The sequence below is a fragment of the Danio rerio genome, chromosome 15, assembly GCF_049306965.1.
Source record: "Danio rerio strain Tuebingen ecotype United States chromosome 15, GRCz12tu, whole genome shotgun sequence".
In the NCBI taxonomy this organism is placed as follows: domain Eukaryota; kingdom Metazoa; phylum Chordata; class Actinopteri; order Cypriniformes; family Danionidae; genus Danio; species Danio rerio.
In genome coordinates this window covers 8,145,714-8,215,521 of record NC_133190.1, presented here as the reverse complement: position 1 = coordinate 8,215,521, position 69,808 = coordinate 8,145,714, and positions in this window count along the sequence as shown.

Genomic DNA, 69,808 nt, shown 5'->3' with positions numbered 1-69,808 from the left:
AGGGGCCTGTGACCCCAGCAAGCTACCCAGGGGCCACCTCTCTCCCTGGACTTGCAGTATGGGCCCTAGGGTGCCCCCTTGCCATCCACCTAGGGGCCTGTGACCCCAGCAAGCCACCCAGGGGTCTACTTCTCTTCCTGGACTTGCACTATAGGACCCAGGGTGCCCCCTGGCCCTCAACCTAGGGGTCTCTGACCCCAGCAAGCTACCCAGGGGTCCACCTCTCTCCCAGGACTTGCAGTATAGGCCCCAGGGTGCCCCCTTGTCCTCCACCTTGGGGCCTCGGACCCCAGCAAGCAACCCAGGGGTCCACCTCTCCCCCTGGACTTGCAGTATAGGCCCCAGGGTTCCCCTTTGCCCTCCACCTAGGATCTCTGACCCCAGCAAGCTACCCAGGGGTCCACCTCTCTCTGTGGACTTGCAATTTAGGCCCCAGGGTGCCCCCTTGCCATCCACCTAGGGGCCTGTGACCCCAGCAAGCTACCTAGGGGTCCACCTCTCTCCCTGGACTTGCAGTATGGGCCCTAGGGTGCCCCCTTGCCCTCCACTTAGGGGCCTCTGACCCCAGCAAGCAACCCAGGGGTCCACCTCTCTCCCTGGACTTGCAGTATGGGCCCTAGGGTGCCCCCTTGGCATCCACCTAGGGGCCTGTGTTCCCAGCAAGCTACCCAGGGGTCCACCTCTCTCCCTGGACTTGCAGTATAGGCCCCAGGGTGCTCCCTGGCCTTCCACCTAGGGGCATGTGACCCCAGCAAGCTACCCAGGGGTCCACCTCTCTCCCTGGACTTGCAGTAGTGGCCCCAGGGTGCCCCTTTGCCTTCCACCTCGGATCTCTGACCCCAGCAATCTACCCAGGGGTCCACCTCCCACTCTGGACTTGCAGTATAGACCCCAGGGTGCCATCTTGCAGTCCACCTAGGGGCCTTTGAACCAAGCAAGCTATCTAGGGGTTCACCTCTCCACCGGGACTTTCAGTATAGGCCCCAGGATGCCCCCATGCCCTCCACCTAGGGGCCTCTGACCCCAGCAAGCCACCCAAGGGTCCACCTCTCTCCCCTGACTTGCAGTATGGGCCCCAGGGTGCCCCTTTTTCCTTCACCTAGGGGCCTTGGAGCCCAGCAAGCAACCCAGGGGTCCACCTCTCTCCCTGGACTTGCAGTATAGGCCCCAGGGTGCCCCCTGGCCCCTTCACCTAGGGGCCTCTGACCCTAGCAAGCTAACCAGCGGTCCATGTCTCTACCTGGACTTGCAGTATTCAACTCAGGGTGGCCATTGGCTCTCCACCTATGGGCCTCTGACCCCTGCAAGCTACCCAGGGGTCCACCTCTCTCCCTGGACTTGCAGTAGTGGCCCCAGGGTGCCCCTTTGCCTTCCACCTCTGATCTCTTACCCCAGCAAGCTACCCAGGGGCCCACCTCTCCCCCTGTCTTGCAGTATAGGCCCCAGGGTGCCCCCCTGGCCATCCACCTAGGGGCCTCTGACCCCAGCAAGCAACCCAGGGGTCCAGCTCCCACTCTGGACTTGCAGTATAGGCCCCATGGTGCTCCTATGCCCTCCACCTAGGGGCCTCTGACCCCAGCAAGCTACCCAGTGGTCCACCTCTCTCCCTGGACTTGAACTATAGGCCCCAGGGTAACCCCCTGGCCATCCACCTAGGGGCCTCTGACCCCAGCAAGCTACCCAGGGGTCCACCTTTCTCCCTTGACTTGCACTATAGGCTCCAGAGTGCCCCCTTGCCCTCTATCTAGGGGCCTCTGACCCCAGCAAGCTACCCAGGGGTCCACCTCTCTCCCTGGACTTGCAGTATGGGCCCCAGGGTGCCCCCTTGTCCTCTCCCTAGGGGCCTCGGACCCCAGCAAGCAACCCAGGGGTCCACCTCTCTCCGTGGACTTGCAGTATAGGCCCCAGGGTGCCCCCTGGCCCTCCACTTAAAGGCCTCTGACCCCAGCAAGCTACCCAGGGGTCCACCTCTCTCCCTGGACTTGCACTATAGGCCCTGGGTGCCCCCTGGCCATCCAACTAGGGGCCTCTGACCCCAGCAAGCTAACCAGGGGTCCACCTCCCACTCTGGACTTGCAGTATAGGCCCCAGGGTGCCCCCTTGCAGTCCACCTAGGGGCCTCTGACCCAAGCAAGCTACCCAGGGGTTCACCTCTCCCCCTGGACTTTCAGTATAGGCCCCAGGAAGCCCCCTGGCCCTCCACTTAGAGGCCTCTGACCCCAGCAAGCTTCCCAGGGGTCCACCTCTCTCCCTGGACTTGCACTATAGGCCCCAGGGTGCCCCCTGGCCATCCACCTAGGTGCCTCTGACCCCAGCAAGCTACCCAGGAGTCCACCTCCCACTCTGGACTTGCAGTATAGGCCCCAGGGTGACCCCTTGCAGTCCACCTAGGGGCCTTTGAACCAAGCAAGCTACCCAGGGGTCCACCTCTCTCCCTCTACTTGCAGTATGGGCCCTAGGGTGCCCCCTTGCCCTCCACCTTGGGGCCTCGGACCCCAGCAAGCAACCCAGGGGTCCACCTCTCTCCCTGGACTTGCAGTATAGGCCCCAGGGTGCCCCCTGGCCCTCCACTTAGGGGCCTCTGACCCCAGCAAGCCACCCAGGGGTCCACCTCTCCCCCTGGACTTGCAGTATAGGCCCCAGGGTGCCCCTTTGCCTTCCACCTCGGATCTCTGACCCCAGCAATCTACCCAGGGGTCCACCTCTCTCCCTTGACTTGCAGTATAGGCCCCAGGGTGCCCCTTTGCCCTCCACCTAGGGGTCTCGGACCCCAGCAAGCTACCCAGGGGTCCACCTCTCTCCCTGGACCTGCAGTATGGGCCCTAGGGTGCCCCCTTGCCCTCCACCTAGGGGCCTCTGACCCCAGCAAGCAACCCAGGGGTCCACCTCTACCCCTGGACTTGCAGTATAGGCCGCAGACTGCTCCCTGGCCCTCCACCTTGGGGTCTCTGACCCCAGCAAGCTACCCAGGGGTCCACCTCTCTCCCTGGACTTGCAGTATAGGCCCCAGGGTGCCCCCTTGCCCTCCAGCTAGGGGCCTCGGACCTCAGCAAGCTACCCAGGGGTCCACCTCTCTCCCTGGACTTGCACTATGGGCCCTAGGGTGCCGCCTTGCCCTCCACCTAGGGGCCTCTGACCCCAGCAAGCAACCCAGGGTTCCACCTCTCTCCCTGGACTTGCAGTATGGGCCCTAGGGTGCCCCCTTGCCATCCACCTAGGGGCCTGTGACCCCAGCAAGCTACCCAGGGGTCCACCTCTCTCCCTGGACTGGCAGTATAGGCCCCAGGGGGCCCCCTGGCCCTCCACCTAGGGGCCTCTGACCTCAGCAAGCTACGCAGGGGTCCGCTTCTCTCTCTGGATTTGCAGTATATGCCCTAGGGTGTCCCCTGGCCCTCCACTTAGTGGCTTCTGACCCCAGCAAGCTACCCAGGGGTCCACCTCTCTCCCAGGACTTGCAGTATAGGCCCTATGGTGCTCCCATGCCTCTACCTAGAGGCCTCTGACCCCAGCAAGCTACCCAGGGGTCCACCTCTCTCCCAGGACTTGCACTATAGTCTCCAGGGTGCCCCCTTGCCCTCTACCTAGGGGACTCTGACCCAAGCAAGCTACCCAGGGGTCCACCTCTCTCCCTGGACTTGCACTATAGGCTCCAGGGTGCCCCCTTGCCCTCCACCTAGGGGCCTCTGACCCCAGCAAGCTACCCAGGGGTCCGCTTCTCTCTCTGGATTTGCAGTATGTGCCCTAGGGTGTCCCCTGGCTCTGCACTTAGTGGCTTCTGACCCCAGCAAGCTACCCAGGGATCCACCTCTCCCCCTGGACTAGCAGTATAGGCCCCAGGGTGACCCATGGCCCTCCACCTAGGGGCCTCTGACCTCAGCAAGCTACGCAGGGGTCCGCTTCTCTCTCTGGATTTGCAGTATATGCCCTAGGGTGTCCCCTGGCCCTCCACTTAGTGGCTTCTGACCCCAGCAAGCTACCCAGGGGTCCACCTCTCTCCCAGGACTTGCAGTATAGGCCCTATGGTGCTCCCATGCCTCTACCTAGAGGCCTCTGACCCCAGCAAGCTACCCAGGGGTCCACCTCTCTCCCAGGACTTGCACTATAGTCTCCAGGGTGCCCCCTTGCCCTCTACCTAGGGGACTCTGACCCAAGCAAGCTACCCAGGGGTCCACCTCTCTCCCTGGACTTGCACTATAGGCTCCAGGGTGCCCCCTTGCCCTCCACCTAGGGGCCTCTGACCCCAGCAAGCTACCCAGGGGTCCACCTCTCTCCCTGGACTTGCAGTATGAGCCCCAGGGTGCCCCCTTGCTATCCACCTAGGGGCCTCGGACCCCAGCAAGCAACCCAGGGGTCCACCTCTCTCCCTGGACTTGCAGTATGGGCCCCAGGGTGCTCCCTGGCCCCTTCACCTAGGGGCCTCTGACCCTAGCAAGCTAACCAGGGGTCCATGTCTCTACCTGGACTTGCAGTATAGGCCCCAGGGTGGCCCTTGGCTCTCCACCTATGGGCCTCTGACCCCAGCAAGCTACCCAGGGGTCCACCTCCCACTCTGCACTTGCAGTATAGGCCCCAGGGTGCCCCCTTGCAGTCCACCTAGGGGCCTCTGACTCAAGCAAGCTACCCAGGGGTCCACCTCTCTCCCCTCACTTGCAGTATAGGCCCCAGGGTGCCCTCTGGCCCTCCACTTAGAGGCCTCTGACCCCAGCAAGCTACCCAGGGGTCCACCTCTCTCCCTGGACTTGCACTATAGGCCCCAGGGTGCCCCCTGGCCATCCACCTAGGTGCCTCTGACCCCAGCAAGCTACCCAGGAGTCCACCTCCCACTCTGGACTTGCAGTATAGGCCCCAGGGTGCCCCCTTGCAGTCCACCTAGGGGCCTTTGAACCAAGCAAGCTAACTAGAGGTCCACCTCTCCCCCTGGACTTTCAGTATAGGCCCCAGGATGCCCCCATGCCCTCCTCCTGGGGCTTCTGACCCCAGCAAGCTACCCTGGGGTCCACCTCTCTCCCAGGACTTGCAGTGTAGGCCCAATGGTGCCCCTTGACCCTCCACTTAGGGGCCTGTGACCCCAGCAAGCTACCCAGGGGTCCACCTCTCTCCCTGGACTTGCAGTATAGGCCCCAGGGTGCCCCTTTGCCCTCCACCTAGGGGCCTCTGACCCCAGCAAGCAACCCAGGGGTCCACCTCTCTCCCTGGACTTGAAGTATGGGCCCTAGGGTGCCCCCTTGCCATCCACCTAGGGGCCTGTGACCCCAGCAAGCTACCCAGGGGTCCACCTCTCTCCCTGGACTTGCAGTATGGGCCCTAGGGTGCCCCCTTGCCCTCCACCTAGGGGACTCTGACCCCACCAAGCAACCCAGGGGTCCACTTCTCTCCCTGGACTTGCAGTATAGGCCCCAGAGTGCCCCGTTGCCCTCCACCTATGGGCCTCTGACCCCAGCAAGCTACCCAGGGGTCCACCTCTCTCCCTGGACTTGCAGTATAGGCCCCAGGGTGCCCCTTTGCCCTCCACCTAGGGGCCTCTGACCCCAGCAAGCTACCCAGGGGTCCACTTCTCTTCGTGGACTTGCAGTATGGGCCCTAGGGTGCCCCTTTGCCATCCACCTAGGGGCCTGTGACCCCAGCAAGCTACCCAGGGGTCCACCTCTCTTCCTGGACTTGCAGTATAGGCCCCAGGGTGCCCCCTGGCCGTCCACTTTGGGGCCTGTGACCCCAGCAAGCTACCCAGGGGTCTACTTCTCTTCCTGGACTTGCACTATAGGCCCCAGGGTGCCTCCTGCCCTCCACCTAGGGGCCTCGGACCCCAGTAAGCAACCCAGGGGTCCACCTCTCTCCCTGTACTTGCAGTATAGGCCCCAGAGTGCCCCCTTGCCCTCCACCTAGAGGCCTCTGACCCCAGCAAGCTACCCAGGGGTCCACCTCTCTCCCTTGACTTGCAGTATAGGCCCCAGGGTGCCCCTTTGCCCTCCACCTAGGGGCCTCGGACCCCAGCAAGCTACCCAGGGGTCCACCTCTCTCCCTGGACCTGCAGTATGGGTCCTAGGGTGTCCCCTTGCCCTCCACCTAGGGACCTCTGACCCATGCAAGCAACCTAGGGGTGCACCTCTCTCCCTGGACTTGCAGTATGGGCCCTAGGGTGCCCCCTTGCCATCCACCTAGGGGCCTGTGACCCCAGCAAGCAACCCAGGGGTCCACCTCTCTCCCTGGACTTGCAGTATGGGCCCTAGGGTGCCCCCTTGCCATCCACCTAGGGGCCTGTGACCCCAGCAAGCTACCCAGGGGCCACCTCTCTCCCTGGACTTGCAGTATGGGCCCTAGGGTGCCCCCTTGCCATCCACCTAGGGGCCTGTGACCCCAGCAAGCTACCCAGGGGTCTACTTCTCTTCCTGGACTTGCACTATAGGACCCAGGGTGCCCCCTGGCCCTCAACCTAGGGGTCTCTGACCCCAGCAAGCTACCCAGGGGTCCACCTCTCTCCCAGGACTTGCAGTATAGGCCCCAGGGTGCCCCCTTGTCCTCCACCTTGGGGCCTCGGACCCCAGCAAGCAACCCAGGGGTCCACCTCTCCCCCTGGACTTGCAGTATAGGCCCCAGGGTTCCCCTTTGCCCTCCACCTAGGATCTCTGACCCCAGCAAGCTACCCAGGGGTCCACCTCTCTCTGTGGACTTGCAATTTAGGCCCCAGGGTGCCCCCTTGCTCTCCACCTAGGGGCCTGTGACACCAGCAAGCTACCCAGGGTTCCACCTCTCTCCCTGGACTTGCAGTATGAGCCCCAAGGTGCCCCCTTGCCCTCCACCTTGGGGCCTCTGACCCCAGCAAGCAACCCAGGGGTCCACCTCTCTCCCTGGACTTGCAGTTTGGGCCCTAGGGTGCCCCCTTGCCATCCACCTAGGGGCCTGTGACCCCAGCAAGCTACCTAGGGGTCCACCTCTCTCCCTGGACTTGCAGTATGGGCCCTAGGGTGCCCCCTTGCCCTCCACTTAGGGGCCTCTGACCCCAGCAAGCAACCCAGGGGTCCACCTCTCTCCCTGGACTTGCAGTATGGGCCCTAGGGTGCCCCCTTGGCATCCACCTAGGGGCCTGTGTTCCCAGCAAGCTACCCAGGGGTCCACCTCTCTCCCTGGACTTGCAGTATAGGCCCCAGGGTGCTCCCTGGCCTTCCACCTAGGGGCATGTGACCCCAGCAAGCTACCCAGGGGTCCACCTCTCTCCCTGGACTTGCAGTAGTGGCCCCAGGGTGCCCCTTTGCCTTCCACCTCGGATCTCTGACCCCAGCAATCTACCCAGGGGTCCACCTCCCACTCTGGACTTGCAGTATAGACCCCAGGGTGCCATCTTGCAGTCCACCTGGGGGCCTTTGAACCAAGCAAGCTATCTAGGGGTTCACCTCTCCACCGGGACTTTCAGTATAGGCCCCAGGATGCCCCCATGCCCTCCACCTAGGGGCCTCTGACCCCAGCAAGCCACCCAAGGGTCCACCCCTCTCCCCTGACTTGCAGTATGGGCCCCAGGGTGCCCCTTTTTCCTTCACCTAGGGGCCTTGGAGCCCAGCAAGCAACCCAGGGGTCCACCTCTCTCCCTGGACTTGCAGTATAGGCCCCAGGGTGCCCCCTGGCCCCTTCACCTAGGGGCCTCTGACCCTAGCAAGCTAACCAGCGGTCCATGTCTCTACCTGGACTTGCAGTATTCAACTCAGGGTGGCCATTGGCTCTCCACCTATGGGCCTCTGACCCCTGCAAGCTACCCAGGGGTCCACCTCTCTCCCTGGACTTGCAGTAGTGGCCCCAGGGTGCCCCTTTGCCTTCCACCTCTGATCTCTTACCCCAGCAAGCTACCCAGGGGCCCACCTCTCCCCCTGTCTTGCAGTATAGGCCCCAGGGTGCCCCCCTGGCCATCCACCTAGGGGCCTCTGACCCCAGCAAGCAACCCAGGGGTCCACCTCCCACTCTGGACTTGCAGTATAGGCCCCATGGTGCTCCTATGCCCTCCACCTAGGGGCCTCTGACCCCAGCAAGCTACCCAGTGGTCCACCTCTCTCCCTGGACTTGAACTATAGGCCCCAGGGTAACCCCCTGGCCATCCACCTAGGGGCCTCTGACCCCAGCAAGCTACCCAGGGGTCCACCTTTCTCCCTTGACTTGCACTATAGGCTCCAGAGTGCCCCCTTGCCCTCTATCTAGGGGCCTCTGACCCCAGCAAGCTACCCAGGGGTCCACCTCTCTCCCTGGACTTGCAGTATGGGCCCCAGGGTGCCCCCTTGTCCTCTCCCTAGGGGCCTCGGACCCCAGCAAGCAACCCAGGGGTCCACCTCTCTCCGTGGACTTGCAGTATAGGCCCCAGGGTGCCCCCTGGCCCTCCACTTAAAGGCCTCTGACCCCAGCAAGCTACCCAGGGGTCCACCTCTCTCCCTGGACTTGCACTATAGGCCCTGGGTGCCCCCTGGCCATCCAACTAGGGGCCTCTGACCCCAGCAAGCTAACCAGGGGTCCACCTCCCACTCTGGACTTGCAGTATAGGCCCCAGGGTGCCCCCTTGCAGTCCACCTAGGGGCCTCTGACCCAAGCAAGCTACCCAGGGGTTCACCTCTCCCCCTGGACTTTCAGTATAGGCCCCAGGAAGCCCCCTGGCCCTCCACTTAGAGGCCTCTGACCCCAGCAAGCTTCCCAGGGGTCCAACTCTCTCCCTGGACTTGCACTATAGGCCCCAGGGTGCCCCCTGGCCATCCACCTAGGTGCCTCTGACCCCAGCAAGCTACCCAGGAGTCCACCTCCCACTCTGGACTTGCAGTATAGGCCCCAGGGTGACCCCTTGCAGTCCACCTAGGGGCCTTTGAACCAAGCAAGCTACCCAGGGGTCCACCTCTCTCCCTGGACTTGCAGTATGGGCCCTAGGGTGCCCCCTTGCCCTCCACCTTGGGGCCTCAGACCCCAGCAAGCAACCCAGGGGTCCACCTCTCTCCCTGGACTTGCAGTATAGGCCCCAGGGTGCCCCCTGGCCCTCCACTTAGGGGCCTCTGACCCCAGCAAGCCACCCAGGGGTCCACCTCTCCCCCTGGACTTGCAGTATAGGCCCCAGGGTGCCCCTTTGCCTTCCACCTCGGATCTCTGACCCCAGCAATCTACCCAGGGGTCCACCTCTCTCCCTTGACTTGCAGTATAGGCCCCAGGGTGCCCCTTTGCCCTCCACCTAGGGGTCTCGGACCCCAGCAAGCTACCCAGGGGTCCACCTCTCTCCCTGGACCTGCAGTATGGGCCCTAGGGTGCCCCCTTGCCCTCCACCTAGGGGCCTCTGACCCCAGCAAGCAACCCAGGGGTCCACCTCTCTCCCTGGACTTGCAGTATGGGCCCTAGGGTGCCCCCTTGCCATCCACCTAGGGGCCTGTGACCCCAGCAAGCTACCCAGGGGTCCACCTCTCTCCCTGGACTTGCAGTATGGGCCCTAGGGTGCCCCCTTGCCCTCCACCTAGGGGACTCTGACCCCAGCAAGCAACCCAGGGGTCCACTTCTCTCCCTGGACTTGCAGTATGGGCCCTAGGGTGCCCCTTTGCCATCCACCTAGGGGCCTGTGACCCCAGCAAGCTACCCAGGGGTCCACCTCTCTTCCTGGACTTGCAGTATAGGCCCCAGGGTGCCCCCTGGCCCTCCACCTAGGGGCCTCTGACCCCAGCAAGCTACCCAGGGGTCCACCTCTCTCCCTGGACTTGCAGTATGGGCCCCAGGGTGCCCCCTTGTCCTCCACCTTGGGGCCTCGGACCCCAGCAAGCAACCCAGGGGTCCACCTCTCCCCCTGGACCTGCAGTATAGGCCCCAGGATTCCCCTTTGCCTTCCACCTAGGATCTCTGACCCCAGCAAGCTACCCAGGGGTCCACCTCTCTCTGTGGACTTGCAATATAGGCCCCAGGGTGCCCCCTTGCTCTCCACCTAGGGGCCTGTGACCCAGCAAGCTACCCAGGGGTCCACCTCTCTCCCTGGACTTGCAGTATGAGCCCCAGGGTGCCCCCTTGCCCTCCACCTCGGGGCCTCTGACCCCAGCAAGCAACCCAGGGGTCCACTTCTCTCCCTGGACTTGCGGTTTGGGCCCTAGGGTGCCCCCTTGCCATCCACCTAGGGGCCTGTGACCCCAGCAAGCTACCTAGGGGTCCACCTCTCTCCCTGGACTTGCAGTATGGGCCCTAGGGTGCCCCCTTGCCCTCCACTTAGGGGCCTCTGACCCCAGCAAGCAACCCTTGGGTCCACCTCTCTCCCTGGACTTGCAGTATGGGCGCTAGGGTGCCCCCTTGCCATCCACCTAGGGGCCTGTGTCCCCAGCAAGCTACCCAGGGGTCCACCTCTCTCCCTGGACTTGCAGTATAGGCCCCAGGGTGCTCCCTGGCCCTCCACCTAGGGGAATGTGACCCCAGCAAGCTACCCAGGGGTCCACCTCTCTCCCTGGACTTGCAGTATGGGCCCCAGGGTGCCCCCTTGTCCTCCACCTTGGGGCCTCGGACCCCAGCAAGCAACAGAAGGGTCCACCTCTCTCCCTGGACTTGCAGTATAGGCCCCAGGGTGCCCCCTGGCCCTCCACTTAGGGGCCTCTGACCCCAGCAAGCCACCCAGGGGTCCACCTCTCCCCCTGGACTTGCAGTATAGGCCCCAGGGTGCCCCTTTGCCTTCCACCTCGGATCTCTGACCCCAGCAATCTACCCAGGGGTCCACCTCTCTCTGTGGACTTGCAAGATAGGCCCCAGGGTGCCCCCTTGTTCTCCACCTAGGGGCCTGTGACCCCAGCAAGCTACCCAGGGGTCCACCTCTCTCCCTGGACTTGCAGTATGAGCCCTAGGGTGCCCCCATGCCCTCCACCTAGGGGCCTCGGACCCCAGCAAGCTACCCAGGGGTCCACCTCTCTCCCTGGACTTGCACTATAGGCCCTAAGGTGCCACCTGGCCATCCACCTAGGGGCCTCTGACCCCAGCAAGCTACCCAGGGGTCCACCTCCCACTCTAGACTTTCAGTATAGGCCCCAGGATGCCCCCATGCCCTCCACCTAGGGGCCTCTGACCCCAGCAAGCCACCCAAGGGTCCACCTCTCTCCCCTGACTTGCAGTATGGGCCCCAGGGTGCCCCTTTTTCCTCCACCTAAAGGCCTTGGAGCCCAGCAAGCAACTCAGGGGTCCACCTCTCTCCCTGGACTTGCAGTATAGGCCCCAGGGTGCCCCCTGGCCCTAGACTTAGGGGCCTCTGACCCCAGCAAGCCACCCAGGGGTCCACCTCTCCCCCTGGACTTGCAGTATAGGCCCCAGGGTGCACCCTTGCCCTCCACATAGGGGCCTCTGACCCCAGCAAAGCAACCCAGGGGTCCACCTCCCACTCTGGACTTGCAGTATAGGCCCCATGGTGCTCCCATGCCCTCCACCTAGGGGCCTCTGACCCCAGCAAGCTACCCAGGGGTCCACTTCTCTCCCTGGACTTGAACTATAGGCCCCAGGGTGCCCCCTGGCCCTCAATCTAGGGGCCTCTGACCCCAGCAAGCTACCCAGGGGTCCACCTCTCTCCCCTGACTTGCAGTATATGCCCCAGGGTGCCCCCTGGCCCTCCACTTAGAGGCCTCTGACCCCAGCAAGCTACCCAGGGGTCCACCTCTCTCCCTGGACTTGCACTATAGGCCCCAGGGTGCCCCCTGGCCCTCCACCTAGGGGCCTCTGACCCCAGCAAGCTACCCAGGGGTCCACCTCTCTCCCCTGACTTGCAGTATAGGCCCCAGGGTGGCCCTTGGCTCGCCACCTATGGGCCTCTGACCCCAGCAAGCTACCCAGGGGTCCAACTCCCACTCTGGACTTGCAGTATAGGCCCCAGGGTGCCTCCTTGCAGTTCTACCTAGGGACCTATGAACCAAGCAAGCTACCTAGGGGTCCACCTCTACCCCTGGACTTTCAGTATAAGCCCTAGGATGCCCCCATGCCCTCCACCTAGGGGCCTCTGAACCCAGCAAGCTACCCAAGGGTCCACATCTCTCCCCTGACTTGCAGTATAGGCCCCAGGGTAACCCCCTGGCCATCCACCTAGGGGTCTCTGACCCCAGCAAGCTACCCAGGGGTCCACCTCTCTCCCTGGACTTGCAGTATGGGCCCCAGGGTGCCCCCTTGTCCTCTCCCTAGGGGCCTCGGACCCCAGCAAGCAACCCAGGGGTCCACTTCTCTCCTTGGACTTGCAGTATAGGCCCCAGGGTGCCCCCTTGCCCTCCACTCAGGGGCCTCTGACCCCAGCAAGCTACCCAGGGGTCCACCTCTCTCCCTGGACTTGCACTATAGGCCCAGGGTGCCCCCTGGCCCTCCACTTAAAGGCCTCTGACCCCAGCAAGCAACCCAGGGGTCCACCTCTCTCCCTGGACTTGCACTATAGGCCCTGGGTGCCCCCTGGCCATCCACCTAGGGGCCTCTGACCCCAGCAAGCTACCCAGGGGTCCACCTCCCACTCTGGACTTGCAGTATAGGCCCCAGGGTGCCCCCTTGCAGTCCACCTAGGGGCCTCTGACCCAAGCAAGCTACCCAGGGGTCCACCTCTCCCCCTGGACTTTCAGTATAGGCCCCAGGGTGCCCCCATGCCCTCCACCTAGTGGCCTCTGACCCCAGCAAGCTACCCAAGGGTCCACCTCTCTCCCCTGTCTTGCAGTATAGGCCCCAGGGTGCCCCCCTGGCCATCCACCTAGGGGCCTCTGACCCCAGCTAGCTACCCAGGGGTCCACCTCCCACTCTGGACTTGCAGTATAGGCCCCAGGTTTCCCCCTTGGAGTCCACATAGGGGCCTCTGACCCAAGCAAGCTACCCAGGGGTCCACCTCTCCCCCTCGACTTTCAGTATAGGCCCCAGGATGCCCCCATGCCCTCCACCTAGGGGTCTCTGACCACAGCAAGCTACCCAGGGGTCCACCTCTCTCCCTTTACTTGCAGTATGGGCCCAAGGGTAACCCCTGGCCCTCCACCTAGGGGCCTCTGACCCCAGCAAGCTACCCAGGGGTCCACCTCTCTCCCCTCACTTGCAGTATAGGCCACAGGGTGCTCCCTGGCCCTCCACTTAGAGGCCTCTGACCCCAGCAAGCTACCCAGGGGTCCACCTCTCCCCCTGGACTTGCAGTATAGGCCCCAGGGTGCCCCCTTGCCATCCAACTAGGGGCCTCTGACCCCAGCAAGCTACCCAGGGGTCCACCTCCCACTCTGGACTTTCAGTATAGGCCCCAGGATGCCCCCATGCCATCCACCTAGGGGCCTCTGACCCCAGCAAGCTACCCAAGGGTCCACCTCTCTCCCCTGACTTGCAGTATAGGCCCCCTGGCCATCCACCTAGGGGCCTCTGACCCCAGCAAGCTACCCAGGGGTCCACCTCCCACTCTGGACTTGCAGTATAGGCCCCAGGGTGCCCCCTTGCAGTCCACCTAGGGGCCTCTGACCCAAGCAAGCTACCCAGGGGTCCAGCTCTTCCCCTGGACTTTCAGTATAGGCCCCAGGGTGCCCCCATGCCCTCCACCTAGTGGCCTCTGACCCCAGCAAGCTACCCAAGGGTCCACCTCTCTCCCCTGTCTTGCAGTATAGGTCCCAGGGTGCCCCCCTGGCCATCCACCTAGGGGCCTCTGACCCCAGCTAGCTACCCAGGGGTCCACCTCCCACTCTGGACTTGCAGTATAGGCCCCAGGTTTCCCCCTTTGAGTCCACATAGGGGCCTCTGACCCAAGCAAGCTACCCAGGGGTCCACCTCTCCCCCTCGACTTTCAGTATAGGCCCCAGGATGCCCCCATGCCCTCCACCTAGGGGCCTCTGACCCCAGCAAGCTACCCAGGGGTCCACTTCTCTCCCCTCACTTGCAGTATAGGCCCCAGGGTGCTCCCTGGCCCTCCACTTAGAGGCCTCTGACCCCAGCAAGCTACCCCGGGGTCCACCTCTCTCCCTGAACTTGCACTATAGGCCCCAGGGTGCCCCCTGGCCATCCACCTAGGGGCCTCTGACGCCAGCAAGCTACCCAGGGGTCCACCTCCCACTCTGGACTTGCAGTATAGGCCCCAGGGTGCCCCCTTGCAGTCCACATAGGGGCCTCTGACCCAAGCAAGCTACCCAGGGGTCCACCTCTCCCCCTGGACTTTCAGTATAGGCCCCAGGATGCCCGCATGCCCTCCACCTAGGGGCCTCTGACCCCAGCAAGCTACCAAGGGGTCCACCTCTCTCCCTGGACTTGCAGTATGGGCCCAAGGGCGCCCCCTGGCCCTCCACCTAGGGGCCTCTGACCCCAGCAAGCTACCCACGGGTCCACCTCTCTCCCCTTACTTGCAGTATAGGCCCCAGGGTGCCCCCTTGCAGTCCACCTAGGGGCCTTTGAATCAAGCAAGCTACCTAGGGGTCCACCTCTCCCCCTGGACTTTCAGTATAGGCCCCAGGATGCCCCCATGCCCTCCACTCAGGGGCCTCTGACCCAAGCAAGCTACCCAAGGGTCCACCTCTCTCCCTGGCTTGCAGTATAGGCCCCAGGGTGCCCCCCTGGCCCTCCACCTAGGGGCCTCTGACCCCAGCAAGCTACCCAGGGGTCCACCTCTCCCCCTGGACTTGCAGTATAGGCCCCAGGGTGCCCCCTTGCCATCCAACTAGGGGCCTCTGACCCGAGCAAGCTACCCAGGGGTCCACCTCCCACTCTGGACTTGCAGTATAGCCCCCAGGGTGCCCCCTTGCAGTCCACCTAGGGGCCTTTGAACCAAGCAAGCTACCTAGGGGTCCACCTTCCCCCCTGGACTTTCAGTATAGGCCCCAGGATGCCCCCATGCCATCCACCTAGGGGCCTCTGACCCCAGCAAGCTACCCAAGGGTCCACCTCTCTCCCCTGACTTGCAGTATAGGCCCCAGGGTAACCCCCTGGCCATCCACCTAGGGGCCTCTGACCCCAGCAAGCAACCCAGAGGTCCACCTCTCTCCCTGGACTTGCAGTATGGGTCCTAGGGTGCCCCCTTGCCATCCACCTAGGGGCCTGTGACCCCAGCAAGCTACCCAGGGGTCCACCTGTCTCCCTTGACTTGCAGTATAGGCCCCAGGGTGCCCCCTGGCCCTTCATCTAGGGGCCTGTGACCCCAGCAAGCTACCCAGGGGTCCACCTCTCCCCCTGGACTTGCAGTATAGGCCCCAGGATGCCCCTTTACCCTCCCCCTAGGATCTCTGACACCAGCAAGCTACCCAGGGGTCCACCTCTCTCTGTGGACTTGCAATATGGGCCCCAGGGTGCCCCCTTGCTCTCCACCTAGGGGCCTCGGACCTCAGCAAGTAACCCAGGGGTCCACCTCTCTCCCTGGACTTGCAGTATGGGCCCAAGGGTGCTCCCATGCCCTCCACCTAGGGGCCTCTGACTCCAACAAGCTACCCAGTGGTCCACCTCTCTCCCCTGACTTGCAGTATAGGCCCCAGGGTGACCCCTGGCCCTCCACCTAGGGGCTTCTGACCTCAGCAAGCTACCCAGGGGTCCGCTTCTGTCTCTGGATTTGCAGTATAGGCCCTAGGGTGCCCCCTGGCCCTCCACTTTGGGAATTCTGACCCCAGCAAGCTACCAGGGGTCCACCTCTCCCCCTGGACTTGCAGTATAGGCCCCAGGGTGACCCCTGGCCCTCCACCTAGGGGCATGTGACCCCAGCAAGCTACCCAGGGGTCCTCTTCTCTCACTGGACTTTCAGTATAGTCCCCAAGATGCCCCCATGCCCTCCAACTAGGGGCCTCTGACCCCAGCAAGCTAGCCAGGGGTCCACCTCTCCCCCTGGACTTTCAGTATAGGCCCCAGGATGCCCCCATGCCCTCCACCTAGGGGCCTCTGACCCCAGCAAGCTACCCAAGGGTCCATCTCTCTCCCCTGTCTTGCAGTATAGGCCCCAGGGTGCCCCCCTGGCCATCCACCTTGGGGCCTCTGACCCCAGCAAGCTACCCAGTGGTCTACCTTCCACTCTGGACTTGCAGTGTAGGCCCCAGGTTTCCCCCTTGCAGTCCACCTATGGGCCTCTGACCCAAGCAAGCTACCCAGGGGTCCACCTCTCCCCCTGGACTTTCAGTATAGGCCCCAGGATGCCCCCATGCCCTCCACCTAGGGGCCTCTGACCCCAGCAAGCTACCCAGGGGTCCACCTCTCTCCTTGGACTTGCAGTATAGGCCCCAGGATGCCCCCATGCCCTCCACCTAGGGGCCTCTGACCCCAGCAAGCTAGCCAGGGGTCCACTTCTCTCCCTGGACTTGCAGAATAGGCCCCAGGATGCCCCCTGGCCCTCCACCTAGGGGCCTCTGACCCCAGCAAGCAACCCAGGGGTCCACTTCCCACTCTGGACTTGCAGTATAGGCCCCAGGGTGCCCCCTGGCCATCCACCTAGGGGCCTCTGACCCCAGCAAGCTACCCAGGGGTCCACCTCTCCCCCTGGACTTTCAGTATAGTCCCCAGGATGCCCCCTGGCCCTCCACCTAGGGGCCTCTGACCCCAGCAAGCTACCCAGGGGTCCACCTCCCACTCTGGACTTGCAGTATAGGCCCCAGGGTGCCCCCTTGCAGTCCACCTAGGGGCCTCTGACCCCAGCAAGCTACCCAGGGGTCCACCTCTCTCCCCTCACTTGCAGTATAGGCCCCAGGGTGCCCACTGGCCCTCCACTTAGAGGCCTCTGACCCCAGCAAGCTACCCAGGGGTCCACCTCTCTCCCTGGACTTGCTCTTTAGGCCCCAGGGTGCCCCCTGGCCATCCACCTAGGGGCCTTTGAACCAAGCAAGCTACCTAGAGGTCCACCTCTCCCCCTGGACTTTCAGTATAGGCCCCAGGATGCCCCCATGCCCTCCTCCTAGGGGCCTCTGACCCCAGCAAGCTACCCTGGGGTCCACCTCTCTCCCAGGACTTGCAGTGTAGGCCCAATGGTGCCCCCTAACCGTCCACTTAGGGGCCTGTGACCCCAACAAGCTACCCAGGGGTCCACCTCTCTCCCTGGACTTGCAGTATAGGCCCCAGGGTGCCCCCTTGCCCTCCACCTAGGGGCCTCGGACCCCAGCAAGCAACCCAGGGGTCCACCTCTCGCCCTGTACTTGCAGTATAGGCCCCAGGGTGCCCCCTTGCCCTCCACCTAGGGGCCTCGGACCCCAGCAAGCTACCCAGGGGTCCACCTCTCTCCCTGGACTTGCGCTATAGGCCCCAGGGTGCCCCCTGGCCCTCCACCTAGGGGCCTCTGACCCCAGCAAGCTACCCAGGGGTCCACCTCTCTCCCTGGACTTGCGCTATAGGCCCCAGGGTGCCCCCTGGCCATCCACCTATGGGCCACTGATCCCAGCAAGCTACCCAGGGGTCCACCTCCCATTTTGGACTCTCAGTTTAGGCCCCAGGGTGCCCCCTTGCAGTCCACCTAGGGGCCTTTGAATCAAGCAAGCTACCTAGGGGTCCACCTCTCCCCCTAGACTTTCAGTATGGGCCCTAGGGTGCCCCTTTGCCATCCACCTAGGGGCCTGTGACCCCAGCAAGCTACCCAGGGGTCCACCTGTCTCCCTGGACTTGCAGTATAGGCCCCAGGGCGCCCCCTTGCCCTCCACCTAGGGGCCTTGGACCCCAGCAAGCAACCCAGGGGTCCACCTCTCTCCCTGGACTTGCAGTATAGGCCCCAGGGTGCCCCCTGGCCCCCCACCTAGGGGTCTTTTGACCCCAGCAAGCTACATAGGGGTCCACCTCTCTCCCTGGACTTGCAGTATAGGCCCCAGGGTGGCCCCTTGCCCTCCACCTAGGGGCCTCTGACCCCAGCAAGCTACCCAGGGGTCCACCTCTCTTCCTGGTCTTGCAGTATTGGCCCTAGGGTGCCTCCTTGCCATCCACCTAGGGGCCTCGGACCCCAGCAAGCAACCCAGGAGTCCATTTCTCTCCCTGGACTTGCAGTATGGGCCCAAGTGTGCCCCTTGCCCTCCATCTAGAGATCTCTGACCCCAGCAAGCTACCCAAAGGTGCACCTCTCTCCCTGGACTTGCAGTATAGGCCTCAGGATGCCCCCTGGCTCTCCCACTAGGGGCCTCTGACCTAAGCAGGCCACCCTGGGGTCCACCTCTCTCCGTGGACTTGCAGTATTGGCCCCAGGGTGCCCCCTTGTCCTCCACCTAGGGGCCTCGGACCCCAGCAAGCAACCCAGGGGTCCACCTCTCTCCCTGGACTTGCAGTATAGGCCCCAGGGTGCCCCCTGGCCCTAGACTTAGGGGCCTCTGACCCCAGCAAGCCACCCAGGGGTCCACCTCTCCCCCTGGACTTGCAGTATAGGCCCCAGAGTGCCCTCTGGCCTTCCAGCTAGGGGTCTCTGTCCCCAGCAAGCTACAAAGAGGTCCACCTCTCTCCCTGGACTTGCAGTATAGGCCCAAGGGTGCCCCCTTGCCCTCCACCTAGGGGCCTCTGACCCCAGCAAGCTACCCAGGGGTCCACCTCTCTCCCTGGACTTGCACTATATTCCCCAGGGTGCCCCCTGGCCCTCAATCTAGTGGCCTCTGACCCCAGCAAGCTACCCAGGGGTCCACCTCTCTCCCTAGACTTGCACTTTAGGCCCCAGGGTGCCCCATGGCCCTCCACCTAGGGGCCTCAGACCCCAGTAAGCTACCCATGGGTTCACATCTCTCCCTGGACTTGCAGTATAGGCCGTAGGGTGCCCCCTTGCCCTCCACCTAGGGGCCTCTGACCCCAGCATGCTACCCAGGGGTCCACCTATCCCCCTGGACATGCAGTACAGGCCCCAGGATGCCCCCATGTCCTCCACCTAGGGGCCTCTGACCCCAGCAAGCTACCCAGGGGTCCATGTCACTACCTAGACTTGCAGTAAAGGCCCAAGGGTGCCCCTTGGCCCTCCACCTAGGGGCCTCTGACACAAGCAAGCTACCCAGGGGTCCACCTCTCTCCCTGGACTTGCATTAAAGGCCCCAGTGTGCCTCCATGTCCTCCACCTAGGGGCCTCTGACCCCAGTAAGCTACCCAGGGGTCCACCTCTCTCCCTGGACTTGCACTATAGGCCCCAGGGTGCCCCCTGGCCCTCAACCTAGGGGCCTTTGACCCCAGCAAGCTAACCATAGTCCACCTCTCCCCCAGGGTGACCCCTGACCCTCCACCTAGGGGTCTCTGACCCCAGCAAGCTACCCAGCCGTCCACCTCTCTCCCTGGACTTGCAGTATAGGCCCCAGGGTGCCCCCTTGCCCTCCAACCTAGGGGCCTCTGACCCCAGCAAGCTACCCAGTGGTCCACCTCTCTCCCTGGACTTGCAGTATGGGCCCTAGGGTGCCCCCTTGCCCTCCACCTAGGGGCCTCGGACCCCAACAAGCAAACCAGGGGCCCACCTCTCTCCCTGGACTTGCAGTATGGGCCCAAGGGTGCCCCCTGGCCCCCCACATAAGCGCCTCTCACCCCAGCAAGCTACCCAGGGGTCCACCTCTCTCCCTGGACTTGCAGTATAGGCCCCAGGGTGCCCCCTGTCCCTTCACTTAGGGGCCTCTGACACTAGCAAGCTACCCAGGGTTCCACCTCTCTCCCTGGACTTGCAGTATGGGCCCTAGGGTGCCCCCTTGCCATCCACCTAGGGGTCTCTGACCCCATCAAGCTACCCAGGGGTCCACCTCTCCCCCTGGACTTGCAGTATAGGCCCCAGGGTGACCCCTGGCCCTCCACCTAGGGGTCTCTGACCCCATCAAGCTACCCAGGGGTCCACCTCTCTCCCTGGACTTGCAGTATGGGTTCAAGGGTGCCCCCTGGCCCCTCCACCTAAGGGCCTCTGACCCTAGCAAGCTACCCAGGAGTCCATGTCTCTACCTGGACTTGCAGTATAGGCCCCAGGGTGGCCCTTGGCTCTCCACCTAGGGGCCTCTGACCCCAGCAAGCTACCCAGGTCCACCTCTCCCCCTGGACTTGCAGTATAGGCCCCAGGGTGACCCCTGGCCCTCCACCTAGGGGTCTCTGACCCCATCAAGCTACCCAGGGGTCCACCTCTCCCCCTGGACTTGCAGTATAGGCCCCAGGGTGACCCCTGGCCCTCCACCTAGGGGTCTCTGACCCCATCAAGCTACCCAGGGGTCCACCTCTCTCCCTGGACTTGCAGTATAGGCCCCAGGGTGCCCCCTGTCCCTTCACTTAGGGGCCTCTGACACTAGCAAGCTACCCAGGGTTCCACCTCTCTCCCTGGACTTGCAGTATGGGCCCTAGGGTGCCCCCTTGCCATCCACCTAGGGGTCTCTGACCCCATCAAGCTACCCAGGGGTCCACCTCTCCCCCTGGACTTGCAGTATAGGCCCCAGGGTGACCCCTGGCCCTCCACCTAGGGGTCTCTGACCCCATCAAGCTACCCAGGGGTCCACCTCTCTCCCTGGACTTGCAGTATGGGCCCAAGGGTGCCCCCTGGCCCCTCCACCTAAGGGCCTCTGACCCTAGCAAGCTACCCAGGAGTCCATGTCTCTACCTGGACTTGCAGTATAGGCCCCAGGGTGGCCCTTGGTTCTCCACCTAGGGGCCTCTGACCCCAGCAAGCTACCCAGGTCCACCTCTCCCCCTGGACTTGCAGTATAGGCCCCAGGGTGACCCCTGGCCCTCCACCTAGGGGTCTCTGACCCCATCAAGCTACCCAGGGGTCCACCTCTCCCCCTGGACTTGCAGTATAGGCCCCAGGGTGACCCCTGGCCCTCCACCTAGGGGTCTCTGACCCCATCAAGCTACCCAGGGGTCCACCTCTCTCCCTGGACTTGAAGTATAGGCCCCAGGGTGCCCCCTATCCCTTCACTTAGGGGCCTCTGACACTAGCAAGCTACCCAGGGTTCCACCTCTCTCCCTGGACTTGCAGTATGGGCCCCAGGGTGCCCCCTTGTCCTCCACCTTGGGGCCTCGGACCCCAGCAAGCAACCCAGGGGTCCACCTCTCTCCCTGGACTTGCAGTATAGGCCCCAGGGTGCCCCCTGGCCCTCCACCTCGGATCTCTGACCCCAGCAATCTACCCAGGGGTCCACCTCTCTCTGTGGACTTGCAATATAGGCCCCAGGGTGCCCCTTTGCCCTCCACCTAGGGGCCTCGGACCCCAGCAAGCTACCCAGGGGTCCACCTCTCTCCCTGGACTTGCACTATAGGCCCTAGGGTGCCCCTTTTTCCTCCACCTAGGGGCCTTGGAGCCCAGCAAGCAACCCAGGGGTCCACCTCTCTCCCTGGACTTGCAGTATAGGCCCCAGGGTGCCCCCTGGCCCTCCACCTAGGGGTCTCTGACCCCATCAAGCTACCCAGGGGTCCACCTCTCTCCCTGGACTTGCAGTATAGGCCCCAGGGTGCCCCCTGTCCCTTCACTTAGGGGCCTCTGACACTAGCAAGCTACCCAGGGTTCCACCTCTCTCCCTGGACTTGCAGTATGGGCCCTAGGGTGCCCCCTTGCCCTCCACCTAGGGGCCTCTGACACCAGCAAGCCACCCAGGGGTCCACCTCTCTCCCTGGACTTGCAGTATAGGCCCCAGGGTGCCCCCTGGCCCCCCACCTAGGGGTCTTTTGACCCCAGCAAGCTACATAGGGGTCCACCCCTCTCCCCTGACTTGCAGTATGAGCCCCAGGGTGCCTCCTTGTCCTCCACCTAGGGGCCTCGGACCCCTGCATGCCACCCAAGGGTCCACCTCTCTCCCTGGACTTGCAATATGGGCCCCAGGGTGCCCCCTGGCCCTCCACCTAGGGGCCTCTGACCCCAGCAAGCTACCCAGGGGTCCACCTCTCTCACCTGACTTGCAGTATAGGCCCAGGGTGCCCCCTGGCCCTCCACTTAGAGGCCTCTGACCCCAGCAAGCTACCCAGGGGTCCACCTCTCTCCCTGGTCTTGCAGTATAGGCCCCAGGGTGACCCCTGACCCTCCACTTAGGTGCCTGTGACCCCAGCAAGCTACCCATCGATCCACCTCTCTCCCTGGACTTGAAGTATAGGCCCCAGGGTGCCCCCTTGCCCTCCACCTAGGGGCCTCGGACCCCAGCAAGCAACCCTGGGGTCCACCTCTCTCCCTGGACTTGCATTATAGGCCCCAGGGTGCCCCCTGGCCCTCCACTTAGGGGCCTCTGACCCCAGCAAGCTACCCAGGGGTCCACCTCTACCCCTGGACTTGCAATATAGGCCGCAGAGTGCCCCCTGGCCCTCCACCTTGGGGTCTCTGACCCCAGCAAGCTACCCAGGGGTCCACCTCTTTCCCTGGACTTGCAGTATAGGCCCCAGGGTGCCCCCTTGCCCTCCAGCTAGGGGCCTCGGACCTCAGCAAGCTACCCAGGGGTCCACCTCTCTCCCTGGACTTGCAATATGGGCCCTAGGGTGCCCCCTTGCCCTCCACCTAGGGGCCTCTGACCCCAGCAAGCAACCCAGGGGTACACCTCTCTCTCTGGACTTGCAGTATGGGCCCCAGGGTGCCCCCTTGCCCTCCAGCTAGGGGCCTCGGACCTCAGCAAGCTACCCAGGGGTCCACCTCTCTCCCTGGACTTGCAATATGGGCCCTAGGGTGCCCCCTTGCCCTCCACTTAGGGGCCTCTGACCCCAGCAAGCCACCCAGGGGTCCACCTCTCCCCCTGGACTTGCAGTATAGGCCCCAGGGTGCCCCTTTACCCTCCACCTAGGATCTCTGACCCCAGCAAGCTACCCAGGGGTCCACCTCTCTCTGTGGACTTGCAATATAGGCCCCAGGGTGCCCCCTTGCTCTCCACCTAGGGGCCTCTGACCCCAGCAAGCAACCCAGGGGTCCACCTCCATCTGTGGACTTGCAGTAAAGGCATCAGGGTGCCTCCTGGCCCTCCACCTAGGGGCCTCTGACCCCTGCAAGCCACCCAAGGGTCCACCTCTCTCCCCTGACTTGCAATATGGGCCCCAGGGTGCCCCCTGGCCCTCCACCTAGGGGCCTCTGACCCCAGCAAGCTACCCAGGGGTCCACCTCTCTCACCTGACTTGCAGTATAGGCCCCAGGGTGCCCCCTGGCCCTCCACTTAGAGGCCTCTGACCCCAGCAAGCTACCCAGGGGTCCACCTCTCTCCCTGGTCTTGCAGTATAGGCCCCAGGGTGACCCCTGACCCTCCACTTAGGTGCCTGTGACCCCAGCAAGCTACCCATCGATCCACCTCTCTCCCTGGACTTGCAGTATAGGCCCCAGGGTGCCCCCTTGCCCTCCACCTAGGGGCCTCGGACCCCAGCAAGCAACCCTGGGGTCCACCTCTCTCCCTGGACTTGCATTATAGGCCCCAGGGTGCCCCCTGGCCCTCCACTTAGGGGCCTCTGACCCCAGCAAGCTACCCAGGGGTCCACCTCTACCCCTGGACTTGCAATATAGGCCGCAGAGTGCCCCCTGGCCCTCCACCTTGGGGTCTCTGACCCCAGCAAGCTACCCAGGGGTCCACCTCTCTCCCTGGACTTGCAGTATAGGCCCCAGGGTGCCCCCTTGCCCTCCAGCTAGGGGCCTCGGACCTCAGCAAGCTACCCAGGGGTCCACCTCTCTCCCTGGACTTGCAATATGGGCCCTAGGGTGCCCCCTTGCCCTCCACCTAGGGGCCTCTGACCCCAGCAAGCAACCCAGGGGTCCACCTCTCTCTCTGGACTTGCAGTATGGGCCCTAGGGTGCCCCCTTGCCATCCACCTAGGGGCCTGTGACCCCAGCAAGCTACCCAGGGGTCCACCTCTCTCCCTGGACTTGCAGTATGGGACCCAGGGTGCCCCCTGGCCCTTCACCTAGGGGCCTGTGACCCCAGCAAGCTACCCAGGGGTCCACTTCTCTCCCTGGACTTGCACTATAGGCCCCTGGGTGCCCCCTGGCCCTCAACCTAGGGGCCTCTGACCCCAGCAAGCTACCCAGGGGTCCACCTCTCTCCCTGGACTTGCAGTATAGGCCCCAGGGTGCCCCCTGGCCCTCCACTTAGGGGCCTCTGACCCCAGCAAGCCACCCAGGGGTCCACTTCTCCCCCTGGACTTGCAGTATAGGCCCCAGGGTGCCCCTTTACCCTCCACCTAGGATCTCTGACCCCATCAAGCTACCCAGGGGTTCACCTCTCTCTGTGGACTTGCAATATAGGCCCCAGGGTGCCCCCTTGCTCTCCAACTAGGGGCCTGTGACCCCAGCAAGCTACCCAGGGGTCCACCTCTCTCCCTGGACTTGCAGTATGAGCCCCAGGGTGCCCCCTTGCCCTCCATCTAGGGGCCTCAGACCTCAGCAAGTAACCCAGGGGTCCACCTCTCTCCCTGGACTTGCAGTATGAGCCCCAGGGTGCCCCCTTGCAATCCACCTAGGGGCCTCGGACCTCAGCAAGCAACCCAGGGGTCTACCTCTCTCCCTTGACTTGCAGTATGGGCCCAAGGGTGCCCCCATGCCCTCCACCTAGGGGCCTGTGACCCCAGCAATCTACCCAGGGGTCCACCTCTCTCCCTGGACTTGCAGTATGAGCCCCAGGGTGCCCCCTTGCCCTCCATCTAGGGGCCTCAGACCTCAGCAAGCAACCCAGGGGTCCACCTCTCTCCCTGGACTTGCAGTATGGGCCCAAGGGTGCCCCCATGCCCTCCACCTAGGGGCCTCTGACCCCAGCAAGCCACCCAGGGGTCCACCTCTCCCCCTGGACTTGCAGTATAGGCCCCAGGGTGCCCTTTTTACCCTCCACCTAGGATCTCTGACCCCAGCAAGCTACCCAGGGGTCCACCTCTCTCTGTGGACTTGCAATATAGGCCCCAGGGTGCCCCCTTGCTCTCCACCTAGGGGCCTCTGACCCCAGCAAGCAACCCAGGGGTCCACCTCCATCTGTGGACTTGCAGTAAAGGCATCAGGGTGCCCCCTGGCCCTCCACCTAGGGGCCTCTGACCCCTGCAAGCCACCCAAGGGTCCACCTCTCTCCCCTGACTTGCAATATGGGCCCCAGGGTGCCCCCTGGCCCTCCACCTAGGGGCCTCTGACCCCAGCAAGCTACCCAGGGGTCCACCTCTCCCCCAGGACTTTCAGTATAGGCCCCAGGGTGCCCCCCCGGCCATCCACCTAGGGGCCTCTGACCCCAGCAAGCTACCCAGGGGTCCACCTCCCACTCTGGACTTGCAGTGTAGGCCCCAGGTTTCCCCCTTGCAGTCCACCTATGGGCCTCTGACCCAAGCAAGCTACCCAGGGGTCCACCTCTCCCCCTGGACTTTCAGTATAGGCCCCAGGATGCCCCCATGCCCTCCACCTAGGGGCCTCTGACCCCAGCAAGCTACCCAGGGGTCCAGCTCTCTTCCTGGACTTGCAGTATTGGCCATAGGGTGCCTCCTTGCCATCCACCTAGGGGCCTCGGACCCCAGCAAGCAACCCAGGAGTCCATTTCTCTCCCTGGACTTGCAGTATGGGCCCAAGTGTGCCCCCTGGCCCTCCACCTAGGGGCCTATGACCCCAGCAAGCAACCCAGGGGTCCACCTCTCTCCCCTGACTTGCAGTATGGGCCCCAGGGTGCCCCTTGGCCCTCCACTTAGGGGCTCCTGACCCCAGCAAGCTACACAGGGGTGCACCTCTCTCCCTGGACTTGCAGTATAGGCCCCAGGGTGCCCCCTGGCCCTCCACTTAGGGCCCTCTGACCCCAGCAAGCTACCCAGGGGTCCACCTCTCTCCCTGGACTTGCACTATAGGCCCCAGGGTGCCCCCTTGCCCTCCACCTAGGGATCTCTGACACCAGCAAGCAACCCAGGGGTCCACTTCTGTCCCTGGACTTGCAGAATAGGCCTCAGGATGCCCCCTGGCTTTTCCCTAGGGGCCTCTGACCTAAGCAGGCCACCCTGGGGTCCACCTCTCTCCGTGGACTTGCAGTATTGGCCCCAGGGTGCCCCCTTGTCCTCCACCTAGGGGCCTCAGATCCCATTAAGCAACCCAGGGGTCCACCTCTCTCAATAGACTTGCAGTATAGGCCCCAGGGTGCCCCATGGTCCTCCACTTAGGGGCCTCTGACCCCAACAAGCTACCCAGGGGTCCACCTCTACCCCTGGACTTGCAGTATAGGTCTAGGGTGCCCCCTTGCCCTCAACCTAGGGGCCTCTGACCCCAGCAAGCTAACCAGGGGTCCACCTCTCTCCCTGCACTTGCAGTATGAGCCCCAGGGTGCCCCCTTGTCCTCCACCTAGGGGCCTCGGACCCCAGCAAGCAACCCAGGGGTCCACCTCTCTCCCTGGACTTGCAGTATAGGCCCTAGGGTGCCCCCTGGCCCTAGACTTAGGGGCCTCTGACCCCAGCAAGCCACCCAGGGGTCCACCTCTCCACCTGGACTTGCAGTATAGGCCCCAGGGTGCCCCCTTGCGCTCCACCTAGGGGCCTCTGACCCCAGCAAGCAACCCAGGGGTCCACCTCTCTCCCTTGACATGCAGTATAGGCCCCAGGGTGAACCTTGGCCCTTCACTTAGGGGCCTCTGACACTAGCAAGCTACCCAGGGTTCCACCTCTCCCCCTGGACTTGCAGTATAGGCCCCAGAGTGCCCTCTGGCCTTCCAGCTAGGGGTCTCTGTCCCAAGCAAGCTACAAAGAGGTCCACCTCTCTCCCTGGACTTGCAGTATAGGCCCAAGGGTGCCCCCTTGCCCTCCACCTAGGGGCCTCTGACCCCAGCAAGCTACCCAGGGGTCCACTTTTCTCCCTGGACTTGCACTATATTCCCCAGGGTGCCCCCTGGCCCTCAATCTAGTGCCCTCTGACCCCAGCAAGCTACCCAGGGGTCCACATCTCTCCCTAGACTTGCACTTTAGGCCCCAGGGTGCCCCATGGCCCTCCACCTAGGGGCCTCTGACTCCAGCATGCTACCCAGGGGTCCACCTATCCCCCTAGACTTGCACTATATTCCCCAGGGTGCCCCCTGGCCCTCAATCTAGTGGCCTCAGACCCCAGCAAGCTACCCATGGGTTCACATCTCTCCCTGGCTTGCAGTATAGGCCGTAGGGTGCCCCCTGGCCCTCCACTTAGGGGCCTCTGACCCCAACAAGCTACCCAGGGGTCCACCTCACCCCCTGGACTTGCAGTATAGGCCCTAGGGTGCCCCCTTGCCTTCAACCTAGGGGCCTCTGACCCCAGCAAGCTAACCAGGGGTCCACCTCTCTCCCTGCACTTGCAGTATAGGCCCTAGGGTGCCCCCTGGCCCTCCACCTAGGGGCCTCTGACCCCAGCATGCTACCCAGGGGTCCACCTATCCCCCTGGCTATGCAGTACAGGCCCCAGGATGCCCCCATGTCCTCCACCTAGGGGCCTCTGACCCCAGCAAGCTACCCAGGGGTCCATGTCACTACCTAGACTTGCAGTAAAGGCCCAAGGGTGCCCCTTGGCCCTCCACCTAGGGGCCTCTGACACAAGCTAGCTACCCAGGGGTCCACCTCTCTCCCTGGACTTGCATTAAAGGCCCCAGTGTGCCTCCATGTCCTCCACCTAGGGGCCTCTGACCCCAGCAAGCTACCCAGGGGTCCACCTCTCTCCCTGGACTTGCACTATAGGCCCCAGGGTGCCCAGTGGCCCTCAACCTAAGGGCCTTTGACCCCAGCAAGCTAACCATAGTCCACCTCTCCCCCAGGGTGACCCCTGACCCTCCACATAGGGGTCTCTGATCCCAGCAAGCTACCCAGGGGTCCACCTCTCTCCCTGGACTTGCAGTATAGGCCCCAGGGTGCCCCCTGGCCATCCACCTAAGGGCCTCGGAGCCCAGCAAGCAACCCAGGGGTCCACCTCTCTCCCTGGACTTGCAGTAAAGGCCCAAGGGTGCCCCCTGGCCCTCCACTTAGGGGCCTCTGACCTAAGCATGCCACCCTGGGGTCCACCTCTCTCAATGGACTTGCAGTATAGGCCCCAGGGTGCCCCCTGGTCCTCCACTTAGGGGCCTCTGACCCCAACAAGCTACCCAGGGGTCCACCTCTCCCCCTGGACTTGCAGTATAGGCCCTAGGGTGCCCCCTTGCCCTCAACCTAGGGGCCTCTGACCCCAGCAAGCTAACCAGGGGTCCACCTCTCTCCCTGCACTTGCAGTATGAGCCCCAGGGTGCCCCCTTGTACTCCACCTAGGGGCCTCGGAGCCCAGCAAGCAACCCAGGGGTCCACCTCTCTCCCTGGACTTGCAGTATAGGCCCCAGGGTGCCCCCTGGCCCTCCACTTAGGGGCCTCTGACCCCAGCAAGCTACCCAGGGGTCCACCTCTCTCCCTGCACTTGCAGTATGAGCCCCAGGGTGCCCCCTTGTCCTCCACCTAGGGGCCTCTGACCCCAGCAAGCTAACCAGGGGTCCACCTCTCTCCCTGCACTTGCAGTATGAGCCCCAGGGTGCCCCCTTGTACTCCACCTAGGGGCCTCGGAGCCCAGCAAGCAACCCAGGGGTCCACCTCTCTCCCTGGACTTGCAGTATAGGCCCCAGGGTGCCCCCTGGCCCTCCACTTAGGGGCCTCTGACCCCAGCAAGCTACCCAGGGGTCCACCTCTCTCCCTGCACTTGCAGTATGAGCCCCAGGGTGCCCCCTTGTCCTCCACCTAGGGGCCTATGACCCCAGCAAGCAACCCAGGGGTCCACTTCTCTCCCCTGACTTGAGGTATGGGCCCCAGGGTGCCCCCTGGCCCTCCACTTAGGGGCTTCTGACCCCAGCAAGCTACACAGGGGTGCACCTCTCTCCCTGGACTTGCAGTATAGGCCCAAGGGTGCCCCCTGGCCCTCCACTTAGGGGCGTCTGACCCCAGCAAGCTACCCAGGGGTCCACCTCTCTCCCTAGACTTGCAGTATGGGCCACAGGGTGCCCCCTGGCCCTCCCCCTAGGGGCCTCTGACCTAAGCAGGCCACCCTGGGGTCCAACTCTCTCCGTGGACTTGCAGTATGGGCCCCAGGGTGCCCCCTTGTCCTCCACCTAGGGGCCTCGGACCCCAGCAAGCAACCCAGGGGTCCACCTCTCTCCCTGGACTTGCAGTATAGGCCCCAGGGTGCCCCCTGGCCCTCCACTTAGGGGCCTCTGACCCCAGCAAGCTACCCAGGGGACCACCTCTCCCCCTGGACTTACAGTATAGGCCCCAGAGTGCCCCCTGGCCCTCCACCTATTGGTCTTTGACCCCAGCAAGCTACTCAGCGGTCCACCTCTCTCCCTGGACTTGCAGTATAGGCCCCAGGGTGCCCTCTTGCCCTCCACCTAGGGGCCTCTGACCCCAGCAAGCTACCCAGTGGTCCACCTCTCTCCCTGGACATGCAGTATGGGCCCTAGGGTGCCCCCTTGCCCTCCACCTAGGGGCCTCGGACCCCAACAAGCAACCCAGGGGCCCACCTCTCTCCCTGGACTTGCAGTATGGGCCCAAGGGTGCCCCCTGGCTCTCCACCTAGGGGCCTCTGACCACAGCAAGCCACCCAGGGGTCCACCCCTCTCCCCTGACTTGCAGTATGAGCCCCAGGGTGCCCCCTTGCCCTCCACCTAGGGGCCTGTGACCCCAGCAAGCTACCCTGGGGTCCACCTCTCTCCCTGCACTTGCAGTATGAGCCCCAGGGTGCCCCCTTGTCCTCCACCTAGGGGCCTCGGACCCCAGCAAGCAACCCAGGGGTCCACCTCTCTCCCTGGACTTGCAGTATAGGCACCAGGGTGCCCCCTTTCAGTCCACCTAGGGGCCTCTGACACAAGCAAGCTACCCAGGGGTCCACCTCTCTCCCTGGACTTGCAGTATGGGCCCAAGGGTGCCCCCTGGCCCTCCACATAGGGGCCTATGACCCCAGCAAGCAACCCATGGGTCCACCTCTCTCCCCTGACTTGAGGTATGGGCCCCAGGGTGCCCCCTGGCCCTCCACTTAGGGGCTTCTGACCCCAGCAAGCTACACAGGGGTGCACCTCTCTCCCTGGACTTGCAGTATAGGCCCTAGGGTGCCCCCTGGCCCTCCACTTAGGGGCGTCTGACCCCAGCAAGCTACCCAGGGGTCCACCTCTCTCCCTAGACTTGCAGTATGGGCCACAAGGTGCCCCCTGGCCCTCCCCCTAGGGGCCTCTGACCTAAGCAGGCCACCCTGGGGTCCAACTCTCTTCGTGGACTTGCAGTATGGGCCCCAGGGTGCCCCCTTGTCCTCCACCTAGGGGCCTCGGACCCCGGCAAGCAACCCAGGGGTCCACCTCTCTCCCTGGATTTGCAGTATAGGCCCCAGGGTGCCCCCTGGCCCTCCACTTAGGGGCCTCTGACCACAGCAAGCCACCCAGGGGTCCACCTCTCTCCCCTGACTTGCAGTATGGGCCCCAGGGTGCCCCCTGGCCCCTCCACCTAGGGGCCTCTGACCCTAGCAAGCTACCTAGGGGTCCATGTCTCTACCTGGACTTGCAGTATAGGCCCCAGGGTGGCCCTTGGCTCTCCACCTAGGGGCCTCTGACCCCAGCAAGCTACCCAGGTCCACCTCTCCCAGTGGACTTGCAGTATAGGCCCCAGGGTGAACCCTGGCCCTCCACCTAGGGGTCTCTGACCCCATCAAGCTACCCAGGGGTCCACCTCTCTCCCTGGACTTGCAGTATAGGCCCCAGGGTGCCCTCTTGCCCTCCACCTAGGGGCCTCGGACCCCAGCAAGCAACCCAGGGGTCCACCTCTCTCCCTGGACTTGCAGTATAGGCCCCAGGGTGCCCCCTGTCCCTTCACTTAGGGGCCTCTGACACTAGCAAGCTACCCAGGGTTCCACCTCTCCCCCTGGACTTGCAGTATAGGCCCCAGAGTGCCCTCTGTTCTTCCAGCTAGGGGTCTCTGTCCCCAGCAAGCTACAAAGAGGTCCACCTCTCTCCCTGGACTTGCAGTATAGGCCCCAGGGTGCCCCCTTGCTCTCCACCTAGCGGCCTCTGACCCCAGCAAGCTACCCAGGGGTCCACCTCTCTCCCTGGACTTGCACTATATTCCCCAGGGTGCCCCCTGGCCCTCAATCTAGTGGCCTCTGACCCCAGTAAGCTACCCAGGGGTCCACCTCTTTCCCTAGACTTGCACTTTAGGCCCCAGGGTGCCCCATGGCCCTCCACCTAGGGGCCTCTGACCCCAGCACGCTACCCAAGGGTCCACCTCTCTCCCTGGACTTGCACTTTAGGCCCCAGGGTGCCCCATGGCCCTTCACCTAGGGGCCTCTGACACAAGCAAGCTACCCAGGGGTCCACCTCTCTCCCTGGACTTTCATTAAAGGCCCCAGTGTGAATCCATGTCCTCCACCTAGGGGCCTCTGACCCCAGCAAGCTACCCAGGGGTCCACCTCTCTCCCTGGACTTGCAGTATAGGCCCCAGGGTGCCCCCAGGCCATCCACCTAGGGGCCTCGGAGCCCAGCAAGCTACCCAGGGGTCAACCTCTCCCCCTGGACTTACAGTATAGGCCCCAGAGTGCCCCCTGGCCCTCCACCTATTGGTCTTTGACCCCAGCAAGCTACCCAGCGGTCCACCTCTCTCCCTGGACTTGCAGTATAGGCCCTAGGGTGTCCCCTGGCCCTCAACCTAGGAGCCTCTGACCCCAGCAAGCTACCCAGGGGTCCACCTCTCTCCCCTGACTTGAGTTATGGGCCCCAGGGTGCCCCCTGGCCCTCCACTTAGGGGCTTCTGACCCCAGCTAGCTACCCAGGGGTCCACCTCTCTCCCTGGACTTGCAGTATAGGCACCAGGGTGCCCCCTTTCAGTCCACCTAGGGGCCTCTGACACAAGCAAGCTACCCAGGGGTCCACCTCTCTCCCTGGACTTGCAGTATAGGCCCCAGGGTGGCCCTTGGTTCTCCACCTATGGGCCTCTGACCCCAGCAAGCTACCCAGGGGTCCACCTCCCACTCTGGACTTGCAGTATAGGCCCCAGGGTGCCCCCTTGCAGTCCACCTAGGGGCCTCTGACCCAAGCAAGCTACCCAGGGGTCCACCTCTCCCCCTGGACTTTCAGTATAGGCCCCAGGATGCCCCCATGCCCTCCACCTAGGGGCCTCTGACCCCAGCAAGCTACCCAGGGGTCCACCTCTCTCCCCTCACTTGCAGTATAGGCCCCAGGGTGCCCCCTGGACCTCCACCTAGGGGCCTCGGACCCCAGCAAGCTACCCAGGGGTCCACCTCTCTCCCTTGACATGCAGTATGGGCCCTAGGGTGCCCCCTTGCCCTCCACCTAGGGGCCTGTGACCCCAGCAAGCTACCCAGGGGTCTACTTCTCTCCATGGACTTGCACTATAGGCCCCAGGGTGCCCCCTGGCCCTCAACCTAGGGGCCTCTGACCCCAGCAAGCTACCCAGGGGTCCACCTCTCTCCCTGGACTTGCAGTATGGGCCCCAGGGTGCCCCCTTGTCCTAAACCTTGGGGCCTCGGACCCCAGCAAGCAACCCAGGGGTCCACCTCTCTCCCTGGACTTGCAGTATTGGCCCCAGGGTGCCCCCTGGCCCTCCACCTAGAGGCATGTGACCCCAGCAAGCTACCCAGGGGTCCACCTCTCTCCCTGGACTTGCAGTATGGGCCCCAGGGTGCCCCCCTTGTCCTCCACCTTGGGGCCTCGGACGCCAGCAAGCAACCCAGGGGTCCACCTCTCTCCCTGGACTTGCAGTATAGGCCCCAGGGTGCCCCCTGGCCCTCCACTTAGGGGCCTCTGACCCCAGCAAGCCACCCAGGGGTCCACCTCTCCCCCTGGACTTGCAGTATAGGCCCCAGGGTGCCCCCTTGCCCTCCACCTAGGGGCTTCCGACCCCAGCAAGCTACCCAGGGGTCCACCTCTCTCCCCTGACTTGCAGTATAGGCCCCAGGGTGCCCCCTGGCCCTCCACTTAGAGGCCTCTGACCCCAGCAAGCTACCCAGCGGTCCATCTCTCCCCCTGGACTTTCAGTATAGGCCCCAGGATGCCCCCATGCCCTCCACCTAGGGGCCTCTGACCCCAGCAAGCTACCCAAGGGTCCACCTCTCTCTCCTTTCTTGCAGTATAGGCCCCAGGGTGCCCCCCTGGCCATGCACCTAGGGGCCTCTGACCCCAGCAAGCAACCCAGGGGTCCACCTCCCATTCTGGACTTGCAGTAAAGGCACCATGGTGCCCCATGGCCCTCCACCTAGGGGCCTCTGACCTCAGCAAGCTACCCAGGGGTCCGCTTCTCTCTCTGGATTTGCAGTATATGCCCTAATGTGCCCCCTGGCCCTCCACTTAGTGGCTTCTGACCCCAGCAAGCTACCCAGGGATCCACCTCTCCCCCTGGACTAGCAGTATAGGCCCCAGGGTGACCCATGGCCCTCTACCTAGGGGCCTCTGACCTCAGCAAGCTACCCAGGGGTCCGCTTCTCTCTCTGGATTTGCAGTATAGGCCCCAGGGTGCCCCCTTGCCCTCCACCTAGGGGCTTCCGACCCCAGCAAGCTACCCAGGGGTCCACCTCTCTCCACTGATTTGCAGTATAGGCCCCAGGGTGCCCCCTGGCCCTCCACTTAGAGGCCTCTGACCCCAGCAAGCTACCCAGCGGTCCATCTCTCCCCCTGGACTTTCAGTATAGGCCCCAGGATGCCCCCATGCCCTCCACCTAGGGGCCTCTGACCCCAGCAAGCTACCCAAGGGTCCACCTCTCTCTCCTCTCTTGCAGTATAGGCCCCAGGGTGCCCCCCTGGCCATGCACCTAGGGGCCTCTGACCCCAGCAAGCAACCCAGGGGTCCACCTCCCATTCTGGACTTGCAGTAAAGGCACCATGGTGCCCCATGGCCCTCCACCTAGGGGCCTCTGACCTCAGCAAGCTACCCAGGGGTCCGCTTCTCTCTCTGGATTTGCAGTATATGCCCTAATGTGCCCCCTGGCCCTCCACTTAGTGGCTTCTGACCCCAGCAAGCTACCCAGGGATCCACCTCTCCCCCTGGACTAGCAGTATAGGCCCCAGGGTGACCCATGGCCCTCTACCTAGGGGCCTCTGACCTCAGCAAGCTACCCAGGGGTCCGCTTCTCTCTCTGGATTTGCAGTATATGCCCTAGGGTGCCCCCTGGCCCTCCACTTAGTGGCTTCTGACCCCAGCAAGCTACCCAGGGGTCCACCTCTCTCCCAGGACTTGCATTATAGGCCGCAGAGTGCCCACTGGCCCTCCACCTTGGGGTCTCTGACCCCAGCAAGCTACCCAGGGGTCCACCTCTCTCCCTGGACTTGCAGTATAGGCCCCAGGGTGCCCCCTTGCCCTCCACCTAGGGGCCTCGGACCCCAGCATGCAACCCTGGGGTCCACCTCTCTCCCTGGACTTGCATTATAGGCCCCAGGGTGCCCCCTGGCCCTCCACTTAGGGGCCTCTGACCCCAGCAAGCTACCCAGGGGTCCACCTCTACCCCTGGACTTGCAGTATAGGCCCCAGGGTGCCCCCTTGCCCTCCACCTAGGGGCCTCGGACCCCAGCAAGCAACCCTGGGGTCCACCTCTCTCCCTGGACTTGCATTAAAGGCCCCAGGGTGCCCCGTGGCCCTCCACTTAGGGGCCTCTGACCCCAGCAAGCTACCCAGGGGTCCACCTCTCTCCCTGTACTTGCAGTATGGGCCCTAGGGTGCTGCCTTGCCCTCCACCTAGGGGCCTGTGACCCCAGCAAGCTACCCAGGGGTCCACCTCCCTCCCTGGACTTGCAGTATAGGCCCCAGGGGGCCCCCTGGCCCTTCACCTAGGGGCCTGTGACCCCAGCAAGCTACCCAGGGGTCCACTTCTCTCCCTGGACTTGCACTATAGGCCCCAGGGTGCCCCCTGGCCCTCAACCTAGGGGCCTCTGACCCCAGCAAGCTATCCAGGGGTCCACCTCTCTCCCTGGACTTGCAGTATAGGCCCCAGGGTGCCCCCTGGCTCTCCAATTAGGGGCCTCTGACCCCAGCATGCCACCCAGGGGTCCACCTCTCCCCCTGGACTTGCAGTATAGGCACCAGGGTGCCCCTTTACCCTCCACCTAGGATCTCTGACCCCAGCAAGCTACCTAGGGGTCCACCTCTCTCTGTGGACTTGCAATTTAGGCCCCAGGGTGCCCCCTTGCTCTCCACCTAGGGGCCTCTGACCCCAGCAAGCTACCCAGGGCTCCACCTCTCTATGTGGACTTGCTATATAGGCCCCAGGGTGCCCCCTTGCTCTCCACCTAGGGGCCTGTGACCCCAGCAAGCTACCCAGGGGTCCACCTCTCTCCCTGGACTTGCAGTATGAGCCCCATGGTGCCCCCTTGCCCTCCACCTAGGGGCCTCGGACCCCAGCAAGCTGTCCAGGGGTCCACCTCTCTCCCTGGACTTGCAGTATAGGCCCCAGGGTGCCCCCCTGGCCCTCCACCTAGGGGCTTCTGACCCCAGCAAGCTACCCATTGGTCCACCTCACTCCCAGGACTTGCAGTAAAGGCACCAGGGTGCACCCTGGCCCTCCACCTAGGGGCCTGCGACCCCAGCAAGCTACCCAGGGGTCCACCTCTCTCCCTGGACTTGCACTATAGGCCCCATGGTGCCCCCTGGCCCTCAACCTCGGGGCCTCTGACCTCAGCAAGCTACCCAGGGGTCCGCTTCTGTCTCTGGATTTGCAGTATAGGCCCTAGGGTGCCCCCTGGCCCTCCACCTAGGGGTCTCTGACCCCAGCAAGCTACCCAGGGGTCCGCTTCTGTCCCTGGATTTGCAGTATAGGCCCTAGGGTGCCCCCTGGCCCTCCACCTAGGGGTCTCTGACCCCAGCAAGCTACCCAGGGGACCACCTCTCCCCCTGGACTTGCAGTATAGGCCCCAGGGTGACCCCTGGCCCTCCACCTAGGGGTCTCTGACCCCAGCAAGCTACCCAGGGGTCCACTTTTCTCACTGGACTTTCAGTATAGTCCCCAGAATGCCCCCATGCCCTCCACTTAGGGGCCTCTGACCCCAGCAAGCTAGCCTGGGGTCCACTTCTCTCCCTGGACTTGCAGTATAGGCCCCAGGATGCCCCCTTGCCCTCCACCTAGGGGCTTTTGACACCAGCAAGCAACCCAGGGGTCCACCTCTCCTCCTGGACTTTCAGTATAGGCCCCAGGATGCCCCCATGCCCTCCACCTAGGGGCCTCTGACCCCAGCAAGCTACCCAAGGGTCCATCTCTCTCCCCTGTCTTGCAGTATAGGCCCCAGGCTGCCCCCCTGGCCATCCACCTAGGGGCCTCTGACCCCAGCAAGCTACCCAGGGGTCCACCTCCCACTCTGGATTTGCAGTGTAGGCCCTAGGTTTCCCCCTTGCAGTCCACCCATGGGCCTCTGACCCAAGCAAGCTACCCAGGGGTCCATCTCTCCCCCTGGACTTTCAGTATAGGCCCCAGGATGCCCCCATGCCCTCCACCTAGGGGCCTCTGACCCCAGCAAGCTACCCAGGGGTCCACCTCTTTCCCCTGACTTACAGTATAGGCCCCAGGTTGCCCCCTGGCCCTCCACTTAGAGGCCTCTGACCCCAGCAAGCTACCCAGGGGTCCACCTCTCTCCCTGGACTTGCACTATTGTCCCCAGGGTGCCCCCTGGCCATCCACCTAGGGGCCTCTGACCCCAGCAAGCTACCCAGGGGTCCACCTCCCACTCTGGACTTGCAGTTTAGGCCTCAGGGTGCCCCCTTGCAGTCCACCTAGGGGCCTTTGAACCAAGCAAGCTACCTAGGGGTCCACCTTTCCCCCTGGACTTGCAGTATAGGCCCCAGGATGCCCCCATGCCCTCCACCTAGCGGCCTCTGACCCCAGCAAGCCACCCAAGGGTCCACCTCTCTCCCCTGACTTGCAGTATGGGCCCCAGGGTGCCCCTTTGTCCTCCACCTAGGGGCCTTGGACCCCAGCAAGCAACCCAGGGGTCCACCTCTCTCCCTGGACTTGCAGTATAGGCCCCAGGTTGCCCCCTGGCCCTAGACTTAGGGGCCTCTGACCACAGCAAGCCACCCAGGGGTCCACCTCTCCCCCTGGACTTTCAGTATAGGCCCCAGGATGCTCCCATGCCCTCCACCTAGGGGCCTCTGACCCCAGCAAGCTACCCAAGGGTCCACCTCTCTCCCCTGTCTTACAGTATAGGCCCCAAGGTGCCCCCCTGGCCATCCACCTAGGGGCCTCTGACCCCAGCAAGCAACCCAGGGGTCCACCTCCCACTCTGGACTTGCAGTAAAGGCACCAGGGTGCCCCATGGCCCTCCACCTAGGGACCTCTGACCTCAGCAAGCTACCCAGGGGTCCGCTTCTCTCTCCGGATTTGCAGTGTATGCCCTAGGGTGCCCCCTGGCCCTCCACTTAGGGGCTTCTGACCACAGCAAGCTACCCAGGGATCCACCTCTCCCCCTGGACTTGCAGTATAGGCCCCAGGGTGACCATTGGCCCTCCACCTAGGGGTCTCTGACCCCAGCAAGCTACCCAGGGGTCCACTTCTCTCACTGGACTTGCAGTATAGGCCCCAGGATGACCCCTTGCCCTCCACCTAGGGGCCTCTGACCCCAGCAAGCAACCCAGGGGTCCACCTCTCTCCCTGGACTTGCAGTATAGGCCCCAGGGTGCCCCCTTGCCCTCCACCTAGGGGCCTCGGACCCCAGCAAGCAACCCAGGGGTCCACCTCTCTCCCTGGACTTGCATTATCGGCCCCAGGGTGCCCCCTTGCCCTCCACCTAGGGGCCTCGGACCCCAGCAAGCAACCCTGGGGTCCACCTCTCTCCCTGGACTTGCATTATTGGCCCCAGGGTGCCCCCTGGCCCTCCACTTAGGGGCCTCTGACCCCAGCAAGCTACCCAGGGGTCCACCTCTACCCCTGGACTTGCAGTATAGGCCGCAGAGTGCGCCCTGGCCCTCCACCTTGGGGTTTCTGACCCCAGCAAGCTACCCGGGGGTCCACCTCTCTCCCTGGACTTGCAGTATAGGCCCCAGGGTGCCCCCTTGCCCTCCAGCTAGGGGCCTCGGACCTCAGCAAGCTTTCCAGGGGTCCACCTCTCTCCCTGGACTTGCACTATAGGCCCCAGGGTGCCCCCTGGCCCTTCACCTAGGTGCCTGTGACCCCAGCAAGCTACCCAGGGGTCCACTTCTCTCCCTGGACTTGCACTATAGGCCCCAGGGTGCCCCCTGGCCCTCAACCTAGGGGCCTCTGACCCCAGCAAGCTACCCAGGGGTCCACCTCTCTCCCTGGACTTGCAGTATAGGCCACAGGGTGCCCCCTGGCCCTCCACTTAGGGGCCTCTGACCCCAGCAAGCCACCCAGGGGTCCACCTCTCTCCCTGGACTTGCAGTATAGGCCCCAGGGTGCCCCTTTACCCTCCACCTAGGATCTCTGACCCCAGCAAGCTACTCAGGGGTCCACCTCTCTCTGTGGACTTGCAATATAGGCCCCAGGGTGCCCCCTTGCTCTCCACCTAGGGGCCTGTGACCCCAGCAAGCTACCCAGGGGTCCACCTCTCTCCCTGGACTTGCAGTATGAGCCCCAGGGTGCCCCCTTGCCCTCCACCTAGGGGCTTCGGACCTCAGCAAGCAACCCAGGGGTCCACCTCTCCCCCTGGACTTTCAGTATAGTCCCCAGGATGCCCCCATGCCCTCCACCTAGGGGCCTCTGACCCCAGCAAGCTAGCCAGGGGTCCACCTCTCCCCGTGGACTTTCAGTATAGGCCCCAGGATGCCCCCATGCCCTCCACCGAGGGGCCTCTGACCCCAGCAAGCTACCCAGGGGTCCACCTCTCTCCCTGGACTTGCACTATAGGCCCTGGGTGCCCCCTTGCCCTCCACCTATGGGCTTCGGACCTCAGCAAGCAACCCAGGGGTCCACCTCCCCCCCTGGACTTTCAGTATAGTCCCCAGGATGCCCCCATGCCCTCCACCTAGGGGCCTCTGACCCCAGCAAGCTAGCCAGGGGTCCACTTCTCTCCCTGGACTTGCAGTATAGGCCCCAGGGTGCCCACTTGCAGTCCACCTAGGGGCCTCTGACCCAAGCAAGCTACCCAGGGGTCCACCTCTCCCCGTGGACTTGCAGTATGGGCCCAAGGGTGCCCCCTGGCCCTCCACCTAGGTGCCTCTGACCCCAGCAAGCTACCCAGGGGTCCACCTCTCTCCCCTCACTTGTAGTATAGGCCCCAAGGTTCCCCCTGGCCTTCCACTTAGAGGCCTCTGACCCCAGCAAGCTACCCAGGGGTCCACCTCTCCCCCTGGACTTGCAGTATAGGCCCCAGGGTGCCCCTTTGCCATCCAACTAGGGGCCTCTGACCCCAGCAAGCTACCCAGGGGTCCACCTCCCACTCTGGACTTGCAGTATAGGCCCCAGGGTTCCCCCTTGCAGTCCACCTAGGGGCCTTTGAACCAAGCAAGCTACCTAGGGGTCCACCTCTCCCCCTGGACTTTCAGTATAGGCCCCAGGATGCCCCCATGTCCTCCACCTAGGGGCCTCTGACCCCAGCAAGCTACCCAAGGGTCCACCTCTCTCCCCTGACTTGCAGTATAGGCCCCAGGGTAACCCCCTGGCCATCCACCTAGGGGCCTCTGACCCCAGCAAGCAACCCAGGGGTCCACCTCTCTCCCTGGACTTGCAGTATGGGCCCTAGGGTGCCCCCTTGCCATCCACCTAGGGGCCTGTGACCCCAGCAAGCTACCCAGGGGTCCACCTCTCTCCCTGGACTTGCAGTATAGGCCCCAGGGTGCCCCCTGGCCCTCAACCTAGGGGCCTCTGACCCCAGCAAGCTACCCAGGGGTCCACCTCTCTCCCTGGACTTGCAGTATAGGCCCCAGGGTGCCCCCTGGCCCTCCACTTAGGGGCCTCTGACCCCAGCAAGCCACCCAGGGGTCCACCTCTCCCCCTGGACTTGCAGTATAGGCCTTAGGGTGCCCCTTTACCCTCCACCTAGGATCTCTGACCCCAGCAAGCTACCCAGGGGTCCACCTCTGTCTGTGGACTTGCAATATAGGCCCCAGGGTGCCCCCTTGCTCTCCACCTAGGGGCCTCGGACCTCAGCAAGCAACCCAGGGGTCCACCTCTCTCCCTGGACTTGCAGTATGGGCCCAAGGGTGCCCCCATGCCCTCCACCTAGGGGCCTCTGACCTCAACAAGCTACCCAGTGGTCCACTTCTCCCCTGACTTGCAGTATAGGCCCCAGGGTGCCCCCTGGCCCTCAACCTCAGGGCCTCTGACCTCAGCAAGCTACCCAGGGGTCCGCTTCTGTCTCTGGATTTGCAGTATAGGCCCTAGGGTGCCCCCTGGCCCTCCACTTTGGGAATTCTGACCCCAGCAACCTACCCAGTGGTCCACCTCTCCCCCTGGACTTGCAGTATAAGCCCCAGGGTGACCCCTGGCCCTCCACCTAGGGGTCTCTGACACCAGCAAGCTACCCAGGGGTCCTCTTCTCTCACTGGACTTTCAGTATAGTCCTCAGGATGCCCCAATGCCCTCCAACTAGGGGCCTCTGACCCCAGCAAGCTAGCCAGGGGTCCACTTCTCTCCTTGGACTTGCAGTATAGGCCCCAGGATGCCCCCTTGCCCTCCACCTAGGGGCCTTTGACACTAGCAAGCAACCCAGGGGTCCACCTCTCCCCCTGGACTTTCAGTATAGGCCCCAGGATGCCCCCATGCCCTCCACCTAGGGGCCTCTGACCCCAGCAAGCTACCCAAGGGTCCATCTCTCTCCCCTGTCTTGCAGTATAGGCCCCAGGGTGCCCCCCTGGCCATCCACCTAGGGGCCTCTGACCCCAGCAAGCTACCCAGGGGTCCACCTCCCACTCTGGACTTGCAGTGTAGGCCCCAGGTTTCCCCCTTGCAGTCCACCTATGGGCCTCTGACCCAAGCAAGCTACCCAGGGGTCCACCTCTCCCCCTGGACTTTCAGTATAGGCCCCAGGATGCCCCCATGCCTTCCACCTAGGGGCCTCTGACCCCAGCAAGCTACCCAGGGGTCCACCTCTCTCCCCTGACTTACAGTATAGGCCCCAGGGTGCCCCCTGGCCCTCCACTTAGAGGCCTCTGACCCCAACAAGCTACCCAGGGGTCCACCTCTCTCCCTGGACTTGCACTATTGTCCCCAGGGTGCCCCCTGGCCATCCACCTAGGGGCCTCTGACCCCAGCAAGCTACCCAGGGGTCCACTTCTCTCCCTGGACTTGCAGTATAGGCCCCAGGATGCCCCCTGGCCCTCCACCAAGGGGCCTCTGACCCCAGCAAGCTAGCCAGGGGTCCACTTCTCTCCCTGGACTTGCAGTATAGGCCCCAGGTGCCCCCTGGCCCTCCACTTAAAGGCCTCTGACCCCAGCAAGCTACCCAGGGGTCCACCTCTCTCCCCTGACTTGCAGTATAGGCCCCAGGGTGCCCCCTGGCCCTCCACTTAAAGGCATCTGACCCCAGCAAGCTACCCAGGGGTCCACCTCTCTCCCTGGATTTGCACTATAGGCTCCAGGGTGCCCCCTTGCCCTCTACCTAGGGGCCTCTGACCCCAGCAAGCTACCCAGGGGTCCACCTCTCTCCCTGGACTTGCACTATAGGCTCCAGGGTGCCCCCTTGCCATCCACCTAGGGGCCTCTGACCACAGCAAGCTACCCAGGGGTCCACCTCTCTCCCTGGACTTGCAGTATGAGCCCCAGGGTGCCCCCTTGCTATCCACGTAGGGGCCTCGGAACCCAGCAAGCAACCCAGGGGTCCACCTCTCTTCCTGGACTTGCAGTATGGGCCCCAGGGTGCCCTCTGGCCCCTTCACCTAGGGGCCTCTGACCCTAGCAAGCTAACCAGGGGTCCATGTCTCTACCTGGACTTGCAGTATAGGCCCCAGGGGGGCCGTTGGCTCTCCACTTAGAGGCCTCTGACCCCAGCAAGCTACCCAGGGGTCCACCTCTCCCCCTGGACTTTCAGTATGGGCCCTAGGGTGCCCCCTTGCCATCCACCTAGGGGCCTCTGACCCCAGCAAGCTACCCAGGGGTCCACCTCTCTCCCTGGACTTGCAGTATGGGCCCCAGGGTGCCCCCTGGCCCTCCACTTAGGGGCCTCTGACCCCAGCAAGCCACCCAGGGGTCCACCTCTCCCCCTGGACTTGCAGTATAGGCCCCAGGGTGCCCCTTTACCCTCCACCTAGGATCTCTGACCCCAGCAAGCTACCCAGGGGTCCACCTCTCTCCCAGGACTTGCAGTTAAGGCACCAGGGTGCCCCCTGGCTCTCCACCTAGGGGCCTGCGACCCCAGCAAGCTACCAAGGGGTCCACTTCTCTCCCTGGACTTCCACTATAGGCCCCAGGGTGCCCCTTGACCCTCAACCTCGGGGCCTCTGACCTCAGCAAGCTACCCAGGGGTCCGCTTCTGTCTCTGGATTTGCAGTATAGGCCCCCTGGCCCTCCACTTAGGGAATTCTGACCCCAGCAAGCTACCCAGGGGTCCACCTCCCACTCTGGACTTGCAGTATAGGTCCCAGGATGCCCCCTGGCCCTCCACCTAGGGGCCTCTGACCCCAGCAAACTACCCAGGGGTCCACCTCCCACTCTGGACTTGCAGTATAGGTCCCAGGATGCCCCCTGGCCCTCCACCTAGGGGCCTCTGACCCCAGCAAACTACCCAGGGGTCCACCTCCCACTCTGGACTTGCAGTATAGGCCCCAGGGTGCCCCCTTGCAGTCCACCTAGGGGCCTCTGACCCAAGCAAGCTACCCAGGGGTCCACCTCTCCCCCTGGACTCTCAGTATAGGCCCCAGGATGCCCCCATGCCCTCCACCTAGGGGCCTCTGACCCCAGCAAGCTAGCCAGGGGTCCACTTCTCTCCCTGGACTTGCAGTATAGGTCCCAGGATGCCCCCTGGCCCTCCACCTAGGGGCCTGCCCTCCACCTAGGGGCCTCTGACCCCAGCAAACTACCCAGGGGTCCACCTCTCCCCCTGGACTTGCAGTATAGGCCCCAGGATGCCCCCATGCCCTCCACCTAGGGGCCTCTGACCCTAGCAAGCTACCCAGGGGTCCACCTCTCTCCCCTCACTTGCAGTATAGGCCCCAGGGTGCCCCCTGGCCCTCCACTTAGAGGCCTCTGACCCCAGCAAGCTACCCAGGGGTCCACCTCTCTCCCTGGACTTGCACTATAGGCCCCAGGGTGCCCCCTGGCCATCCACCTAGGGGCCTCTGACCCCAGCAAGCTACCCAGGAGTCCACCTCCCACTCTGGACTTGCAGTATAGGCCCCAGGGTGCCCCCTTGCTGTCCACCTAGGGGCCTTTGAACCAAGCAAGCTACCTAGAGGTCCACCTCTCCCCCTGGACTTTCAGTATAGGCCCCAGGATGCCCCCATGCCCTCCTCCTAGGGGCTTCTGACCCCAGCAAGCTACCCTGGGGTCCACCTCTCTCCCAGGACTTGCAGTGTAGGCCCAATGGTGCCCCCTGACCCTCCACTTAGGGGCCTGTGACCCCAGCAAGCTACCCAGGGGTCCACCTCTCTCCCTGGACTTGCAGTATAGGCCCCAGGGTGCCCCCTTGCCCTCCACCTAGGGGCCTCTGACCCCAGTAAGCACCCCAGGGGTCCACCTCTCTCCCTGTACTTGCAGTATAGGCCCCAGAGTGCCCCTTTGCCCTCCACCTAGGGGCCTCTGACCCCAGCAAGCTACCCAGGGGTCCACCTCTCTCCCTGGACTTGCAGTATAGGCCCCAGGGTGCCCCTTTGCCCTCCACCTAGGGGCCTCGGACCCCAGGAAGCTACCCAGGGGTCCACCTCTCTCCCTGGACCTGCAGTATGGGCCCTAGGGTCCCCCCTTGCCCTCCACCTAGGGGCCTCTGACACCGGCAAGCAACCCAGGTTTCCACCTCTCTCCCTGGACTTGCAGTATTGGCCCTAGGGTGCCCCCTTGCCATCCACCTAGGGGCCTTTGACCCCAGCAAGCTACCCAGGGGTCCACCTCTCTCCCTGGACTTGAGGTATGGGCCCCAGGGTGCCCCCTGGCCCTCCACTTAGGGGCTTCTGACCCCAGCAAGCTACACAGGGGTGCACCTCTCTCCCTGGACTTGCAGTATAGGCCCTAGGGTGCCGCCTGGCCCTCCACTTAGGGGCGTCTGACCCCAGCAAGCTACCCAGGGGTCCACCTCTCTCCCTAGACTTGCAGTATGGGCCACAAGGTGCCCCCTGGCCCTCCCCCTAGGGGCCTCTGACCTAAGCAGGCCACCCTGGGGTCCAACTCTCTTCGTGGACTTGCAGTATGGGCCCCAGGGTGCCCCCTTGTCCTCCACCTTGGGGCCTCGGACCCCAGCAAGCAACCCAGGGGTCCACCTCTCTCCCTGGACTTGCAGTATAGGCCCCAGGGTGCCCCCTGTCCCTTCACTTAGGGGCCTCTGACACTAGCAAGCTACCCAGGGTTCCACCTCTCCCCCTCGACTTGCAGTATAGGCCCCAGAGTGCCCTCTGTTCTTCCAGCTAGGGGTCTCTGTCCCCAGCAAGCTACAAAGAGGTCCACCTCTCTCCCTGGACTTGCAGTATAGGCCCCAGGGTGCCCCCTTGCTCTCCACCTAGGGGCCTCTGACCCCAGCAAGCTACCCAGGGGTCCACCTCTCTCCCTGGACTTGCACTATATTCCCCAGGGTGCCCCCTGGCCCTCAATCTAGTGGCCTCTGACCCCAGTAAGCTACCCAGGGGTCCACCTCTCTCCCTAGACTTGCACTTTAGGCCCCAGGGTGCCCCTTGGCCCTCCACCTAGGGGCCTCTGACCCCAGCAAGCTACCCAAGGGTCCACCTCTCTCCCTGGACTTGCACTTTAGGCCCCAGGGTGCCCCATGGCCCTTCACCTAGGGGCCTCTGACACAAGCAAGCTACCCAGGGGTCCACCTCTCTCCCTGGACTTTCATTAAAGGCCCCAGTGTGAATCCATGTCCTCCACCTAGGGGCCTCTGACCCCAGCAAGCTACCCAGGGGTCCACCTCTCTCCCTGGACTTGCAGTATAGGCCCCAGGGTGCCCCCAGGCCATCCACCTAGGGGCCTCGGAGCCCAGCAAGCTACCCAGGGGTCAACCTCTCCCCCTGGACTTACAGTATATGCCCCAGAGTGCCCCCTGGCCCTCCACCTATTGGTCTTTGACCCCAGCAAGCTACCCAGCGGTCCACCTCTCTCCCTGGACTTGCAGTATAGGCCCTAGTGTGCCCCCTTGCTCTCCACCTAGGGGCCTCGGACCCCAACAAGCAAACCAGGGGTCCACCTCTCTCACTGGACTTACAGTATGGGCCCAAGGGTGCCCCCTGGCTCTCCACCTAGGGGCCTCTGACCACAGCAAGCCACCCAGGGGTCCACCCCTCTCCCCTGACTTGCAGTATGAGCCCCAGGGTGCCCCCTTGCCCTCCACCTAGGGGCCTCGGACCTCAGCAAGCAACCCAGGGGTCCACCTCTCTCCCTGGACTTGCAGTATGGGCCCAAGGGTGCCCCCCTGGCCCTCCACCTAGGGGCTTCTGACCCCAGCAAGCTACCCAGGGGTCCACCTTTCTATCAGGGCATGCAGTATAGGCCCCATGGTGCCCCCTGACCCTCCACTTAGGGGCCTGTGTCCCCAGCAAGCTACCCAGGGGTCCACCTCTCTCCCCTGACTTGCAGTATAGGCCCCAGGTGGCCCCTTTGCCCTCCACCTAGGATCTCTGACCCCAGCCAGCTACCTAGGGGTCCACCTCTCTCTGTGGACTTGCAATATAGGTCCCAGGGTGCCCCCTTGCTTTCCACCTAGGGGCCTCTGACCCCAGCAAGCTACCTAGGGGTCCACCTCTCTCCCTGGACTTGCAGTATAGGCCGCAGAGTGCCCCCTGGCCCTCCACCTTGGGGTCTCTGACACAAGCAAGCTACCCAGGGGTCAACCTCTCTCCCTGGACTTGCATTAAAGGCCCCAGTGTGCCTCCATGTCCTCCACCTAGGGGCCTCTGACCCCAGCAAGCTACCCAGGGGTCCTCCTCTCCCCCTGGACTTGCAGTTTAGGCCCCAGGGTGACCCCTGGCCCTCCACTTAGAGGCCTCTGACCCCAGCAAGCTACCCAGGGGTCCACCTCTCCCCCTGGACTTGCAGTATAGGCCCTAGGGTGCCCCCTTGCCCTCAACCTAGGGGCCTCTGACCTTAGCAAGCTAACCAGGGGTCCACCTCTCTCCCTGCACTTGCAGTATGAGCCCCAGGGTGCCCCCTTGTCCTCCACATAGGGGCCTCGGAACCCAGCAAGCAACCCAGGGGTCCACCTCTCTCCCAGGACGTGCAGTATAGGCCCAATGGTGCCCCCTGACCCTCCACTTAGGGGCCTTTGACCCCAGCAAGCTACCCAGGGATCCACCTCTCTCCCTGGACTTGCACTATAGGCCCCAGGGTGTCCCCTGGCCCTCAACCTAGGAGCCTCTGACCCCAGCAAGCTACCCAGGGGTCCACCTCTCTCCCCTGACTTGAGTTATGGGCCCCAGGGTGCCCCCTGGCCCTCCACTTAGGGGCTTCTGACCCCAGCAAGCTACCCAGGGGTCCACCTCTCTCCCTGGACTTGCAGCATAGGCACCAGGGTGCCCCCTTTCAGTCCACCTAGGGGCCTCTGACACAAGCAAGCTACCCAGGGGTCCACCTCTCTCCCTGGACTTGCAGTATAGGCCCCAGGGTGGCCCTTGGCTCTCCACCTATGGGCCTCTGACCCCAGCAAGCTACCCAGGGGTCCACCTCCCACTCTGGACTTGCAGTATAGGCCCCAGGGTGCCCCCTTGCAGTCCACCTAGGGGCCTCTGACCCAAGCAAGCTACCCAGGGGTCCACCTCTCCCCCTGGACTTTCAGAATAGGCCCCAGGATGCCCCCATGCCCTCCACCTAGGGGCCTCTGACCCCAGCAAGCTACCCAGGGGTCCAGCTCTCTCCCCTCACTTGCAGTATAGGCCCCAGGGTGCCCCCTGGACCTCCACTTAGAGGCCTCTGACCCCAGCAAGCTACCCAGGGGTCCACCTCTCTCCCTGGACTTGCAGTATAGGCCCCAGGGTGCCCCCTTGCCCTCCACCTAGGGGCCTCGGACCCCAGCAAACTACCCAGGGGTCCACCTCTCTCCCTTGACCTGCAGTATGGGCCCTAGGGTGCCCCCTTGCCCTCCACCTAGGGGCCTGTGACCCCAGCAAGCTACCCAGGGGTCTACTTCTGTCCATGGACTTGCACTATAGGCCCCAGGGTGCCCCCTGGCCCTCAACCTAGGGGCCTCTGACCCCAGCAAGCTACCCAGGGGTCCACCTCTCTCCCTGGACTTGCAGTATGGGCCCCAGGGTGCCCCCTTGTCCTCCACCTTGGGGCCTCGGACCCCAGCAAGCAACCCAGGGGTCCACCTCTCTCCCTGGACTTGCAGTATAGGCCCCAGGGTGCCCCCTGGCCCTCCACTTAGGGGCCTCTGACCCCAGCAAGCCACCCAGGGGTCCACCTCTCCCCCTGGACTTGCAGTATAGGCCCCAGGGTGCCCCCTTGCCCTCCACCTAGGGGCTTCCGACCCCAGCAAGCTACCCAGGGGTCCACCTCTCTCCCCTGACTTGCAGTATAGGCCCCAGGGTGCCCCCTGGCCCTCCACTTAGAGGCCTCTGACCCCAGCAAGCTACCCAGCGGTCCATCTCTCCCCCTGGACTTTCAGTATAGGCCCCAGGATGCCCCCATGCCCTCCACCTAGGGGCCTCTGACCCCAGCAAGCTACCCAAGGGTCCACCTCTCTCTCCTCTCTTGCAGTATAGGCCCCAGGGTGCCCCCCTGGCCATGCACCTAGGGGCCTCTGACCCCAGCAAGCAACCCAGGGGTCCACCTCCCATTCTGGACTTGCAGTATGGGCCCAAGGGTGCCCCCCTGGCCCTCCACCTAGGGGCTTCTGACCCCAGCAAGCTACCCAGGGGTCCACCTTTCTATCAGGGCATGCAGTATAGGCCCCATGGTGCCCCCTGACCCTCCACTTAGGGGCCTGTGTCCCCAGCAAGCTACCCAGGGGTCCACCTCTCTCCCCTGACTTGCAGTATAGGCCCCAGGTGGCCCCTTTGCCCTCCACCTAGGATCTCTGACCCCAGCCAGCTACCTAGGGGTCCACCTCTCTCTGTGGACTTGCAATATAGGCCCCAGGGTGCCCCCTTGCTTTCCACCTAGGGGCCTCTGACCCCAGCAAGCTACCTAGGGGTCCACCTCTCTCCCTGGACTTGCAGTATAGGCCGCAGAGTGCCCCCTGGCCCTCCACTTAGAGGCCTCTGACCCCAGCAAGCTACCCAGGGGTCCACCTCTCCCCCTGGACTTGCAGTATAGGCCCTAGGGTGCCCCCTTGCCCTCAACCTAGGGGCCTCTGACCTTAGCAAGCTAACCAGGGGTCCACCTCTCTCCCTGCACTTGCAGTATGAGCCCCAGGGTGCCCCCTTGTCCTCCACATAGGGGCCTCGGAACCCAGCAAGCAACCCAGGGGTCCACCTCTCTCCCAGGACGTGCAGTATAGGCCCAATGGTGCCCCCTGACCCTCCACTTAGGGGCCTTTGACCCCAGCAAGCTACCCAGGGATCCACCTTTCTCCCTGGACTTGCACTATAGGCCCCAGGGTGTCCCCTGGCCCTCAACCTAGGAGCCTCTGACCCCAGCAAGCTACCCAGGGGTCCACCTCTCTCCCCTGACTTGAGTTATGGGCCCCAGGGTGCCCCCTGGCCCTCCACTTAGGGGCTTCTGACCCCAGCAAGCTACCCAGGGGTCCACCTCTCTCCCTGGACTTGCAGTATAGGCACCAGGGTGCCCCTTTCAGTCCACCTAGGGGCCTCTGACACAAGCAAGCTACCCAGGGGTCCACCTCTCTCCCTGGACTTGCAGTATAGGCCCCAGGGTGGCCCTTGGCTCTCCACCTATGGGCCTCTGACCCCAGCAAGCTACCCAGGGGTCCACCTCCCACTCTGGACTTGCAGTATAGGCCCCAGGGTGCCCCCTTGCAGTCCACCTAGGGGCCTCTGACCCAAGCAAGCTACCCAGGGGTCCACCTCTCCCCCTGGACTTTCAGTATAGGCCCCAGGATGCCCCCATGCCCTCCACCTAGGGGCCTCTGACCCCAGCAAGCTACCCAGGGGTCCACCTCTCTCCCCTCACTTGCAGTATAGGCCCCAGGGTGCCCCCTGGACCTCCACTTAGAGGCCTCTGACCCCAGCAAGCTACCCAGGGGTCCACCTCTCTCCCTGGACTTGCAGTATAGGCCCCAGGGTGCCCCCTTGCCCTCCACCTAGGGGCCTCGGACCCCAGCAAGCTACCCAGGGGTCCACCTCTCTCCCTTGACCTGCAGTATGGGCCCTAGGGTGCCCCCTTGCCCTCCACCTAGGGGCCTGTGACCCCAGCAAGCTACCCAGGGGTCTACTTCTGTCCATGGACTTGCACTATAGGCCCCAGGGTGCCCCCTGGCCCTCAACCTAGGGGCCTCTGACCCCAGCAAGCTACCCAGGGGTCCACCTCTCTCCCTGGACTTGCAGTATGGGCCCCAGGGTGCCCCCTTGTCCTCCACCTTGGGGCCTCGGACCCCAGCAAGCAACCCAGGGGTCCACCTCTCTCCCTGGACTTGCAGTATAGGCCCCAGGGTGCCCCCCTGGCCCTCCACCTAGGGGCTTCTGACCCCAGCAAGCTACCCATTGGTCCACCTCACTCCCAGGACTTGCAGTAAAGGCACCAGGGTGCACCCTGGCCCTCCACCTAGGGGCCTGCGACCCCAGCAAGCTACCCAGGGGTCCACCTCTCTCCCTGGACTTGCACTATAGGCCCCATGGTGCCCCCTGGCCCTCAACCTCGGGGCCTCTGACCTCAGCAAGCTACCCAGGGGTCCGCTTCTGTCTCTGGATTTGCAGTATAGGCCCTAGGGTGCCCCCTGGCCCTCCACCTAGGGGTCTCTGACCCCAGCAAGCTACCCAGGGGTCCGCTTCTGTCCCTGGATTTGCAGTATAGGCCCTAGTGTGCCCCCTGGCCCTCCACCTAGGGGTCTCTGACCCCAGCAAGCTACCCAGGGGACCACCTCTCCCCCTGGACTTGCAGTATAGGCCCCAGGGTGACCCCTGGCCCTCCACCTAGGGGTCTCTGACCCCAGCAAGCTACCCAGGGGTCCACTTCTCTCACTGGACTTTCAGTATAGTCCCCAGGATGCCCCCATGCCCTCCACTTAGGGGCCTCTGACCCCAGCAAGCTAGCCTGGGGTCCACTTCTCTCCCTGGACTTGCAGTATAGGCCCCAGGATGCCCCCTTGCCCTCCACCTAGGGGCTTTTGACACCAGCAAGCAACCCAGGGGTCCACCTCTCCTCCTGGACTTTCAGTATAGGCCCCAGGATGCCCCCATGCCCTCCACCTAGGGGCCTCTGACCCCAGCAAGCTACCCAAGGGTCCATCTCTCTCCCCTGTCTTGCAGTATAGGCCCCAGGGTGCCCCCCTGGCAATCCACCTAGGGGCCTCTGACCCCAGCAAGCTACCCAGGGGTCCACCTCCCACTCTGGATTTGCAGTGTAGGCCCTAGGTTTCCCCCTTGCAGTCCACCTATGGGCCTCTGACCCAAGCAAGCTACCCAGGGGTCCATCTCTCCCCCTGGACTTTCAGTATAGGCCCCAGGATGCCCCCATGCCCTCCACCTAGGGGCCTCTGACCCCAGCAAGCTACCCAGGGGTCCACCTCTTTCCCCTGACTTACAGTATAGGCCCCAGGGTGCCCCCTGGCCCTCCACTTAGAGGCCTCTGACCCCAGCAAGCTACCCAGGGGTCCACCTCTCCCCCTGGACTTGCAGTATAGGCCCCAGGATGCCCCCATGCCCTCCACCTAGGGGCCTCTGACCCTAGCAAGCTACCCAGGGGTCCACCTCTCTCCCCTCACTTGCAGTATAGGCCCCAGGGTGCCCCCTGGCCCTCCACTTAGAGGCCTCTGACCCCAGCAAGCTACCCAGGGGTCCACCTCTCTCCCTGGACTTGCACTATAGGCCCCAGGGTGCCCCCTGGCCATCCACCTAGGGGCCTCTGACCCCAGCAAGCTACCCAGGAGTCCACCTCCCACTCCGGACTTGCAGTATAGGCCCCAGGGTGCCCCCTTGCTGTCCACCTAGGGGCCTTTGAACCAAGCAAGCTACCTAGAGGTCCACCTCTCCCCCTGGACTTTCAGTATAGGCCCCAGGATGCCCCCATGCCCTCCTCCTAGGGGCTTCTGACCCCAGCAAGCTACCCTGGGGTCCACCTCTCTCCCAGGACTTGCAGTGTAGGCCCAATGGTGCCCCCTGACCCTCCACTTAGGGGCCTGTGACCCCAGCAAGCTACCCAGGGGTCCACCTCTCTCCCTGGACTTGCAGTATAGGCCCCAGGGTGCCCCCTTGCCCTCCACCTAGGGGCCTCTGACCCCAGTAAGCACCCCAGGGGTCCACCTCTCTCCCTGTACTTGCAGTATAGGCCCCAGAGTGCCCCTTTGCCCTCCACCTAGGGGCCTCTGACCCCAGCAAGCTACCCAGGGGTCCACCTCTCTCCCTGGACTTGCAGTATAGGCCCCAGGGTGCCCCTTTGCCCTCCACCTAGGGGCCTCGGACCCCAGGAAGCTACCCAGGGGTCCACCTCTCTCCCTGGACCTGCAGTATGGGCCCTAGGGTCCCCCCTTGCCCTCCACCTAGGGGCCTCTGACACCGGCAAGCAACCCAGGTTTCCACCTCTCTCCCTGGACTTGCAGTATTGGCCCTAGGGTGCCCCCTTGCCATCCACCTAGGGGCCTTTGACCCCAGCAAGCTACCCAGGGGTCCACCTCTCTCCCTGGACTTGCAGTATGGGCCCTAGGGTGCCCCCTTGCCCTCCACCTTGGGGCCTCTGACCCCAGCAAGCAACCCAGGGGTCCACTTCTCTCCCTGGACTTGCAGTATGGGCCCTAGGGTGCCCCTTTGCCATCCACCTAGGGGCCTGTGACCCCAGCAAGCTACCCAGGGGTCCACCTCTCTTCCTGGACTTGCAGTATAGGCCCCAGGGTGCCCCCTGGCCCTCCACCTAGGGGCCTGTGACCCCAGCAAGCTACCAAGGGGTCTACTTCTCTCCCTGGACTTGCACTATAGGCCCCAGGGTGCCCCCTGGCCATACACCTAGGGGCCTCTGACCCCAGCAAGCTACCCAGGGGTCCACCTCTCTCCCTGGACTTGCAGTATGGGCCCCAGGGTGCCCCCTGGCCCTCCACTTAGGGGCTTCTGACCCCAGCAAGCAACCCAGGGGTCCACCTCTCTCCCTGGACTTGCAGTATAGGCCCCAGGGTGCCCCCCTGGCCCTCCACCTAGGGGCTTCTGACCCCAGCAAGCTACCCATTGGTCCACCTCACTCCCAGGACTTGCAGTAAAGGCACCAGGGTGCACCCTGGCCCTCCACCTAGGGGCCTGCGACCCCAGCAAGCTACCCAGGGGTCCACCTCTCTCCCTGGACTTGCACTATAGGCCCCATGGTGCCCCCTGGCCCTCAACCTCGGGGCCTCTGACCTCAGCAAGCTACCCAGGGGTCCGCTTCTGTCTCTGGATTTGCAGTATAGGCCCTAGGGTGCCCCCTGGCCCTCCACCTAGGGGTCTCTGACCCCAGCAAGCTACCCAGGGGTCCGCTTCTGTCCCTGGATTTGCAGTATAGGCCCTAGTGTGCCCCCTGGCCCTCCACCTAGGGGTCTCTGACCCCAGCAAGCTACCCAGGGGACCACCTCTCCCCCTGGACTTGCAGTATAGGCCCCAGGGTGACCCCTGGCCCTCCACCTAGGGGTCTCTGACCCCAGCAAGCTACCCAGGGGTCCACTTCTCTCACTGGACTTTCAGTATAGTCCCCAGGATGCCCCCATGCCCTCCACTTAGGGGCCTCTGACCCCAGCAAGCTAGCCTGGGGTCCACTTCTCTCCCTGGACTTGCAGTATAGGCCCCAGGATGCCCCCTTGCCCTCCACCTAGGGGCTTTTGACACCAGCAAGCAACCCAGGGGTCCACCTCTCCTCCTGGACTTTCAGTATAGGCCCCAGGATGCCCCCATGCCCTCCACCTAGGGGCCTCTGACCCCAGCAAGCTACCCAAGGGTCCATCTCTCTCCCCTGTCTTGCAGTATAGGCCCCAGGGTGCCCCCCTGGCCATCCACCTAGGGGCCTCTGACCCCAGCAAGCTACCCAGGGGTCCACCTCCCACTCTGGATTTGCAGTGTAGGCCCTAGGTTTCCCCCTTGCAGTCCACCTATGGGCCTCTGACCCAAGCAAGCTACCCAGGGGTCCATCTCTCCCCCTGGACTTTCAGTATAGGCCCCAGGATGCCCCCATGCCCTCCACCTAGGGGCCTCTGACCCCAGCAAGCTACCCAGGGGTCCACCTCTTTCCCCTGACTTACAGTATAGGCCCCAGGGTGCCCCCTGGCCCTCCACTTAGAGGCCTCTGACCCCAGCAAGCTACCCAGGGGTCCACCTCTCCCCCTGGACTTGCAGTATAGGCCCCAGGATGCCCCCATGCCCTCCACCTAGGGGCCTCTGACCCTAGCAAGCTACCCAGGGGTCCACCTCTCTCCCCTCACTTGCAGTATAGGCCCCAGGGTGCCCCCTGGCCCTCCACTTAGAGGCCTCTGACCCCAGCAAGCTACCCAGGGGTCCACCTCTCTCCCTGGACTTGCACTATAGGCCCCAGGGTGCCCCCTGGCCATCCACCTAGGGGCCTCTGACCCCAGCAAGCTACCCAGGAGTCCACCTCCCACTCCGGACTTGCAGTATAGGCCCCAGGGTGCCCCCTTGCTGTCCACCTAGGGGCCTTTGAACCAAGCAAGCTACCTAGAGGTCCACCTCTCCCCCTGGACTTTCAGTATAGGCCCCAGGATGCCCCCATGCCCTCCTCCTAGGGGCTTCTGACCCCAGCAAGCTACCCTGGGGTCCACCTCTCTCCCAGGACTTGCAGTGTAGGCCCAATGGTGCCCCCTGACCCTCCACTTAGGGGCCTGTGACCCCAGCAAGCTACCCAGGGGTCCACCTCTCTCCCTGGACTTGCAGTATAGGCCCCAGGGTGCCCCCTTGCCCTCCACCTAGGGGCCTCTGACCCCAGTAAGCACCCCAGGGGTCCACCTCTCTCCCTGTACTTGCAGTATAGGCCCCAGAGTGCCCCTTTGCCCTCCACCTAGGGGCCTCTGACCCCAGCAAGCTACCCAGGGGTCCACCTCTCTCCCTGGACTTGCAGTATAGGCCCCAGGGTGCCCCTTTGCCCTCCACCTAGGGGCCTCGGACCCCAGGAAGCTACCCAGGGGTCCACCTCTCTCCCTGGACTTGCAGTATTGGCCCTAGGGTGCCCCCTTGCCATCCACCTAGGGGCCTTTGACCCCAGCAAGCTACCCAGGGGTCCACCTCTCTCCCTGGACTTGCAGTATGGGCCCTAGGGTGCCCCCTTGCCCTCCACCTTGGGGCCTCTGACCCCAGCAAGCAACCCAGGGGTCCACTTCTCTCCCTGGACTTGCAGTATGGGCCCTAGGGTGCCCCTTTGCCATCCACCTAGGGGCCTGTGACCCCAGCAAGCTACCCAGGGGTCCACCTCTCTTCCTGGACTTGCAGTATAGGCCCCAGGGTGCCCCCTGGCCCTCCACCTAGGGGCCTGTGACCCCAGCAAGCTACCAAGGGGTCTACTTCTCTCCCTGGACTTGCACTATAGGCCCCAGGGTGCCCCCTGGCCATACACCTAGGGGCCTCTGACCCCAGCAAGCTACCCAGGGGTCCACCTCTCTCCCTGGACTTGCAGTATGGGCCCCAGGGTGCCCCCTTGTCCTCCACCTTGGGGCCTTGGACCCCAGCAAGCAACCCAGGGGTCCACCTCTCTCCCTGGACTTGCAGTATAGGCACCAGGGTGCCCCCTTTCAGTCCACCTAGGGGCCTCTGACACAAGCAAGCTACCCAGGGGTCCACCTCTCTCCCTGGACTTGCAGTATGGGCCCAAGGGTGCCCCCTGGCCCTCCACCTAGGGGCCTATGACCCCAGCAAGCAACCCATGGGTCCACCTCTCTCCCCTGACTTGAGGTATGGGCCCCAGGGTGCCCCCTGGCCCTCCACTTAGGGGCTTCTGACCCCAGCAAGCTACACAGGGGTGCACCTCTCTCCCTGGACTTGCAGTATAGGCCCTAGGGTGCCCCCTGGCCCTCCACTTAGGGGCGTCTGACCCCAGCAAGCTACCCAGGGGTCCACCTCTCTCCCTAGACTTGCAGTATGGGCCACAAGGTGCCCCCTGGCCCTCCCCCTAGGGGCCTCTGACCTAAGCAGGCCACCCTGGGGTCCAACTCTCTTCGTGGACTTGCAGTATGGGCCCCAGGGTGCCCCCTTGTCCTCCACCTTGGGGCCTCGGACCCCAGCAAGCAACCCAGGGGTCCACCTCTCTCCCTGGACTTGCAGTATAGGCCCCAGGGTGCCCCCTGTCCCTTCACTTAGGGGCCTCTGACACTAGCAAGCTACCCAGGGTTCCACCTCTCCCCCTCGACTTGCAGTATAGGCCCCAGAGTGCCCTCTGTTCTTCCAGCTAGGGGTCTCTGTCCCCAGCAAGCTACAAAGAGGTCCACCTCTCTCCCTGGACTTGCAGTATAGGCCCCAGGGTGCCCCCTTGCTCTCCACCTAGGGGCCTCTGACCCCAGCAAGCTACCCAGGGGTCCACCTCTCTCCCTGGACTTGCACTATATTCCCCAGGGTGCCCCCTGGCCCTCAATCTAGTGGCCTCTGACCCCAGTAAGCTACCCAGGGGTCCACCTCTCTCCCTAGACTTGCACTTTAGGCCCCAGGGTGCCCCTTGGCCCTCCACCTAGGGGCCTCTGACCCCAGCAAGCTACCCAAGGGTCCACCTCTCTCCCTGGACTTGCACTTTTGGCCCCAGGGTGCCCCATGGCCCTTCACCTAGGGGCCTCTGACACAAGCAAGCTACCCAGGGGTCCACCTCTCTCCCTGGACTTTCATTAAAGGCCCCAGTGTGAATCCATGTCCTCCACCTAGGGGCCTCTGACCCCAGCAAGCTACCCAGGGGTCCACCTCTCTCCCTGGACTTGCAGTATAGGCCCCAGGGTGCCCCCAGGCCATCCACCTAGGGGCCTCGGAGCCCAGCAAGCTACCCAGGGGTCAACCTCTCCCCCTGGACTTACAGTATATGCCCCAGAGTGCCCCCTGGCCCTCCACCTATTGGTCTTTGACCCCAGCAAGCTACCCAGCGGTCCACCTCTCTCCCTGGACTTGCAGTATAGGCCCTAGTGTGCCCCCTTGCTCTCCACCTAGGGGCCTCGGACCCCAACAAGCAAACCAGGGGTCCACCTCTCTCACTGGACTTACAGTATGGGCCCAAGGGTGCCCCCTGGCTCTCCACCTAGGGGCCTCTGACCACAGCAAGCCACCCAGGGGTCCACCCCTCTCCCCTGACTTGCAGTATGAGCCCCAGGGTGCCCCCTTGCCCTCCACCTAGGGGCCTCGGACCTCAGCAAGCAACCCAGGGGTCCACCTCTCTCCCTGGACTTGCAGTATGGGCCCAAGGGTGCCCCCCTGGCCCTCCACCTAGGGGCTTCTGACCCCAGCAAGCTACCCAGGGGTCCACCTTTCTATCAGGGCATGCAGTATAGGCCCCATGGTGCCCCCTGACCCTCCACTTAGGGGCCTGTGTCCCCAGCAAGCTACCCAGGGGTCCACCTCTCTCCCCTGACTTGCAGTATAGGCCCCAGGTGGCCCCTTTGCCCTCCACCTAGGATCTATGACCCCAGCCAGCTACCTAGGGGTCCACCTCTCTCTGTGGACTTGCAATATAGGTCCCAGGGTGCCCCCTTGCTTTCCACCTAGGGGCCTCTGACCCCAGCAAGCTACCTAGGGGTCCACCTCTCTCCCTGGACTTGCAGTATAGGCCGCAGAGTGCCCCCTGGCCCTCCACCTTGGGGTCTCTGACACAAGCAAGCTACCCAGGGGTCAACCTCTCTCCCTGGACTTGCATTAAAGGCCCCAGTGTGCCTCCATGTCCTCCACCTAGGGGCCTCTGACCCCAGCAAGCTACCCAGGGGTCCTCCTCTCCCCCTGGACTTGCAGTTTAGGCCCCAGGGTGACCCCTGGCCCTCCACTTAGAGGCCTCTGACCCCAGCAAGCTACCCAGGGGTCCACCTCTCCCCCTGGACTTGCAGTATAGGCCCTAGGGTGCCCCCTTGCCCTCAACCTAGGGGCCTCTGACCTTAGCAAGCTAACCAGGGGTCCACCTCTCTCCCTGCACTTGCAGTATGAGCCCCAGGGTGCCCCCTTGTCCTCCACATAGGGGCCTCGGAACCCAGCAAGCAACCCAGGGGTCCACCTCTCTCCCAGGACGTGCAGTATAGGCCCAATGGTGCCCCCTGACCCTCCACTTAGGGGCCTTTGACCCCAGCAAGCTACCCAGGGATCCACCTTTCTCCCTGGACTTGCACTATAGGCCCCAGGGTGTCCCCTGGCCCTCAACCTAGGAGCCTCTGACCCCAGCAAGCTACCCAGGGGTCCACCTCTCTCCCCTGACTTGAGTTATGGGCCCCAGGGTGCCCCCTGGCCCTCCACTTAGGGGCTTCTGACCCCAGCAAGCTACCCAGGGGTCCACCTCTCTCCCTGGACTTGCAGTATAGGCACCAGGGTGCCCCCTTTCAGTCCACCTAGGGGCCTCTGACACAAGCAAGCTACCCAGGGGTCCACCTCTCTCCCTGGACTTGCAGTATAGGCCCCAGGGTGGCCCTTGGCTCTCCACCTATGGGCCTCTGACCCCAGCAAGCTACCCAGGGGTCCACCTCCCACTCTGGACTTGCAGTATAGGCCCCAGGGTGCCCCCTTGCAGTCCACCTAGGGGCCTCTGACCCAAGCAAGCTACCCAGGGGTCCACCTCTCCCCCTGGACTTTCAGTATAGGCCCCAGGATGCCCCCATGCCCTCCACCTAGGGGCCTCTGACCCCAGCAAGCTACCCAGGGGTCCAGCTCTCTCCCCTCACTTGCAGTATAGGCCCCAGGGTGCCCCCTGGACCTCCACTTAGAGGCCTCTGACCCCAGCAAGCTACCCAGGGGTCCACCTCTCTCCCTGGACTTGCAGTATAGGCCCCAGGGTGCCCCCTTGCCCTCCACCTAGGGGCCTCGGACCCCAGCGAGCTACCCAGGGGTCCACCTCTCTCCCTTGACCTGCAGTATGGGCCCTAGGGTGCCCCCTTGCCCTCCACCTAGGGGCCTGTGACCCCAGCAAGCTACCCAGGGGTCTACTTCTGTCCATGGACTTGCACTATAGGCCCCAGGGTGCCCCCTGGCCCTCAACCTAGGGGCCTCTGACCCCAGCAAGCTACCCAGGGGTCCACCTCTCTCCCTGGACTTGCAGTATGGGCCCCAGGGTGCCCCCTTGTCCTCCACCTTGGGGCCTCGGACCCCAGCAAGCAACCCAGGGGTCCACCTCTCTCCCTGGACTTGCAGTATAGGCCCCAGGGTGCCCCCTGGCCCTCCACTTAGGGGCCTCTGACCCCAGCAAGCCACCCAGGGGTCCACCTCTCCCCCTGGACTTGCAGTATAGGCCCCAGGGTGCCCCCTTGCCCTCCACCTAGGGGCTTCCGACCCCAGCAAGCTACCCATGGGTCCACCTCTCTCCCCTGACTTGCAGTATAGGCCCCAGGGTGCCCCCTGGCCCTCCACTTAGAGGCCTCTGACCCCAGCAAGCTACCCAGCGGTCCATCTCTCCCCCTGGACTTTCAGTATAGGCCCCAGGATGCCCCCATGCCCTCCACCTAGGGGCCTCTGACCCCAGCAAGCTACCCAAGGGTCCACCTCTCTCTCCTCTCTTGCAGTATAGGCCCCAGGGTGCCCCCCTGGCCATGCACCTAGGGGCCTCTGACCCCAGCAAGCAACCCAGGGGTCCACCTCCCATTCTGGACTTGCAGTATGGGCCCAAGGGTGCCCCCCTGGCCCTCCACCTAGGGGCTTCTGACCCCAGCAAGCTACCCAGGGGTCCACCTTTCTATCAGGGCATGCAGTATAGGCCCCATGGTGCCCCCTGACCCTCCACTTAGGGGCCTGTGTCCCCAGCAAGCTACCCAGGGGTCCACCTCTCTCCCCTGACTTGCAGTATAGGCCCCAGGTGGCCCCTTTGCCCTCCACCTAGGATCTCTGACCCCAGCCAGCTACCTAGGGGTCCACCTCTCTCTGTGGACTTGCAATATAGGCCCCAGGGTGCCCCCTTGCTTTCCACCTAGGGGCCTCTGACCCCAGCAAGCTACCTAGGGGTCCACCTCTCTCCCTGGACTTGCAGTATAGGCCGCAGAGTGCCCCCTGGCCCTCCACTTAGAGGCCTCTGACCCCAGCAAGCTACCCAGGGGTCCACCTCTCCCCCTGGACTTGCAGTATAGGCCCTAGGGTGCCCCCTTGCCCTCAACCTAGGGGCCTCTGACCTTAGCAAGCTAACCAGGGGTCCACCTCTCTCCCTGCACTTGCAGTATGAGCCCCAGGGTGCCCCCTTGTCCTCCACATAGGGGCCTCGGAACCCAGCAAGCAACCCAGGGGTCCACCTCTCTCCCAGGACGTGCAGTATAGGCCCAATGGTGCCCCCTGACCCTCCACTTAGGGGCCTTTGACCCCAGCAAGCTACCCAGGGATCCACCTTTCTCCCTGGACTTGCACTATAGGCCCCAGGGTGTCCCCTGGCCCTCAACCTAGGAGCCTCTGACCCCAGCAAGCTACCCAGGGGTCCACCTCTCTCCCCTGACTTGAGTTATGGGCCCCAGGGTGCCCCCTGGCCCTCCACTTAGGGGCTTCTAACACCAGCAAGCTACCCAGGGGTCCACCTCTCTCCCTGGACTTGCAGTATAGGCACCAGGGTGCCCCCTTTCAGTCCACCTAGGGGCCTCTGACACAAGCAAGCTACCCAGGGGTCCACCTCTCTCCCTGGACTTGCAGTATAGGCCCCAGGGTGGCCCTTGGCTCTCCACCTATGGGCCTCTGACCCCAGCAAGCTACCCAGGGGTCCACCTCCCACTCTGGACTTGCAGTATAGGCCCCAGGGTGCCCCCTTGCAGTCCACCTAGGGGCCTCTGACCCAAGCAAGCTACCCAGGGGTCCACCTCTCCCCCTGGACTTTCAGTATAGGCCCCAGGATGCCCCCATGCCCTCCACCTAGGGGCCTCTGACCCCAGCAAGCTACCCAGGGGTCCACCTCTCTCCCCTCACTTGCAGTATAGGCCCCAGGGTGCCCCCTGGACCTCCACTTAGAGGCCTCTGACCCCAGCAAGCTACCCAGGGGTCCACCTCTCTCCCTGGACTTGCAGTATAGGCCCCAGGGTGCCCCCTTGCCCTCCACCTAGGGGCCTCGGACCCCAGCAAGCTACCCAGGGGTCCACCTCTCTCCCTTGACCTGCAGTATGGGCCCTAGGGTGCCCCCTTGCCCTCCACCTAGGGGCCTGTGACCCCAGCAAGCTACCCAGGGGTCTACTTCTGTCCATGGACTTGCACTATAGGCCCCAGGGTGCCCCCTGGCCCTCAACCTAGGGGCCTCTGACCCCAGCAAGCTACCCAGGGGTCCACCTCTCTCCCTGGACTTGCAGTATGGGCCCCAGGGTGCCCCCTTGTCCTCCACCTTGGGGCCTCGGACCCCAGCAAGCAACCCAGGGGTCCACCTCTCTCCCTGGACTTGCAGTATAGGCCCCAGGGTGCCCCCCTGGCCCTCCACCTAGGGGCTTCTGACCCCAGCAAGCTACCCATTGGTCCACCTCACTCCCAGGACTTGCAGTAAAGGCACCAGGGTGCACCCTGGCCCTCCACCTAGGGGCCTGCGACCCCAGCAAGCTACCCAGGGGTCCACCTCTCTCCCTGGACTTGCACTATAGGCCCCATGGTGCCCCCTGGCCCTCAACCTCGGGGCCTCTGACCTCAGCAAGCTACCCAGGGGTCCGCTTCTGTCTCTGGATTTGCAGTATAGGCCCTAGGGTGCCCCCTGGCCCTCCACCTAGGGGTCTCTGACCCCAGCAAGCTACCCAGGGGTCCGCTTCTGTCCCTGGATTTGCAGTATAGGCCCTAGTGTGCCCCCTGGCCCTCCACCTAGGGGTCTCTGACCCCAGCAAGCTACCCAGGGGACCACCTCTCCCCCTGGACTTGCAGTATAGGCCCCAGGGTGACCCCTGGCCCTCCACCTAGGGGTCTCTGACCCCAGCAAGCTACCCAGGGGTCCACTTCTCTCACTGGACTTTCAGTATAGTCCCCAGGATGCCCCCATGCCCTCCACTTAGGGGCCTCTGACCCCAGCAAGCTAGCCTGGGGTCCACTTCTCTCCCTGGACTTGCAGTATAGGCCCCAGGATGCCCCCTTGCCCTCCACCTAGGGGCTTTTGACACCAGCAAGCAACCCAGGGGTCCACCTCTCCTCCTGGACTTTCAGTATAGGCCCCAGGATGCCCCCATGCCCTCCACCTAGGGGCCTCTGACCCCAGCAAGCTACCCAAGGGTCCATCTCTCTCCCCTGTCTTGCAGTATAGGCCCCAGGGTGCCCCCCTGGCCATCCACCTAGGGGCCTCTGACCCCAGCAAGCTACCCAGGGGTCCACCTCCCACTCTGGATTTGCAGTGTAGGCCCTAGGTTTCCCCCTTGCAGTCCACCTATGGGCCTCTGACCCAAGCAAGCTACCCAGGGGTCCATCTCTCCCCCTGGACTTTCAGTATAGGCCCCAGGATGCCCCCATGCCCTCCACCTAGGGGCCTCTGACCCCAGCAAGCTACCCAGGGGTCCACCTCTTTCCCCTGACTTACAGTATAGGCCCCAGGGTGCCCCCTGGCCCTCCACTTAGAGGCCTCTGACCCCAGCAAGCTACCCAGGGGTCCACCTCTCTCCCTGGACTTGCACTATTGTCCCCAGGGTGCCCCCTGGCCATCCACCTAGGGGCCTCTGACCCCAGCAAGCTACCCAGGGGTCCACCTCCCACTCTGGACTTGCAGTTTAGGCCTCAGGGTGCCCCCTTGCAGTCCACCTAGGGGCCTTTGAACCAAGCAAGCTACCTAGGGGTCCACCTTTCCCCCTGGACTTGCAGTATAGGCCCCAGGATGCCCCCATGCCCTCCACCTAGGGGCCTCTGACCCCAGCAAGCCACCCAAGTGTCCACCTCTCTCCCCTGACTTGCAGTATGGGCCCCAGGGTGCCCCTTTGTCCTCCACCTAGGGGCCTTGGACCCCAGCAAGCATCCCAGGGGTCCACCTCTCTCCCTGGACTTGCAGTATAGGCCCCAGGTTGCCCCCTGGCCCTAGACTTAGGGGCCTCTGACCACAGCAAGCCACCCAGGGGTCCACTTCTCCCCCTGGACTTTCAGTATAGGCCCCAGGATGCTCCCATGCCCTCCACCTAGGGGCCTCTGACCCCAGCAAGCTACTCAAGGGTCCACCTCTCTCCCCTGTCTTACAGTATAGGCCCCAAGGTGCCCCCCTGGCCATCCACCTAGGGGCCTCTGACCCCAGCAAGCAACCCAGGGGTCCACCTCCCACTCTGGACTTGCAGTAAAGGCACCAGGGTGCCCCATGGCCCTCCACCTAGGGACCTCTGACCTCAGCAAGCTACCCAGGGGTCCGCTTCTCTCTCCGGATTTGCAGTGTATGCCCTAGGGTGCCCCCTGGCCCTCCACTTAGGGGCTTCTGACCACAGCAAGCTACCCAGGGATCCACCTCTCCCCCTGGACTTGCAGTATAGGCCCCAGGGTGACCACTGGCCCTCCACCTAGGGGTCTCTGACCCCAGTAAGCTACCCAGGGGTCCACTTCTCTCACTGGACTTGCAGTATAGGCCCCAGGATGACCCCTTGCCCTCCACCTAGGGGCCTCTGACCCCAGCAAGCAACCCAGGGGTCCACCTCTCTCCCTGGACTTGCAGTATAGGCCCCAGGGTGCCCCCTTGCCCTCCACCTAGGGGCCTCGGACCCCAGCAAGCAAACCAGGGGTCCACCTCTCTCCCTGGACTTGCATTATCGGCCCCAGGGTGCCCCCTTGCCCTCCACCTAGGGGCCTCGGACCCCAGCAAGCAACCCTGGGGTCCACCTCTCTCCCTGGACTTGCATTATTGGCCCCAGGGTGCCCCCTGGCCCTCCACTTAGGGGCCTCTGACCCCAGCAAGCTACCCAGGGGTCCACCTCTACCCCTGGACTTGCAGTATAGGCCGCAGAGTGCGCCCTGGCCCTCCACCTTGGGGTTTCTGACCCCAGCAAGCTACCCAGGGGTCCACCTCTCTCCCTGGACTTGCAGTATAGGCCCCAGGGTGCCCCCTTGCCCTCCAGCTAGGGGCCTCGGACCTCAGCAAGCTTTCCAGGGGTCCACCTCTCTCTCTGGACTTGCAGTATGGGCCCTAAGGTGCCCCCTTGCCCTCCATTTAGGGGCCTCTAACCCCAGCAAGCAACCCAGGGGTCCACCTCTCTCCCTGGATTTGCACTATAGGCCCCAGGGTGCCCCCTGGCCCTCAACCTAGGGGCCTCTGACCCCAGCAAGCTACCCAGGGGTCCACCTCTCTCCCTGGACTTGCAGTATAGGCCCCAGGGTGCCCCCTGGCCCTCCACTTAGGGGCCTCTGACCCCAGCAAGCCACCCAGGGGTCCACCTCTCTCCCTGGACTTGCAGAATAGGCCCCAGGGTGCCCCTTTACCCTCCACCTAGGATCTCTGACCCCAGCAAGCTACTCAGGGGTCCACCTCTCTCTGTGGACTTGCAATATAGGCCCCAGGGTGCCCCCTTGCTCTCCACCTAGGGGCCTGTGACCCCAGCAAGCTACCCAGGGGTCCACCTCTCTCCCTGGACTTGCAGTATGAGTCCCAGGGTGCCCCCTTGCCCTCCACCTAGGGGCTTCGGACCTCAGCAAGCAACCCAGGGGTCCACCTCTCCCCCTGGACTTTCAGTATAGTCCCCAGGATGCCCCCATGCCCTCCACCTAGGGGCCTCTGACCCCAGCAAGCTAGCCAGGGGTCCACCTCTCCCCGTGGACTTTCAGCATAGGCCCCAGGATGCCCCCATGCCCTCCACCGAGGGGCCTCTGACCCCAGCAAGCTACCCAGGGGTCCACCTCTCTCCCTGGACTTGCACTATAGGCCCTGGGTGCCCCCTTGCCCTCCACCTATGGGCTTCGGACCTCAGCAAGCAACCCAGGGGTCCACCTCTCCCCCTGGACTTTCAGTATTGTCCCCAGGATGCCCCCATGCCCTCCACCTAGGGGCCTCTGACCCCAGCAAGCTAGCCAGGGGTCCACTTCTCTCCCTGGACTTGCAGTATAGGCCCCAGGGTGCCCCCTTGCAGTCCACCTAGGGGCCTCTGACCCAAGCAAGCTACCCAGGGGTCCACCTCTCCCCGTGGACTTGCAGTATGGGCCCAAGGGTGCCCCCTGGCCCTCCACCTAGGTGCCTCTGACCCCAGCAAGCTACCCAGGGGTTTACCTCTCTCCCCTCACTTGTAGTATAGGCCCCAAGGTTCCCCCTGGCCTTCCACTTAGAGGCCTCTGACCCCAGCAAGCTACCCAGGGGTCCACCTCTCCCCCTGGACTTGCAGTATAGGCCCCAGGGTGCCCCTTTGCCATCCAACTAGGGGCCTCTGACCCCAGCAAGCTACCCAGGAGTCCACCTCCCACTCTGGACTTGCAGTATAGGCCCCAGGGTTCCCCCTAGCAGTCCACCTAGGGGCCTTTGAACCAAGCAAGCTACCTAGGGGTCCACCTCTCCCCCATGACTTTCAGTATAGGCCCCAGGATGCCCCCATGCCCTCCACCTAGGGGCCTCTGACACCAGCAAGCTACCCAAGGGTCCACCTCTCTCCCCTGACTTGCAGTATAGGCCCCAGGGTAACCCCCTGGCCATCCACCTAGGGGCCTCTGACCCCAGCAAGCAACCCAGGGGTCCACCTCTCTCCCTGGACTTGCAGTATGGGCCCTAGGGTGCCCCCTTGCCATCCACCTAGGGGCCTCTGACCCCAGCAAGCTACCCAGGGGTCCACCTCTCTCCCTGGACTTGCACTATAGGCCCTGGGTGCCCCCTGGCCATCCACCTAGGGGCCTCTGACCCCAGCAAGCTACCCAGGGGTCCACCTCCCACTCTGGACTTGCAGTATAGGCCCCAGGGTGCCCCCTTGCAGTCCACCTAGGGGCCTCTGACACAAGCAAGCTACCCAGGGGTCCACCTCTCCCCGTGGACTTTCAGTATAGGCCCCAGGGTGCCCCCATGCCCTCCACCGAGGGGCCTTTGACCCCAGCAAGCTACCCAGGGGTCCACCTCTCTCCCTGGACTTGCACTATAGGCCCTGGGTGCCCCCTTGCCCTCCACCCAGGGGCTTCGGACCTCAGCAAGCAACCCAGGGGTCCACCTCTCTCCCTGGACTTTCTGTATAGTCCCCAGGTTGCCCCCATGCCCTCCACCTAGGGGCCTCTGACCCCAGCAAGCTAGCCAGGGGTCCACTTCTCTCCCTGGACTTGCAGTATAGGCCCCAAGGTGCCCCCTTGCAGTCCACCTAGGGGCCTCTGACCCAAGCAAGCTACCCAGGGGTCCACCTCTCCCCGTGGACTTGCAGTTTGGGCCCAAGGGTGCCCCCTGGCCCTCCACCTAGGTGCCTCTTACCCCAGCAAGCTACCCAGGGGTCCACCTCTCTCCCCTCACTTGCAGTATAGGCCCCAGGGTGCCCCCTGGCCCTCCACTTAGAGGCCTCTGACCCCCAGCAAGCTACCCAGGGGTCCACCTCTCTCCCTGAACTTGCACTATAGGCCCCAGGGTGCCCCCTGGCCATCCACCTAGGGGCCTCTGACGCCAGCAAGCTACCCAGGGGTCCACCTCCCACTCTGGACTTGCAGTATAGGCCCCAGGGTGCCCCCTAGCAGTCCACCTAGGGGCCTCTGACCCAAGCAAGCTACCCAGGGGTCCACCTCTCCCACTGGACTTTCAGTATAGGCCCCAGGATGCCCCCATGCCCTCCAACTAGGGGCCTCTGACCCCAGCAAGCTACCCAGGGGTCCACCTCTCTCCCTGGACTTGCAGTATGGGCCCAAGGGCGCCCCCTGGCCCTCCACCTAGGGGCCTCTGACCCCAGCAAGCTACCCAGGGGTCCACCTCTCTCCCCTCACTTGTAGTATAGGCCCCAGGGTGCCCCCGGGCCCTCCACTTAGAGGCCTCTGACCCCAGCAAGCTACCCAGGGGTCCACCTCTCCACCTGGACTTGCAGTATAGGCCCCAGGGTGCCCCCTTGCCATCCAACTAGGGGCCTCTGACCCCAGCAAGCTACCCAGGGGTCCACCTCCCACTCTGGACTTGCAGTATAGGCCCCAGGGTGACCATTGGCCCTCCACCTAGGGGCCTGTGACCCCAGCAAGCTACCCAGGGGTCCACTTCTCTCCCTGGACTTGCAGTATAGGCCCCAGGGTGCCCCCTGGCCCTCAACCTAGGGGCCTCTGACCCCAGCAAGCTACCCAGGGGTCCACCTCTCTACCTGGACTTGCAGTATAGGCCCCAGGGTGCCCCCTGGCCCTCCACTTAGGGGCCTCTGACCCCAGCAAGCCACCCAGGGGTCCACCTCTCCCCCTGGACTTGCAGTATAGGCCCCAGGGTGCCCCTTTACCCTCCACCTAGGATCTCTGACCCCAGCAAGCTACCCAGGGGTCCACCTCTCTCCCAGGACTTGGTGTAAAGGCACCAGGGTGCCCCCTGGCCCTCCACCTAGGGGCCTGCGACCCCAGCAAGCTACCCAGGGGTCCACCTCTCTCCCTGAACCTGCAGTATGGGCCCTAGGGTGCCCCCTTGCCCTCCACCTAGGGGCCTCTGACCCCAGCAAGCAACCCAGGGGTCCACCTCTTTCCCTGGACTTGCAGTATGGGCCCTAGGGTGCCCCCTTGCCATCCACCTAGGGGCCTGTGATCCCAGCAAGCTACCGAGGGGTCCACCTCTCTCCCTGGACTTGCAGTATGGGCCCCAGGGTGCCCCCTTGTCCTCCACCATGGGGCCTCGGACCCCAGCAAGCTACCCAGTGGTCCACCTCTCCCCCTGGACTTGCAGTATAGGCCCCAGGGTTCCCCTTTTACTCTCCACCTAGGATCTCTGACCCCAGCAAGCTACCCAGGGGTCCACCTCTCTCTGTGGACTTGCAATATAGGCCCCAGGGTGCCCCCTTGCTCTCCACCTAGGGGCCTGTTACCCCAGCAAGCTACCCAGGGGTCCACCTCTCTCCCTGGACTTGCAGTATGAGCCCCAGAGTGCCCCCTTGCCCTCCACCTAGGGGCCTGTGACCCCAGCAAGCTACCCAGGGGTCCACCTCTCTCCCTGGACTTGCAGTATGGGCCCTAGGGTGCCCCCTTGCCCTCCACTTAGGGGCCTCTGACCCCAGCAAGCCACCCCGGGGTCCACCTCTCTCCCTGGACTTGCAGTATGAGCCCCAGGGTGCCCCCTTGCCCTCCACTTAGGGGCCTCGGACCCCAGCAAGCTACCCAGGGGTCCACCTCTCTCCCTGGACTTGCACTTCAGGCACCAGGGTGCCCCCTGGCCATCCACCTAGGGGCCTGTGACCCCAGCAAGCTACCCAGGGGTCCACCTATCTCCCTGGACTTGCAGTATGAGCCCCAGGGTGCCCCCTTGCCCTCCACCTAGGGGCCTCGGACCCCAGCAAGCAACTCAGGGGTCCACCTCTCTCCCTGGACTTGCACTATAGGCACCAGGGTGCCCCCTGGCCATCCACCTAGGGGCCTCTGACCCCAGCAAGCTACCCAGGGGTCCACCTCCCACTCTGGACTTGCAGTATAGGCCCCAGGGTGCCATCTTACAGTCCACCTAGGGGCCTTTGAACCAAGCAATCTACCTAGGGGTCCACCTCTCCCCCTGGACTTTCAGTATAGGCCCCAGGATGCCCCCATGTCCTCCACCTAGGGGCCTCTGACCCCAGCAAGCTACCCAGGGGTCCACCTCTCTCCCTGGACTTGCAGTATAGGCCCCAGGGTGCCCCTTTGCCCTCAACCTAGGGGCCTCTGACCCCAGCAAGCTACCCAGGGGTCCACCTCTCTCCCTGGACTTGCAGTATAGGCCCCAGGGTTCCCCCTGGCCCTCCACTTAGGGGCCTCTGACCCCAGCAAGCCACCCAGGGGTCCACCTCTCCCCCTGGACTTGCAGTATAGGCCCCAGGGTGCCCCCTTGTCCTCCACCTAGGGGCTTCCGACCCCAGCAAGCTACCCAGGGGTCCACCTCTCTCCCCTGACTTGCAGTATAGGGCCCAGGGTGCCCCCTGGCCCTCCACTTAGAGGCCTCTGACCCCAGCAAGCTACCCAGCGGTCCACCTCTCCCCCTGTACTTTCAGTATAGGCCCCAGGATGCCCCCATGCCCTCCACCTAGGGGCCTCTGACCCCAGCAAGCTACCCAAGGGTCCACCTTTCTCTCCTGTCTTGCAGTATAGGCCCCAGGGTGCCCCCCTGGCCATCCACCTAGGGGCCTCTGACCCCAGCAAGCAACCCAGGGGTCCACCTCCCACTCTGGACTTGCAGTAAAGGCACCAGGGTGCCCCATGGCCCTCCACCTCGGGGCCTCTGACCTCAGCAAGCTACCCAGGGGTCCGCTTCTCTCTCTGGATTTGCAGTATATGCCCTAGGGTGCCCCCTCGCCCTCCACTTAGTGGCTTCTGACCCCAGCAAGCTACCCAGGGATCCACCTCTCCCCCTGGACTAGCAGTATAGGCCCCAGGGTGACCCATGGCCCTCTGCCTAGGGGCCTCTGACCTCAGCAAGCTACCCAGGGGTCCGCTTCTCTCTCTGGATTTGCAGTATATGCCCTAGGGTGCCCCCTGGCCCTCCACTTAGTGGCTTCTGACCCCAGCAAGCTACCCAGGGGTCCACCTCTCTCCCAGGACTTGCATTATAGGCCGCAGAGTGCCCCCTGGCCCTCCACCTTGGGGTCTCTGACCCCAGCAAGCTACCCAGGGGTCCACCTCTCTCCCTGGACTTGCAGTATAGGTCCCAGGGTGCCCCCTTGCCCTCCACCTAGGGGCCTCGGACCCCAGCAAGCAACCCTGGGGTCCACCTCTCTCCCTGGACTTGCATTATAGGCCCCAGGGTGCCCCCTGGCCCACCACTTAGGGGCCTCTGACCCCAGCAAGCTACCCAGGGGTCCACCTCTACCCCTGGACTTGCAGTATAGGCCGCAGAGTGCTCCCTGGCCCTCCACCTTGGGGTCTCTGACCCCAGCAAGCTACCCAGGGGTCCACCTCTCTCCCTGGACTTGCAGTATAGGCCCCAGGGTGCCCCCTTGCCCTCCAGCTAGGGGCCTCGGACCTCAGCAAGCTACCCAGGGGTCCACCTCTCTCCCTGGACTTGCAGTATGGGCCCTAGGGTGCCCCCTTGCCATCCACCTAGGGGCCTGTGACCCCAGCAAGCTACCCAGGGGTCCACCTCTCTCCCTGGACTTGCAGTATAGGCCCCAGGGGGCCCCCTGGCCTTTCACCTAGGGGCCTGTGACCCCAGCAAGCTACCCAGGGGTCCACTTCTCTCCCTGGACTTGCACTATAGGCCCCAGGGTGCCCCCTGGCCCTCAACCTAGGGGTCTCTGACCCCAGCAAGCTATCCAGGGGTCCACCTCTCTCCCTAGACTTGCACTTTAGGCCCCAGGGTGCCCCATGGCCCTCCACCTAGGGGCCTCAGACACCAGCAAGCTACCCATGGGTTCACATCTCTCCCTGGACTTGCAGTATAGGCTGTAGGGTGCCCCCTGGCCCTCCACCTAGGGGCCTCTGACCCCAGCATGCTACCCAGGGGTCCACCTATCCCCCTGGATATGCAGTACAGGCCCCAGGATGCCCCCATGTCCTCCACCTAGGGGCCTCTGACCCCAGCAAGCTACCCAGGGGTCCATGTCACTACCTAGACTTGCAGTAAAGGCCCAAGGGTGCCCCTTGGCCCTCCACCTAGGGGCCTCTGACACTAGCAAGCTACCCAGGGGTCCACCTCTCTCCCTGGACTTGCATTAAAGGCCCCAGTGTGCCTCCATGTACTCCACCTAGGGGCCTCTGACCCAAGCAAGCTACCCAGGGGTCCACCTCTCTCCCTGGACTTGCACTATAGGCCCCAGGGTGCCCCCTGGCCCTCAACCTAGGGGCCTTTGACCCCAGCAGGCTACCCATAGTCCA